Below are 72,089 nucleotides of genomic sequence, written 5' to 3' on the forward strand. Positions count from 1 at the left end.
GCTCAAGACCTTTTGCATGGTGTCTGCTCATGACCTCCATCACGATAGACACTAAGACTAGCGGGCCACGGTCTAAAAATTGATCATTAGATCTATGGATACTGGCAACGTCCTAAGGCTGGGACGCGTACGCAGTCTTCGCCTGAATTATGAAGTTAACTATAATTTTATTACAGGTATTTTTAACCAGTGAAACTCTTGATTTTAGAACATAGTAACTCTGGGGCATATTACCAAGCAATAGCGATATTTATCGCTATGCATGGTTAGCGGCTGAAATTATATTGCCGCGCTCCAATGATTTTTACCGCTGAGATACCTTGATATTATCAAGGTTTATCTCAAAAGTGGTAAAAATCCTGCAAAATGCATGAATATCGCTGAAAAATCAGCGATATTCATGCATTATCGTGACAATGCTCTTAGCCATGTTATCCACCTTCCATTGGATAACATGGCTAAGAACTGCTCTGGCCAGGCGTTAACTTTTGGAGATATTCACGCTTAGTGCGAATATTTCCAAAAGTAAGGCTTTGTTGGTAATTGGAGATACCGATATTAGCGACTGTTTCCAGTCGTTAACATCTTGGCCCGCCCACTTTGCATGTCAATAGCGATAAATATCGCTGACATGCAAAGTGGGCCCCAAGATGATCGCTATCTCCTACTAGCTGTCGCTAACTGGTGTTAGCGACAGCTAGGTAATAGGGCGATAAAATTATCACCGCTTTAGCGGGAAAAAGTCCTGCTAAGGCGGCGATAATGGCCCTTGGTAATATGCCCCTCTGTTTTTAAGGACATATGAAATTGTGTTATTTCTATGTGTTTTTTTAAAGTTGTATGGACTGCTAAGATTTTAATTAATCAAGCAATAAAGACTTAGATACTGTTCTTTCATTGAATAGAATTTTTTTTAAAGGATGTTGCATTGCCAGTGCTTTATCTCAAGATATCTATTTAAGGGTAGGACTCAGTATTCTATCCATGTCTATTGTTACCATGCATAATGCACTGTTCGTTCGTTTCTAATTGCCAAAATCATAAATAGCATACAAATTATATTTCATTTGCAGATTGAAAGAAAGGATACATTTAAATTGTGAACATTGCCAGTGTCATCTATTTTCTGTGATGCCCACAGACCTCCTTTGGGGCATGATGCATCATTAGCATGTTTCATGAATTTATGCTCACTAAAATTCTCTGTTCCACTCAGTTATCTTTTTCCACTCCAGAATCACTCTGGTGGTATAATTAATGTACTCGTCAATAAAATTTGCTATTTGTACAGCATATTTATCAAAATTAACCCAAAAATAATATCTATTTATTTAAGATATAATTACGTGAATAAACAGTTTTGGAAGGGAAATTATCTTGTCTTACAGTAGTCAAACACCATCTCAAGAATATTAATGAAGGCAGCCTTTAAGTGCTAACTCAAAACTACAAAACATTCTTGTATCTGATTTACCAGTGTCTAGCTAATTAACAATCACTGAACAAATACCTGTTTGCAATTGCAAGTGGTGTTATGCTTATGGAACATGCTCATACATAATTCAGATTCGGATTTTCCTCTGATAACTTTCATCAGGTCAAACCTCCAAAACTTTAATTGGGGAAAAGTTCAAGTAGATACCTGGACATGCGTATTTTGGAGCGGAGAGCATGTTTGAGCGAGCCAGCACTTATTTTTCTGCATCAGCCAATTACCGATACAAGGGGCGGACAAAACTAAATAAGAAAGGCGGGTTAACAGAAAGACGGCAAAACCGTTAGAAAGGGAAAACCGGGAATCTGCAAGAGTGAGATAAAGGGGCAGGCAGTGTCTCGAGAACATCCTGGTGGACAAATTTGGCTCTTTGGCGAGCGAAACAGAGTAATTAATAAGTAAATGTACCAGTAAGGGAATGAACACGCTGAACGACACAAACACCAGCACACTCACTTATTTAGATGAATCTCGAAATAGAGCTCTGAAGAAATCCATGAGGACCAGACGCGTTGGCTGCTGTTTTAAGGACACCAATAAAAGACAAAAAGAAAAGGAATAAAATTCTACAAAAATATTTCGATGACGTTTTGAAAATCATAGTACTGTGTTTGATTTGCATTACAACTGTGCTGAACCATTATGATCAAAAAGTGGCAAACACTGTAGAATTGTGGTGCTGAACCATTTTGATTTATTTATTTATTTGTTTATTTGCGGGTTTATATCGCGCTCGAATCGACTCCCGGAGGAGTATCTCTGCGCCCTAGGAACACCAGAGCACAGTCAGGGGGGAACTTAAAAGAATTAATTTTGAAACAGAAAAGTTTTCTACAGGTCCTCACGTGTAAAGGTCCACTATTATGTTAATACCCAGAATCTAGCTCTGATATCCTTCTGCACGTGTCAGCTGTGGGTATGTGTGTAATGTATGTATTTATAATTTTACTCAATAGCGACTTTTCACCAGAATGTATTTTTGCATGTAAAGGAGATATGTACCTCTAAATGTTTTCCACATTCATGCTGATGGAGCACCAAGGGTGGTTTTGTAGTTCAATGTACAGTCAACCAGACTTGAGGTCAAGTGGTAACACACCTTTATCACCGAAAGTGAATTCTCACTGTGACATTTTCTCTCTTTACTGGATGGTACCCAACAGTTGTATAGTGCACTCTTTCACTTCATCATGCTAAATTTGCTTCTCAAAATCAATTGCCTTAATGTTTTTGCAGTCTTATTATGGCCAACAACATAAAATAAACAGAGACCCTATTAAATGTGACTCCATGATGTATGTAACAGCACCTCAGAGAGCCCCATGGTCTATCCAAAACTTCAAGGACCACAAACCCCGATCCCTAGTGGACAGCCTGGAAAACCTAGTGACAAGTACTATATTCTCGGATTACGCTCCATTAAAACTGGTCAATCTTATTTTCGCTAAGGACGTACCCCTGTGGACCAAAATGCTCTTCCAGTTTTAGTCCCAAAGGAAATATTTAGAATCTCAAGCTACAACAACCAGAAATGTGAGCAGCGCCACTCACCCTGAATCATAGTGGGAGGCTCAGTCTTGGGTATACAACTCCACACCTAACTGTTGGGTGTGTGATGCACGGGCACAGTGACTTTCCTATTACTGAAAAAAAAAAAAAAAAAACAGAAAAGTTTTAAGCCGCTTCCTAAACACCAGATGTTCTGGACATTATCTGAGAGCCAATGGGAGCCTATTCCATAATGTGGGCCCCACAACAGATAGAGCTTTACCTCCATGTCTGGCCCTCTTTGCACGGGGCATACACAGTAGAAACTGGTTGCTGGATCTAAGGGAGCGCACAGGAGAGTAAGGTGTGAATTTGTTTTTTAAGTATGCAGGACCTAATCCGTTTAAGCTCTTGTGAATTAGGCAGCATGTCTTAAACTTGATTCTTTGCCAAACCGACAGCCAATGTAGTTTGTCCAGAAGAGGTTTGGATGCAGATCTAGGAGGGGCGTTCAAGACCAACCAGGCCGCAGTGTTCTGTACAACTTGGAGTTTGGCTAACACTCCCTCATTTACAGCTAACAGCAGGCCATTGCAGTAATCGATACGGCTAAGGACAAGAGCCTGTACCAATATTTTCCTGATGCAGTCAGGGAGTATGGGGAACACTTTGCGTAGAAGGCCTATCACATGGAAATTGATTTGATTAATGTTCAAGCAGATTTTTCTATTGGAAGATGAAAAAGGCTGATCTTCCAGTTCTGTGCACCATTAAAAGTGACCTGATAACTTTTCCTAATAAAGTATTTGGTGCGATATTTCTTCACTTCAGCCCCTTTTTGCATAAAACTGTTCTGAGTGTTTGGTAGAGGATTAAAAAGGCATGAGGTGGATTTAAGACTTGTATTTGGCACCATGACTGCGGGTTTCTAACAAGAGATATGGGTACCAGCCCAATTACAATTATTGTACAAATTAGGCACTGAAATAAATCACACACCATCCTCTGAAGAACTCAGCACTTGCGATGCAGGGCGCGCTACGAAATTTGTTTTATTTATTAAATTGTTTACTTACCTCCAATTATCCATATTCCGGTTTTTAGCACCCCCCACCATGCCTCACCCCGCCCGCCTTTCTGCCCCACCGGAACTCCTTCCACAGGCCGTGGCTGCAGTAGGAGAGTGACTAGCAATCAATAGGCAGTTCCCCAGTCATCTCAATAGTGGAATAGCAATATGACATAGAAACCTAGGTCATGTAGAACGTGTCGATAATCACACTAGAGATTTAAAAAATGGCCAGCAATTTAATCACAATGATTTTTTTTCACTCCCACACCATTAACCGCTTTTCAGAAAACTACCAAGAGAGTTTCACAATGCTCACACCTATCATTAATTTCTTAAAATACCATAATGTCTCTGGTATTCTTTTGCTGCAGGGTGAGTTAGAATAATTCAACCTTCCTGGTCATCCATATTTCTTAACCCCTTCATTGCCAGGCCTATTCCCCTTGTTATAAGCTTTTTTTGGCTATTTGGAGTGGTTTGCGCTTAGGCTCTGTAACTTTTTTTCCACATAAGGTATGCACACCAAATGTGTGCCCTTTTTTCTAACACCCTCAGTATTCTAAAGGTCCCCAGGGTTTGTGGTTTCCTCTGGTGGGGACTCACAAATTAGCCACAATACAGCAATTTTTGGGGGAAAATGTGCTGCAGAAAACAAGCATCTGATTGTTCCCCTAAATATGGTATCAACAAAGGGTTTGTGGTGCTGAAGTCCAACATTTTTTACACAGTTTTGGCATTTTACTGGGACATGGCCTATTTTTGCTATTTTTTATCCTTTCAACCTCCTTCTATTTAGTGGTAGAGATGGGTGTGAAATTCAAAAATAACAGGTGATGGACAGGATGCAGAACAATGTCATACATTCACCCCAGTACAGAGATCTGGGCCTAAATCCATCGTTTTTTTGCTCACCATGCCTTTCCAGTTTGAACCCAGCCATATGCAAATCAGTCTTGACCCTGTGCCCCATGGGAACAGTCCAGCCCGAACTGCCAAGCCAGGTCCTCCCTGGACTGGAAACAAGCATCCAAGGACCGGTTTCGGGCTTTCAGCCCTCATCAGGCTGGATAACTTGATTCCAGTGGCATGGAGAGCACAGGACTCACGTCTGAGCATACCTGTCCCACTCGGGGTGACAAATGCAAAAATAACAGTTGATGGACAGAATGCAGAACAATGTCATACATTCACCCCAGTACAGAGATCTGGGCCTAAATCCATCCTTTTTTTGCTCACCATGCCTTTCCAGTTTGAACCCAGACATATGCAAATCAGTCTTGACCCTGTGCCCCATGGGAACAGTCCAGCCCGAACTGCCAAGCCAGGTCCTCCCTGGACTGGAAACAAGCATCCAAGGACCGGTTTCGGGCTTTCAGCCCTCATCAGCCTGGATAACTTGATTCCAGTGGCATGGAGAGCACGGGACTCACGTCTGAGCATACCTGTCCCACTCGGGGTGACAAATGGAAAAATAACAGTTGATGGACAGAATGCAGAACAATGTCATACATTCACCCCAGTACAGAGATCCGGGCCTAAATCCATCGTTTTTTTGCTCACCATGCCTTTCCAGTTTGAACCCAGACATATGCAAATCAGTTTTGACACTGTGCCCCATGGGAACAGTCCAGCCCGAACTGCCAAGCCAGGTCCTCCCTGGACTGGAAACAAGCATCCAAGGACCGGTTTCGGGCTTTCAGTCCTCATCAGCCTGGATAGCTTGATTCCAGTGGCATGGAGAGCACGGGACTCACGTCTGAGCATAACTGTCCCACTCGGGGTGACAAATGCAAAAATAACAGTTGATGGACAGAATGCAGAACAATGTCATACATTCACCCCAGTACAGAGATTCGGGCCTAAATCCATCGTTTTTTTGCTCACCATGCCTTTCCAGTTTGAACCCAGACATATGCAAATCAGTCTTGACCATGTGCCCCATGGAAACAGTCCAGCCCGAACTGCCAAGCCAGGTCATCCCTGGACTGGAAACAAGCACCCTGGGACCGGTTTCGGGCTTTCAGCTCTCATCAGCCTGGATAGCTTGATTCCAGTGGCATGGAGAGCACGGGACTCACATCTGAGCATACCCGTCCCACTCGGGATGACAAATGCAAAAATAACAGGTGATGGACAGAATGCAGAACAATGTCATACATTCACCCCAGTACAGAGATCTGGGCCTTAATCCGTCGTTTTTGGCTCACCATGCCTTTCCAGTTTGATCCCAGCCATATGCAAATCAGTCTGGACCCTGTGCCCCATTGGAACAGTCCAGCCCGAACTGCCAAGCCAGGTCCTCCCTGGACTGGAAACAAGCATCCAAGGACCGGTTTTGGGCTTTCAGCCCTCATCAGCCTGGATTGCTTCATTCCAGTGGCATGGAGAGCAAGGGACTCACGTCTGAGCATACCCGTCCCACTCGGGGTGACAGAGGCAAAATTAACAGGTGATGGACAGAATGCAGAACAATGTCATACATTCACCCCAGTACAGAGATCTGGGCCTAAATCCATCGTTTTTTTGCTCACCATGCCTTTCCAGTTTGAACCCAGCCATATGCAAATCAGTCTTGACCCTGTGCCCCACGGGAACAGTCCAGCCCGAACTGCCAAGCCAGGTCCTCCCTGGACTGGAAACAAGCATCCAAGGACCGGTTTTGGGCTTTCAGCCCTCATCCGCCTGGATAGCTTGATTCCAGTGGCATGGAGAGCACGGGATTCATGTATGAGCATACCCGTCCGACTCGGGGTGACAAAGGCAAAATTAACAGGTGATGGACAGAATGCAGAACAATGTCATACATTCACCCCAGTACAGAGATATGGGCCTAAATCCATCGTTTTTTGCTCACCATGCCTTTCCAGCTTGAACCCAGCCATATGCAAATCAGTCTTGACCCTGTGCCCTATGGGAACAGTCCAGCCCGAACTGCCAAGCCAGGTCCTCCCTGGACTGGAAACAAGCATCCAAGGACCGGTTTCGGGCTTTCAGCCCTCATCCACCTGGATAGCTTGATTCCAGTGGCATGGAGAGCACGGGACTCACGTCTGAGCATACCCGTCCCACTCGGGGTGACAAATGCAAAAATAACAGGTGATGGACAGAATGCAGAACAATGTCATACATTCACCCCAGTACAGAGATCTGGGCCTAAATCCATCGTTTTTTTGCTCACCATGTGTTTTCAGTTTGAACCAAGCCATATGCAAATCAGTCTTGACCCTGTGCCCCATGGGAACAGTCCAGCCCGAACTGCCAAGCCAGGTCCTCCCTGGACTGGAAACAAGCATCCAAGGACCGGTTTCGGGCTTGCAGCCCTCATCAGCCTGGACACCTTGATTCCAGTGGCATGGAGAGCACGGGACTCACGTCTGAGCATACCCGTCCCACTCGGGGTGACAAATGCAAACCAATAATTGATCCGGAAAAGCTATACATTTCTAAAAATTAGACAACATTTTGTATTCAGCAAGGGGTCATTTGTGTAGATCCTTCAAGTTTTTTTGTAATGGAAAATAACAGTTAAAAATAGTAAAATTGAAAATTAGTTGAAAAAAACAGCCATTTGTGACAACGTTTTCATCTGTAAAATCTTCTAAGTATTACAGATTTTTTTTAACAATGTACTGTTACATCTGCTCCACCCTTCTGGCTGTGGGGATTTATAGGACTTGCAGGTTTACCATGAACCAGAGGAACCCAGATCCAATAACTGAGCTGTGTCATGCAATAGGTTTTTTTTTTGTGTACCGGGTATATAGCAAAGCATTTGGTAAAATTAAAGACACCTATGTAGTTTCAAAATGGGAAAAAAATATAGAGTTTAAAAACAGTAGCTATTTGTACATCTCTGAAATTGTGGGCAACCATACTAGCATGTGAATTATAGGAAATTTTCCAAAGTGACTTCTGTTTTACACATTGTCATACAATTGGAAGGCAGAAAGTCTCAGAAAGTCAGTAGGTAATAATAGTTGCTCTACGATTCTGTGTTCTCCTAAGTCACCTGATAAAAATGGAACCTCACTTGCATGGGTAGGCCTAGTGTCAGCTATAGGAAACGGGCCAAAACGCAATGTGGACACACCACATTTTCACAGTAAAAACAGACCCTTTTTTTGCAAAGTGCCTAGCTGTGGATTTTGAACCCTATATGAGCCACCACTTAGGGAAACCTTGCAAACCTATACATTTTTTAAAAATAGACACTCAGGGGAATCCAGGATGGGGTAACTTGTGTGTCTCTCACCAGGTACTGCTACACAGAATCCCTTGCAAACCTCAAACTTTGCAAAAAAAACCACATTTTCCCAACATTTCTATAATAGAAAGTTCTGGAATTTGCATGGGTCTACAAACTTCCACCCATCCCGCATTCTCCAAAGTCTCCTGATAAAAATGGTACCTCACTCGTGTGGGTGGGCCAACAGATCACTGCCTAAAAGCAAAGTTCAAATTTTTCTTTTTCAAATGCATCCTGTTTTCCTATAAACAAAATGGGCTGCATTTAAAAAAAAAACTTGCTTTATTGATAAACAATCACTGACATGGTGGTTAGCAGACCCTAGCAGGCCCTATGATTTTTACGATTACCAGTGGGTTGTAAACCAAGACTTACCTCATAAATATTAATGAGGCAGGTCTATTTAGAACCCACAGGAATTGCAAAATGTGTTAAACACACATTTTTAGATAGTTATGTGCAATTACCAAATAGCGAATCTGAAAAAAACGCGAATTGGTTCTTGCAAACCTTATCCTACTACATCTGGCCCTAAGTCACTCCACTATATGCCACTCCATTCTTCTTTAATCTACTGTATGCCACTCCACTCTACTCTACTCCACTCATTGACACTCCACTCTACACCACTCCACTGTAACCTATTAAACTCTATGCCTCTCCAGTCTGCATGCCTCCATTGTGCGACCCCACACTCTATGCAACTCTACCCTAGGCTATTTCACTGTACACAACTCCACTCCATGCTACTGCACTCTGCACTATTCCACTCCATGGCTCTCCACTCTACAAGACTTCAGTCTGCGCCACTCCACTGTACATTACTCCCCTGTACACCACTCCACTGTATGCCACTCCACTGTATGCCACTCTTTTGTATGCCACTCCCCTGTATGCCACTCCCCTGTATGCAACTCCCCTGTATACCATTCCAGTCTATGACACTGAACTGTACTCTATTACACTCTACACCACTCCAATCCACGCCACTCCAGTGTATGCCACTGTGCTCAACACTGTTTCACTGTATACGCTCCACTCTATGCTACTCCACTCTGCACCATTCCACTTCACGCTATTACACTGAACACCACTACACTTACCCCACGACACTCTACAAGACTTCACTCTATGCTATTTCACGCTGCGCCACTCCGCTCTATACCACACACGTCTTTGCCATTAAAGTCTATGCTACTCCAATGTATGTCAGTATTTTGTACACCACTCCACTCTAAGCTATTCCACTCCACTGTACACCACTCCACTATATGCCACTAAACTCTACGCCATTCTAGCCTATGTCACTCTAGTGTATATCACTCTACTCTGAGCTACTCCACTCTATACTATTTCACTGTGGGCCCATATACTGAACGCTACTCGATGGCCACTCCACTGTGCTCCACTCTCCTGTACACCCTCCACTGTATGCCATGTCACTGTACGCCACTCACTCTATGCCTCTCCAGTCAACACCACTCCACTGTACGGCACTCTATTCCACTCTATGCCACTCCACTGTATGCTACTTCATTGCATCCCACTCCACTCTAAGCTACTCCAGCCTATCTCACTCCAGTGTACGCCACTCCACTTTTCTCTTCTCCACTCTATGCTATTTATCTTACCCCCTCCACTCACACTATTCCACTGTGCACAACTCCACTCTATGCCACACTACTCTACACCATTCAACTGTGTGCATTCCATTCTATGCCACTCCAGTCAAAACAACTCCACTGTATGCCACTCCACTCTATGCCACTCTACTGTACGCCATTCTACTCTACCCTGTTCCACTGCATATATCGGCACTGAACGCCACTCGACTCCATAATATTCCACTCTATGCCACTCCGCTGTAGACCGCTCCACTGTATGCCACTTAACTATACGCTATTCCACTGTACAGACCTCCTATCTATGACACTCCACTCTATGCTGCTTTACTCAATGGCACCAAACTCTATGCTCTTACAGTTTACACCACTTCACTGTACACAACTCAACCACACTGTTCTCCAGTCAATGACTGTCTGCACCCCTCCACTTTACCAAACTATTCTCCACTCTATAACACTCCACTGCATAAGAATGTACTCTTGCCAATGCAAGTCTACAGCGCTCTACTTTACTCTATGTCACTTTAAAATACTCTTCCCCAGTCTACAACACTCGGTGCAGCTCCCTCTAAGCTTATTTACCTCTCTATACCATACAATGAAATGGGACACTGCTCCGTTTTATCCACTATACTTCACTTTTGCACTCAAGGCAACTCCAGTGTATGCTAATCTATGGCACTCAACTCTATGACAATCGGTCACTCCCTCTACCATGCTGTACTGCACTCTACTGTACTCCAAGCCACTCCACTGTACAACACTGTAATTTGCCCTGTGGCAGGCCACTCTACTCAACTCTACAACACTTTCTTAGACTCTACAATACCCAGGTCCACTCCACTGTATGACACACCCCTCCACTCTGCAACACTTTATTCCACTCTATGCTACACCATTCCACTGTACTCCAGGCATGCCTCTCCACTCTACAGCACACTACTCCACTCTATGCAATGCCACTGATCTGGACTCCACTCCATTCTACTAAACTGCACAATACTGTACCCCACTCTATTTCTGAGACTCCACCTAATTCCACTCCACTCTGCCACACTCTGCTCCATTCCATACAACTCCACTCTACTAGACTATACTACACTCTGTGCCACCATACAACACTGTAGTCCACTCTTTGCCCCTACATTGCACTGTACAACATTACTCCACTCTATTCCTCTTCACTCCACTGTACAGCACTCTAACCCACTCTACGACACTTTCCAACACTTCATAAAATAGCACACACTGTACTGCACAAGACGCCACTCCAATTTATAATAGTTTACTCACATTTATGCTATGTCTCTCCACTCTACTTCACTCCATGTCACGGCACTGTACAGCACACTGTTCCACTCTATGACACTTTACTCCACTGTACGCTACATCATTCAACTCTACTCCACCCCGCTCTACTAAACTCTATGACACTACACTGTACCACACCCTCCTCCACTATACTGATGAGAGTCCACTTAACAACACTCCCCTCGATTAAACTGGACCCTATGATTTGAAATGTGTCTTTAATAAAAACAAAAAACTACTAAAAATGTTATAAGAAACGGTTAAGCCTTAGTTATAGTTAGGAAAACGTTATGAATTCTTTTCATAGAAACCAAACTTAAATGACACAAACATTAAACATTTTGAAGTTACAGTTTTACCTTAAATTTATTTTTCATGCACCACCTTTAAATCACTATATCATTATTTATTCCGTGTATACAAATCAAACTTAAACTACAGAAACAAAAGTTTGTTTTCTAAAGAAAGATGAACTATTCCTAACTATAAGGTTTAACATATCTTTCTATCTATCTATCTATCTATCTATCTATCTATCTATCTATCTATCTATCTATCTATCTATCTATATATCTATCTATCTATCTATCTATATATCTATCTCTCTCTCTCTCTCTATATATATATATATATATATTTTTTTTTTATGTTTTTTTTTTTTTTTTTTTTTTCACTGAAAAACCATAGGTTTTACAGACGGTATAGCTAGGAAGTAGTATTCATTTAAAAAAACCTTAGAAATTCACTGAAAAAACTTTAGATTTCAGGGACGTTATAGTTAGTTGGGCATTCCACTGCTGATGACATCACATATTACATCACTCATGACATGGTCAGTGACATCACTGATGACATCTCAAATGAAATTTCTGATGACATCACTGATGACATCAATGAGTGTTTCTGTAAAGTTTAAATATTTTTCATATTTATCTATTCCAAAGTGTATTGTAGAATGAGTGGATTTACAAGTGCCTGAATGGATTATTTAGTAGGTGCGTGACTGACTGTATAAGTGAGTAATGGAACGTGTTTTACTGAATGCATGGGTTAGTGACTAAACTGTGTGAAAGTCTGTATTAGTCTCTCAGTTGGTGTGTAAGCGGCTGCATGGGTTGGTGAGTAGCTACATGAGTGTCTATATGGGTTATTGATTTGTTGTCTGAGTATCTGTATGGGTGCCTGAGTGTCTGTATAGGTGGGTGGGGGTCACTGTTCCCAAGAAGCTGCGTGCGTGGGCGGGCGCGCACAGAAGTCACCCTAAGCGCGCAGTGTGCTTTTATTAGCGCGCACTCCCGTGACACCGTTCGCGCCGCTGCTTTTAAAGTGCGAGCGGCGCGAGATTCTTACAGTGGACAGCTGCGGGGCTGATTGTGGTCCTTTGAATTAGTATTCGCGTTAATTGCAGCGCACACGAGCGCTGCAATTAACGCGAATACTTATTCAATGGACCACAATCAGCCCCGCAGCTGTGCACTGTAAGTAAAGGAATGCATAGTGTTAAACACAGCGTGCATTAAAGCACACGTCGTGTTTGAGCGTTTGCTTTTCCCTAATGTGCACAACTGCGGGCTACTTGTGATCCTTTGTGTCTCCTTCCTCCAGCTCTCCTGTAAGGGAGAGACGAACGATCTTCGATAACAAACAGTAGCTGCAGAAATGCAACACTGTCAACTCAAGCTCGGAATGGCTAATGAAGATCCGACACTTTAGAACACATTTCTTAGTTCAAAACTATAGAAACGATTCCTGATGATATATATATAGTCTTACATAAACCACTGCAGCTCACACGGATAGAAAAAGTAAAAACCCTTCTTACATACAGTAAGAAAAGGTTCGGCATCATCAACTCCAACAAAAACATATGGCTGTATAACACGACAAAATAACTATCTAAAGATGCACAGGCAGACGCATTCTTCGCAATAAAGCATGCCCAGTAGATCCTGGGTGACTCACTGCTTTAAAAATCTGCATAATCGAAATCATAGAAATAGATTGCTATCCCACTTTGCTGTGAGAATACCATCAGCATTGACACACAACTCCCTTTACGAGAAAGGGTTAAAACAACTAACATTGCATCGGAAAGGGTGGGTTGTCCTTTGAATGTCTCTTAATTTCCTGCTGGTGTAATGATGCACAAACCTTGGACCTTACATACAAGTATTCCTCAGTTGAGCACGAGTGAGCTTTTCTGTGCGTGTTGTTTGGCTGACCTTTGCTTAGTGACTGTAGTATGAGAAATACCCGTAAATTCTAAATAAACATTAAGTAATTTAATAAAATCAGGTGAATGATAACGTTTAAGAGAATTTATCTATTCAATCACATCGCATGGGCATAACATCTCTTCCATAGGATTAAATAAGGTCTACCAAAGGTGCGAGCAGAGGAGCACAAAGAAAATCCTAACAGGAATGATTTTCAGATTTAAGGCACCGGTTTGACGAGTGGATAAACTGGCCTGTTATATGTGCACATCTGGTTAGACTCGTGAATACGCAATTTGAAGGACAAATTATCGTCAGGTTTTTGTGCATAGAAGTGTTCCATATATTGTCCTCGGTAAATGAGGGGTCCATTTCCCCGAATCATCTAATAAATAAGCTACTTTGTCATTTTCTCGCCTTTACATAGAATTTTTCAAAGTGAAAGCTTTTCTGCCGTACGTCTAAATACATTAGTGTATTTTTCCAAAGACAGCCGTATCTGGCATCTGACTTTACTTAACGTTCCTGCTGTCTGATATGAAAGCTAATGGGACAGATCAGGACAAGCTTTGCTGAATTCTATTTAGCCAGATATAGACTGCTGCTTTTCCATCCTAAGCAGCATCCAGGGTCTGCTTTACAGTACTGTAAACTATTCTAATCTACGTAAGCCCATTATTTAGTCACCTTAATGAAATCTATCAAGTTGAGCAGTTATGTTTGTATTAGTTGATTCAATGCCCATTAGATTCCCCATGTTAGACTAATGTTCTGATTTGTTGCCTTTGCCTCAAATTGTAAAGCGCTCTGATATCCTTCGGGATCAAGTTCGTGATATATAAAACTTTATAAATAAAGAAATAAATAAATAAAAAAATCACATTCAGCCTGCCTTTTCTTGACACACACTGCTCTCTGCTCCCGAAACAGAGAGGGGCCTACAGTGTGAAAGTTCAAACAGGTAAACAGAGGGTAGCCATAGTTTTGTTTCGTGCTTTGGCTCCCAGCAACAAACACATTTTTACTTATTGAAAAATTAAGAGAACCAGTTGGTAAACTCACAGCAAAGACAATCTAGCGTTACTACCACAGTTTTCTGCACTGCACTAAATGAGCACTATTACCGTTTTAAGATGGCTATGCATAGTCAGTCTGCGCGAAGAGTGTGTTTTACTACCGATCAGACTGACTCACCAGAGCACTTACTCTGTTGAAGCAAAGCCGCACCTGCACTCTGATTTCACATCATACTGTGCCAAAACTGTAGGAGGCCTAGGAACTATTCTTGTTCACTGCCTTGATTTTGATGCTCGAGCCAAGACAGGGATTTTTCTGGAACTTTCATCCAAAAATATCTTTGCGAGATGTTCCAGTTCCTATCTGAAAGCGATTTACATGTTCAGAGGCAAAGTGCTATTTGCACTCATTTTGATTACTGCAGTGCTTTACACGAGGGGAAATTGGGAAAACTCTTCACAAAACTGCAGGTTCCACAAGACTGGGCAGGAAGACCGTTTTCAATCAGAATATTTGGTCCAGATTATGAACTGTCAATCTGCCGAAAGAGTCACATTGATTGCTAGTGCATGAGAAGCGACCAGGCACGGTTGCAAGCGTGGAAACAAAAGGAGTAGCAACCAGCTACCTTTACATTTTAAAATGTTGGACCACAGACCATATGTATGGCAATGTCTTTAGTCTCCCTGAACAAAGAAACTCTTCCCCAGTTCACATCTACAAGCCTAACAAGGCGATGGCATTCGACTAGGGGTCACGCGTCGTGAAAGATCTCCCACAAAAACTATCAATGTGGGAATGCACCATCTTTTCATATTTCTATTAAGCAAAAGTTTGGAGTGATATTTGGTGATACACACATTCACGGTCTGGGTCCTAGCGCACATAGCCATGGCTGCATCGCACAGAGACCCTACACTGCCGCACACCGAGGAAAAAAATTAGAGGGAACATTGGTGGGGGTGTGTGTGACTCTGTGCATAGATGTCTGAGTGGGTGATTCACTGGTTGTATGCATTCAAAAGGGCATCTGGGAAGGGCTGTATGGGTGAGTTAGTGTGTGTATAGGTGTGTTGGTGAGTGAATTAATGCGTCAGTGGTATATGTGTTAGTATCTACATTTGTTTTAAGGCAGTATATGTACATGTTGGAGTATATAAATGACTATACGTGAGAGTAAGTTATTTGAAGAGTGGGTGTATAAATGATTGTCTACTTGTATCATTGATTGTATAAGACAGTAAGTATTTGTTAGCATCTGCATAAGTAAGTGATGTGGTGTGTGTATAAATAACTGAGTTTGTGTGTATAACTGTATACATGAGTAAATGGGTATGTGATTCATTCTTTGCATGACTGACTAGGTGTGTGAGTAACTCTATGGATGAGTGGTGGAGTGTGACTGTATGTATAGGTGTATGAGTGCATATTATAGTACTATATTGATGATTAACTGCATGTATAAGTGACTGAATATGTGTATAGACCTAGGAAAAAGTTGGTGGTATGTAGTATCTGGCATTGTTGTGTGTATGGCTTCAAAAATAGTAGTCTGTATTTTAGAGTAGGTGTATCTAAGTTTATATTAAGGCATAAGTATGTGCATCAGATTATCACGTGGATGATGTCATCAGTGATGTCATTTTACTGACCATGTCATGAGTGATGTAATGTGTGACGTCATCAGAAGTGCAAGTTATAGTTAGCTTAACTAACTAGTATGAGTTTGCACAAGCTGGTACTGTGGTATGCGACCGGTACGCACTACCAAACCGCGCGTTACGTCATGTACGTAGAGACGTATGGCATTTTAGGATCTGAACAAAATTTACCGATTCATGCCCTTATATAGGTACAATTCATGTTGCCCTTATACAGGCATAGAAATCATAACCATATTTAGACATAGCCCATGCAGTCCAAATACAGGCATGGCTACTTCCACTTGTTCCAAAAAGCCACAACGATTTATTGGAAAACTCAGCTTAAGCAGTGAGTGACATCCCCTTGCTTGCATATTGATTTGTCCAAGAATTCATGGAGTTTTCAAAGAACTACCATTCCCTTGGGGTTCATTGATGACGTTATTATGCCCGACTTTACGTCAAACTAGGCACCTTCCAGGTATAAATATGCTTACACTTGCCCTAGCAAACACATGGTCGTTCGGAGCAGCTCGACTATCTACTTGCCCGACGCAGCTCGCTACAGCAAGTGCCAAAGGAAGCCGACCCTCCAGCTGATGCACTGACCGAGAAACTGTCCTTTCTTTTTGACAATCCAGCTCCAGTGTTTCCAAGCTCCTCTCACTGGATGTTGGGAAATCAGGTCCGGAGACAGAGATACCAGAACTCCTTCATTCTAAAACCAAGGTACGGAGCTAATTAGACTTAACGAGAAATCTTGGATAGATTCTTGGCAAAGAAACTAAACCTATGCTACACCACACTTACTTCTTCCCTCGTACTAGACTTATGTTAGGTACAACGAGGTAGGCATACTTTAGAAACACCAGTTAAGTACTTTTAGCCTTTGTTATTTATGTATGCATTTATCTATGGTTTAGAAACTATACAATGCTTTTACAGTATTATTTTATAATACTCTTCTTGCTGTACGCATTATACTTTACAGCCAGTATTATGATTGTAGCAGTTCACTTTACTTGCATGAGAAAGAAGACTGTTCAATAAATCCTTTTTGTTGAAAACGCCTGTCTCTCTGTTTTCTCTGCACCTCTGATGAAACGAAGCATGCATGATTGACTAAGTAAAATATCTATCTATTGTTTCCACAACTCTGAAGAAACGTTTATTCTTGGGGAAACAAAGTTTTCATGTTTATGCGGTGTCAGAAACTAATCCCTTCTTGTTTATTTGAGGAAATTTCTAGTGACCTCTGGGCTAGCTGGCACTCACAATTAAGTCTAATAATATTCGATAGAGACCTGGTTGACCTAAGTCCTATGTCAAATATATAGGATATATTATTCCAATGCGCAGAGCCTATTGGGAATATAGGAACTACACTACAGTATGGGGTGACGCCAGCTGCGTGTTGCAAATGTGACAAATGCACGCTGTCACGCCCTGTGTTACATTATAAACGTATGGTGTCACGCCGCATATGCCATTCCCTCATTTTTTTGTCTCAAAACTATATCTAAATAACTTTAAAGTGTATATGAGAGCAAGCGATAATTAAACATATTTTAAACATTTATATATTTCTAATTGTAATAAACTTATATTATAGTAAATATTTTTTCTCAAAATCACATCGGGTGCGGTCTAATTGTGGACTAAGTGCGCGATTGCCATGTGACCATAAAAAGAAGACTTAGTTCATAACATTTCCCATTGTACCAGTTCGAAAACGCCACCCATTTTAGTTAATATCTGTACTGCATTTTAAGAGACACAACTCTTCTGCTTAGAGAGCTTTTTCCTAAACTTTTTGCAATATACACATATCTTAGACTACACACAACATGCAACCATCATCTTCATCAATATTCATGGTCTGAAAAGTAGCCTTCCACCTGTGATAGCCATACACCTAAAAGTTACATAACCGAAATTGTCTCCAATACCAGAGGTAACATGGTTGCATATGCTCTCCACAGCACAACGTAATATAGTAGGGGCCAGAGACAGTATCATGCATAGATAATGAACACAAGGACACCGATAGATAGTGGAAGTGGGTACGGCACATGCGCTCAACTTCTTTTTATTACCAGGGTCACATATCCAGTGACGTCTCTGCTGCATGCATGTGGGGTAAGTGTAAACAAGTCCTCAGGGAATGGTTGCTGCTAGCATCAACTGCAACTAATCATTGGATCACGCACAGAGATTCAATATTAACAGAATTAATAATTTCTGCTGTATTAAGGTAGGGACAGTAGATGTGTAATTATACAGAAATAATTATATTGTAAAAGAATCACAACTTGTGGTATACTCAGACACAATCAATAGATCTGCTCCATCAGTTCCATTGCACTCACATAGCCACATCAAAAGTATTCAGCATGTGCACATCCAGCGATGATGCGTGCTGCAGGCAGGCCGTACTAGGAACAATATCTGTTGCCATCAACTCTGCATCATCTGCAATAGCGACTCAATCTGAATTGTGAACACTGCTGTCTGCAGTGTAGGCCACAGAGAGAAGTCAGCAAGCACCCGCAGCTATGTAAGGTGACTTGTTCTGCCCAGTTTCTCATAAGCGAAGCAACAAAAAAGAGTGAGCGGGGTCTGTAATACTACGTTACATGGTGCAGACAGTACGCACTGGAGCAATGTCTTTTCCTACAGGACTACCTCTTCTACAATAGCAACTCGATCTCAATTGTGAACACTGCTGTCTGCAGTGTAGGCCACAGAGAGCGGTCAGCAAGGGCGCACAGGCACATGGCATTGACTTGAGCTCTACAGTTTGCAATACATGAAGCAAAAAAAATGTGTGAAGAGCCTGTAATTATGCGTATGAGTGGTGCAGACAGAGCACACTAGAGCATTTTCTTTTCCTACAGAACTGTGTCTTCTACAATACTGATTCAATGTCAAATGTGAACACTAAAGTATGCAGTATAGGCCAGAGAGAGCGTTCAGCAAGGGCCCACAGCCACGTTGCATTGACTTGAGCTGCCCAGTTTGTCATACGCAAAGCAAAAAAAAGCATGAGCGGATCCTGCAATGATGCATATGCGTGGTGCGGACAGACCGCACTGTAGCAATGTCTTTTCCTACAAGACTGCGTCATCTACAATACCGACTCAATCTCAAATGTGAATACAGTTGTCTGCAGTATAGGCCAGAGAGAGTGTTCAGCAAGCACCCACAGCCACGTAGTATTGACTTGAGCTGCCCAGTTTGTCATACGCAAAGCAAATAAAAAGCATGTGCGGATCCTGCAATGATGCGTATGCATCGTGTGGACAGAGCGCACTGGAGCAATGTCATTTCCAACAGGAATGCATCATCTACAAGATCGACTCAATCTCAAACGTGAACACTGCTGTCTGTAGTGTTGACCAGAGAGGCCGTTCAGCAAGGGCCCACCACCATGTGGCATTGACTTGAGCTCCACAGTTTTCAATGCGTGAAGCCACAAAGACCGTGTGCGGAGCCTTCAATAATACGTATGAGTGGTGCAGACAGAGCACACTACAGAAATGTCTCTTCTTACAGGACTGCGTTATCTACAATAGCGAGTCCAACTGAATTGTGAACACTACTGTCTGCATTGTTAATTGAAGGCAGTACTCACAGACATAACCATGAATACTTTTTCTCACTGCCTCTTCACAATATACAACAACATAAATTACAGAAAACTCTACAATAAATAAATCACAACAATTCGAATTGGGATTTTATCTGTCCACAGTCAACACTATTCACAGTTCCTTTGGACTTGCAAGATGAATTTGGTCATTTTACTAAACCTATAACTTATCTGAAAAAAGTTCTTCAAGCAAGTATACTATAGCCTTATACCCCGCTGTAGCAGGCTATAGCAGCGATTAAAAGCCCTCTCCAGCATTACGGGCCCGAGCCGAAGGCGAGGGCCTTTAACAAGGGAGAGGGACTTTAATAGCCGGTATAGCCCACCTACGAAGGTGCTATAAGGCTATTAGAACATTCTGCCACTAGAGGGTAGAATGTTTTAACAAATAAAACAAAGCCTTAAGGGAGCGCTAGGGGATTTGAATCCTCTCAGGCTCCCTGAAGCCTTTTTTCACAGACAGAGCAGTGAACAAAGAAACATTAGAACTCCAGGCTTATGCCAGCCATTATAAGCAAGGAGCTACTCCATTGTTTTCAATGGACCTCCCAACATTCCAATGTTCTAATAAGGCAATATTGCGTATATTTCAATAGATGTTGTAGCTACTTGACTGCTTGACTGCTGGATTCTGTAATTAAACAATCACCACTCGATTTGAATTATGAACCCTGCTAACTACAGTGTAGGCTAGAGGCAGTGGTCATTAACACCCCACAGCCACATACAATTGGATTTGAAAGCATGGAGTTGGTTGCACCTGATCATAGGGGGTATACAGAAATCATCACAGACTTTAACTTATGACATCCTCAATCATACAATCAAGACCCTGTTTCAATGTTCAGACCTGCTGTAACGCGATGTACTCCACCAACTAGTGTCAACTAAGCTCACTAATTATGTGAAGCATTTAGATATGGAAGCACAGAGTGTGATGTACCTCAACAGATGAAGCTCTGAAAAAAGCAAGCAGCAGGTAACATCAGACATCCTTTGTGGGATCAAGACACCATTACACTGTTGGGACATAGAGTTGGTTGCACCTGGTCAATGGGAGTACCTTCATCTCCACTCTCAGATGCAGTTCTAACATCATCCATTGTGGGATCAAGACACCGTTCCACTGTTGGGACCTAGAGTTGATTGCTCCTGGTCGAAGGCAGTACCTCCGAGCTGAAACTGCAGAGGCACAAAGCCCTATGAATCATGCGCTTGCGAGCGGTTGAGGAAGGATGGAATTACGACCAGGAGCTTCAGTATTATTTAGGTGATTAAAATGAATACTGGTATATGGTGTTAATGAATGTCAGATAATCAACATTGATGAATGTTTGAGGAGTTAGTAACTGAAGGGACAGGATTATATGGTGTTAATGAATCACAGATAATCATCATTGATGAGTGGTTGTGGAATTGGTAACTGAAGGTGCACGAGACAGAATTATTAGATATTAATTATTAACTGATCCAGCCTACTATAGCTGGACTATGTGTCAAGCAATTCGATCTTGAGACTAATATATCTCAAGCCGGACCTTTAAAACATTTAATGAGGCGTCTAATTTAGAACAGGAACCGTTATAATTTATGGGATACTATCTACACCATTTAAAGATGGCGCCCGCATTGAGAATGGGGTAGTCACTCTTTCTATTTCTATGATATTGGCATATCTCCGGACACACGCAAGATCGTGGCGTCTTTAGATTTGGCGAAACGCCGATAGAGCAAGAAATCAGGTACGTGGGGCTCTCAAGTAATCTGACACTAATCTAATTTGTAACGGGATGTTTGGATTTCTTGCAAACGGTTTGTTTGTGTGTTTCAGGTCGCCTTGATTGCAGGGACCGGGAAAGTGCGAGGCGGAAGTATTGGCTTTGCGCACATTCACCTAAATTTTGGGTGCACTTTGGAAACTTGGAATAAGTAAGCTGAATTTTGGCTTCATGATAAGGTAATTCGGTGTGTGGCATGCTTGCCTACTGGATTTTTTAATATGACCCCAACCTTGCGTTTCAATTTACTTTTAGAAAACTGGTGGCTAACAGACTTTGTGGATGGATTACGTGGAAATTTGACCTTTTGAGTGGATATTTGGATATGTGGGACTCTATCGGCACATATACATGTAAGTAGCATACGAGCTGCTTGGTGCTTGAAACGCGTTTGCATCTTGATATATAGGTGTAGTAATGCTTAGATTATGTCATAGGAGGAAATTTTGGATATGGAACAAGCACGAGGATAAACAAATATAAAGTGAATGGTTACATTGGGAGATACTACATACCAACAGTCACTGCGTGGGATAGGTAAGAACCTGCTCTTTAACTTTGAACAAGGGCGTTTTGCTCTTTTAACTTGATATCATGCCTCTATAGTACCAACGCCTCACTAAGTGTTATTATTGACAGGTATTCCAAAGATATTTTGAAATACACAGGAAACAGAAGGTATTATTGCCGTTGTTTGTGTAGCATGTTTAAATAACCACGTGGTTATCCTCACGGGAGAGTGTTAAGGCATTTCTTGGTGCATGGAGGAATTTAAATGTGATGACTCGTTTTCATTTAGAGTATATGCACTTATCAATATGCAAATGTGACATAACATGATACACAATGAGAGACAATATGTAATAGCATATGATTGATACTGTACATATCTGTATGTGAGAGACATCATGTAATAGCATGTGATAGACATTGCACATGTTTATATACTCCCTGTTTGCACATAGAGGGTGCTTTATTTAAGATTGGCGATGGATGATCTAAAGTACCCCAATTAAAACAAATGAGTGATTGTATGTATTACTTCCAGCCCTGAGGGTTTATTCTCCATAACGACGAAACGCGTTGGTATAAGGGAGTGGAAGAACGCTGGTCAAGCCGAAAGAAATAAAAAAGGATCCAAGAGAAAGCATTACGAATTGAAGATCTTTTTGTATATACTGTAAATTTATCTTGTGGCATGTGCTTCGGAAAATTGTTGAAATTTGTATTCAATCCTGTCTGATTGAAGTTGTGGGAGGGATTGGGTGTATATTCTCTCTTTCTGAGGGCACTGCGATATTAACCAGAAAATAATACTAACAATTCATCTTATAAAAGTGTATAACTTGTACATAAGCGCTTCTAACTTCTCCAAACACCCAAATTTTGATCTGGGTCAAAGGAAGTACCTTCATCTCCACTCTCAGATGCAGTTCTAACATTGTCCATTGTGGGATCAAGACACCGTTCCACTGTTGGGACCTACAGCTGGTTGCACCTGACCGGAGGTGGTACACACAAATCATCACAGACATTAACTTCTGATATCCTTACTCATATAATTAAGACCCTTTTTGACTGTTCGGGCCTACCCTGCCATTGTGTAGTCCAGCGACTGCAGTCAACCAAGCCCAAAAATCATATGCAACAGTTAACTATGGAATCACAGAGTCTGATGCAACTCCACGGAGGGAGGGCTGTGAAAAGCAAGCACCAGGTAATATCAGACACCGGCCACTGTGGTATCAAAAACACTGTTCCACTGTTGGTACCTGTCGGACTACTATGTTAGTAGTATACAGAGCACTCCACAGTGTTGGGCCTCAGGCTGGGCGCTGTGTTCCTGTGTCGCGGTACCCAGCGTTAATCTCAGGAGCCTTCAGATCTCACAGACCTCGGCCCAGGAGCTTCCGCCGGCACGTGGTAGGCCCTCTTTCACATATGGAGGTGTCGGAAGGTGAACTATGGGGCATATATACGTCACAGCGGCCATGCCGCTTTCTAGATACCAGCACGCCGAAAGCATCATTCAGCAGCCACCTTCGCTCACGGCATCAGCCTCATGGCGGTGTAAGCTGCGCAGACCTGGCAGACATGTTCGCCAATCCGGAAGAGAACCACACCCAGAGAAACGTGCCTCTTCTTCATACCCCTATGCTAGCATTGTGTATGCCGAGCCAGTCCACTACCCTGAACATTTGAGGGGGGCGGGTAGGTGCTACCATTCTGTAATCTTCCTACTGACTGTACTATCATGGTTGCGTCCACTGTCAACTTCACTCAATAGACCATCATTGTATGTTGACATGTACATGTCTGTGCTCTGCATACTCAACTCTGTCCGACACATCCCCTCAAGACTTTGCATTATATACTTTTATAATGATAATTACTTACAATCTTCGCACATACTTTACTTCCATCTCTCCCCGCATTCTGCATTATGAGGCAGAGGTGCCATGCCATATATAGTTTGTGTACATGGCTAGCCAGGTTTCCCACAGTATGTAGTGTAGTTGTATCTGCTAGGTACACATGTTGTTTGTCATGTTGAATGTGATTATATAAGGTAGCACGTTTAATCACGAGCAGTGGTTTCTCCCATTTACCTATTGCTGTCTTAAAGAACATACAGAAGTTTTTCTCACAGGTGAATAGTGCAACCACAATGGCAGTCATTCATTACTGTCCAAGAATGTCCAACTACACAGCGCTTCTAAGCTTACAGCCCCCAATCTTGCATCCTTTCTTAAAAGGACGCCAACTCCCACAATCTGAGCAACATTCACACAGCTTTCTAACGGCAGTTATCTGCTTCTCAATAATATGCACACCTACCGAATGTGAGCTGGCACACCGCATGTCCTTACTGTTTCAAACCGAGTAACTTCCTGTGGCAATGTCTATTCCCACTCACACAAACTAACTCCCAAACTTCAACTTGACCTTCAATACCTACTTTGAAAACAGATTTCAAGAAACAAACCAAAATAAAAGCGCTTTTGTTCAGAACAGAAGTCTCCCTCACTTCTGCAAAAGAAATGTATAGACTGCAGATACCACAAACTTCAAGTAAAATACACTCCCTTTTAAATACGAACCGCCCATTACACTTTGTGGGTTGTTACACAATTTCAACACATGTCACACTCAAGGTCTGGCACACTTTTTTAACATGGTCTCCTACAGCCTTCTAACACGCTTTCAAACTGTTCTTCTTTTAATACCAGACTACATTCATTCGATCACCTATGGAATAACAGGAACAGTACCCATAATTCTTGCTCTCTTTTAAGCATGGGCGGAAAATCTGTTCCGCTCGTGGATTTTGCGGATTTCCGGTAAATTCGCAATCCGCGAACGCTCGCGAATTTACCGAAAATCCGCAAATTCGCATGCAGCGGATTTTTTTTTCTTGGTGATACAATTTTGCGGCATGCGGTGTAAGTTCGCAATTGCGAACATGTAGGTGCGGCGGGCAGCAACAATCTCGCACTCGCGAAATTACAAAAATTGCAATTCTGCACAAGAAATCTACTAGCAAGCAGCATAGACCTTCTGAAAATGATGATTTTTATCAGAATAACTCCTCAGGTTGACATTTGCCTGCACTTTTTTGGATTTGAGGCCTTTTGATTTTCTTTGGATAACTTTTGGATTAGAAATCAACTTTCTCATATAAGCTTGTTTGGGGCATTACAGTTGCTGTAATGCTGTTCTGCAGAAAAACGAGTTTTGCAAAAGTGAAAGCAGGTTCAAAAGTTCAAACTCATCATTAGTAACCATTCCCTGTAGTGCTTCCTGACAAGGGCCCTTCCAGAGTTCAGTTGCTAGTTGCAACAATTGTATGACCCTGCTCTGACCCTCACCGCAGGCTCATAGAATAGCTACAAGTAGGCCACAAAGGTCCTGGAAAAAAAAATTGCACTGCAACAGAAAGCAAATTACAGATAAGGAAGCAGGTGCCAGACTGGAATTTTAAAACAGTGACACATTAATAAATCAACCCCAAATTAATTCATGTCAGTTGAAGCAGGCAGGTGTGCTTGCTCTTTCCCCCCATAATCTACAGTGATGATGAACCAGAGGGTGGCATTGATGTACCAGAGGGTGGCATGGGTGAAACAGAGGGTGGCAGGGGTGAAAAAGAGGGTGCTGGGAACCTGTGATGATGAACCAGACGTAGAAACAACATAATCGTGACCGTTGCGAGCCGACATGTAAGTTCGCAATTGCGAACTGGTACAAAACCCTCACGAACTGTCAGAAATCCTTGCGAACTGTCAGAAATCCTTGTGAACACAAAAAAAATAGATCTGCAAATTCGCGAGAATTCGCAGATTTTGCGGATTGCGAGTTCGCAAATTCGCAAAATTCGCGAACGCCAGATTCGCAAAATTTGCCCATGCTTACTCTCTTTGCGGCCATCCTACCAGTAATTCTACTTCTAAAAATGGCTACGCTCTCTGTGGTAACAACTATGTCTGACAGAATACGCCTCTACACCAAGCTACATCAATACTGTAAAAAAACTGCATTTTTTTCAGCTACCCGCCTCTATCTATTATCGTAGCTAGCTACAACATAACATTTTTCTACACTTAGGCAATATGCGTGCAACCATTGTTTATTTGCTAAACTTGCCCATTTGACTGGCGAATGGATCTATGCCTTGCCAACTTCCCAACAATCGCTACCGATATCCAGTAGGTAATTCATTCTCTTGAAAACCATGAACGTGATTGTTCTGGCAGTGGAGTAATGGCAAATGCAATGCAAAAAAGAATTGTAGCGGAATGGGATTTCTGTGCAGCTGCCAAAGATCTCCTGCAACGTGAGACCTTTTACAACATTGCAACTTGCCTGCCAATTCAAATTGCCGCTCCAACATTGAAGGAACATGACTGTCCCTTCCAGGATATGAATTGAATTGCTTCACTTTTCTCAGACGATGGCAACAATAGCCTCTTGGAACATTACACATCTCAAGCCACTGAAGAACTCCTGCACTGCAATCTCCAAGACTTGTAAGAAACTCACGTTATTCTTGAATGGATTTTTTCCATGTTTTTTGATTTTTTCCTTTAAATTATTTATAATACACTTCAATCCTACTACTTTGATATAATAACTTTCTAAGTATACTCAGACATTTTAACTCTATCTTCATTATTGCCCCTTACGTCTCCACTCTAAGCAGGGATTGGTGATGTATGGACTATGCAATTACGCAATGTACTTCCTAAATTAGCCTAAACCCAACACACATTTAGAAACCACGTCTACTCTTTGTGCACACGCCTCTCTGCCTGCCTGTTATTCACAAAGTCTTTTCACACACATTTACTCAAACTGGCCTCTGCTCAGAAACACGATAAAAATGAAGAAAGACAACATTTTATTTAGGAACTAGTTGGCACAGTGTGGTAATCGTAAACTACCTTTATTTTCATAATACAATGTATTCATTCATGTCTAATAGCTATTGTGTATGTCACATAGAACTGTAACATATAATGTGCAATTCACTGATGCAGGAGCTTCCATTTCACTACAGCAAAAGCGTTTGGAGTTTGTCTCAGCTCAATGCCTTAGCTCTCTACACAATAATGCTTTTTTGAAACAGCTGAAGACAATAATGTATGGTTTGACTACAGAGCTACTGAATGTGCTTCTCAGAAGTGCAATGTTTGTATTCATCCTCAAAGTTCCTATGTGGGTGGAACTAGTACCAATTCTGACATGCACCACATTGAATCTACTGTACAACAGATTGCTGACTATTCTACTGTGGATAATTTTCTGTTACGAAAAAGCACTACCAAGGTACCTAAAAAGTATGATGATTACATTTTGCAATTTCTTTTTCTTTCTTTTTTTTCTTAAAGGATACATGTAGTAATCATATTCTACCTTTATTTTCCTTATAAAATGTAGAGTCATTCAAGTGTAATAGCTATTGTTTATGTCACATGCAACTGTAACATGTAATATGCAATTTACTGATGCAGGGACTTACGTTTGAATACAGCAGAGGTGGTTCAACTATGCATCAGATGGATGCCCTAGCTCTTGCATCAGTGGGTCCAATTATGTCACTTAAATAAAGACACTTTCTTTATAATTTTCAAACTTCATTCCTTTATTACACACATCCACCTTCTTAGACACACCTCATTTCACCATTTTTCTTCTGTTGCATTGCAACATTCTGCATTATATTCTTCACGATTATTTCTTTATTCCTGCTTCCTAAAACACTTCATTCGAGTCTTCAGACCAGTAGGAGTGAGTAGTTTGCTTGCCACTTTCTGTATAGTATAAACGCACACTAACACTACTTACACAGGTATGCTACAGCGGCCAGTATCCTACAGTACACACAGCACATCACTTTACAACAATAAACTCATGACTTGCACTCCCAGTTTAATCCCCGAGTCTTCAGACCGGCACCAGTGAGCAGTTTTCTTCCCACTCCCGCTATACTCTAAACGCATACTAACACCACCTGCACACATATGCTACAACAGCCAGTATGCTACACCGCCCAGAGCACATCAGTTTAAAGCACTCAGCTCACAGTTTAGGCGCACGGTTTCATCCCCAAGTTTAGCAGTACCTCCCCTCTGCACCATCTCACTCTAGACAAAACAGCACTTTCACACTGGTAAGGGTAAATACTTCGCTTCTGCCAGTATGCTACAGAGCACTCAGCTCACAGTTTAGGCGCACGCTTTCATCCCCGAGTGTACCTGCAACCCACCTCACCACCATCCCACCGAGGGCAAAAAAGCACTTTCACACAGGTAGGACTAAATACTTTGCTTCGGCCAGTATGCTACAGTGCCCACAGCACATCAGTTTACAGCACTCAGCTCACAGTTTAAGCACAAGCTTTCAACCCCAACTTTACCGATACTGCACCTCAACACCATCTCACTCTAGGCAAAACAGCACTTTCACTCCGGTAAGGGTAAATACTTTGCTCCTGTCAGGATGCTACAAAGCCCTCAGCTCACAGTTTAGGCACACACTTTCATCGGCAAGTTCACCGGCCCCTCACCTCCGCACCATCTCACAGTGGGCAAAATAACCCAGTAGGGGTAAATACTTTGCTTCAGCCAGTATACTACAGCGCCCAGAGCACATCAGTTTAAAGCACTCAGCTCACGGTTTACACGCACGCTTTCATCCTGTGTACCAGCACCTCACTTCAGCACCATCTCACTGAGGGCAAAACAGCACTTTCACACCGGTAGGGGTAAATACTTGACTTCACACTCCCTATATGGAACACACTAACCACCCTACAGACCTCACAGCGCTCCTACCCTCCTCTTTCCCACTTTGTTCTCCCTTTTTTCCCCTTACTCAACAGAATCACAAAATGACGGCCAACACATCCTAGTTGCAACCGCTCGCACGCTCGCAGCCAATCAGCAGCAAGGTCGTGGTTGTAACGCCTCAGCCAATCAGATGGTAGAATTCCCAAATATCGATATCTGTAAATTGTAATATTTCTCAAAAACTACTGAACAGATTTACATCAAATAAACAAAAGTGTGCTTTCAAGACCAAGACCCTTCTCCCTGCCAAAATTGGGGTAATTCCATTCGACCTGTAGCCTTGTTAAAGTTTCCTATGGAAATGAACATGGAGAAAACACGTTTTGGGACCCCCCTTTTTTCCTGACCCCCCCTTGACGAATCACCCCCAGATTTTCAACATAGGAGCTGATATGAACAAAGAAGTAGTTTTGAAAATTTCATAAATATTTTAACAAGGTCAAAGTAATAAGCAAAACAAAAAAAATTCTTTCTATGGAAACCTGGCCCTAACTATAACTACCTACTGGCAATCACCAGTAGGTAATACATATATCTATATATATATCTATATCTACATAGATACCTGAGCCAATTATAACTTACGCCCCCACAATGCACTGCTTCTGACCTCACATATTGCAATTTGAGCGTAACTATAACCTCCCTGTAGCCTTTGTTATTTTTAGTGAATGTCTAAGAATTTCAAATTCTATTATCTAACTATAATGTCCCTGTAACCATTGTTTTTTTTCAGGGAATTTCTTAGGATTTTAGAAAGATATTTCCTAACTATAACATGCTTGTAACTTTAGGTTTTTGTCAGTGAATTCCAAAGGTTTCTAAGGGTATTATAAAAGTAAAACGTTCCTGTAACAAACATTTTTTAGACAATTTCTGAGGTTTTTGTCTTAATTTCCTGAGTGTAACTTCATACCTTTGAAAGTGGGTGTGTTAGTGGTTGTATAGGCCTAGGAGTGCATGTATGAGTGATTCTGTGCATGTATCAGTGACTGTGTAAGTGTCTTTATGGTTATGAGAGTAGTTATTTATAGTAGAGGGTAAACAATTCCTCTCCACTGGCGGATTGCGCAGAGTTTTGCCCACTCCAAGTTTGGATTCCCGAAAAACTCAGCAAAGTGACGTGGGGCAGAGTTTTTTCTCTCTAGCGGCTTGCCAATGCTAAGTTTGTTAGCGCTTACAAGAAAACATAATGCACTAGACCTCCTGTCAAGATTTCTCATCGTGGGCAGTGGCAGTAGGTCACAACCACTGAGTGTTGAGACATCTGCTACTCGCGTTGAGGAACCAGCTGCCCGAGTAGAATGTCGACTCGAGTGGCAGAAAACAGCAGCACCCTCTGGTGCAATGCATAGTTTCATTTCCACTGATTTTAGAGCAAAGGACAAACTCCTGGCAATAAAAATCAGTCAGAATAGCACAACCTATTAGACTCTGCCACTGGCAGAACTCCATGGAGCAAGGCTGACTTTTCCTGCCACTTTGTGGAGTTCCGCCTGGTGAAACTCTGCAAATTCCTCCCAGGTTTAGTAATTTACTATATGGGTCTTTCAGGATGTGTGCAAGTGGCTGTATCGCTCTGTTATTGGGTGTATTAGTGGTCGTTTGTCTGTCACTGGGTGTGTTAGTGTCTGTTTGGGTGTATGAGTAATTTTATGTGCACCAAAGCTTTAACATCATTTCACTGCAGCTATCGTTGACAATATAGCTGTCAGTGACAGTGTCCATCTGTGAACTGAAAGTATTCATATGCCAACACTTCACATAGTGACATGATGCTAAACTGAGTGCTACATGATTTTTTGTGACCTGTGTGGTTGTCTTACAGTGCTGGTATTATTTACCTTATGTGATTTTATAGAAAAGACACATTTACTGATATGTGTGTACCCTAAGTCTATCTTTATAATAATTTTAATAGGAGTCCCTGTACAGTTTATTCAGATTTAAAAGGTGTGTGTGGTAGTGCATGTGCACAGTACATTTTTAGATCTAATACCAGTTACTGCACTTAACTATAGTGTTCTTACCTCAAGAATGATACAGAGGCCCATGATAGGGGTGGCAGCTTAGTAAAATTGGTGCATGAGTGTTGTCCATCATGAGTATCATCAATTCCTTACACCCATATTCCATTGGCTGCTCTCATCACACTGCAAAAAGAACTATTGATGGACAGAATGCAGAACAACGTCATACATTCACCCCAGTACAGTACAGAGATCTGGGCCTAACTCCATTGTGTTTTTGCTCACCATGCCATTACAGTTTGGACCCAGCCATATGCAAATCAGTTTTGACCCTGTGCCTCATGCGAACAGTCCAGCCTGAACTGCCAGGCCAGCTCCTCCCTGGACTGGAAAAAAGCATCCTAGGACCAGTTTCGTGGTTTCAACCCTCTCCAGTCAGGATAGTTTTATTCCAGTGGCATGGAGAGCACAGGACTCACATCTGAGCATACCCATCCCACTCGGGGTGACAAATGCAAAAAGAACTATTGATGAACAGAATGCAGAACATTGTCATACATTCACCCCAGTACAGAGATCTGGGCCTAAATCCATCAGTGTTTTGCTTACCATGCCATTCCAGTCATATGCAAATCAGTCTCATGGGAGCAGTCCAGCCCGAACTGCCAGGCAAGGTCCTCCCTGGACTGGAAATAAGCATCATAGGACCGGTTTCGGTGTTTCACCCCTGTTCAGCCAGGATAGCTTGATTCCAGTGGCATGGAGAGCACAGGACTAAGGTCTGAGCAGACCCGCCTCACTCTGGGTGACAAATGCAAAAAGAACTATTGATGGACAGAATGCAGAACAATGTCATACATTCACCCCAGTACAGAATCTGGGCCTAAATCCATCGTTTTTTTGCTCACCATGCCATTCCCGTTTGGACCCAGCCATATACAAATCAGTCCTGACCCTGTGCCTCATGGGAACACTCAAGCCTGAACTGCCAGGCCAGGTCCTCGCTGGACTGGAAACAAGCATCCTAGCAACCGTTTCGGGGGTTTCACCCTCTTCAGCTAGGATAGCTTGATTCCAATGGCATGGAGAGCACGGGACTCACGTCTGAGCATACCCATCCCACTCGGGGTGACAAATGCAAAAAGAACTAGTGATGGACAGAATGCAGAACTATGTCATACAAGACTGATTTGCATATGGCTGGGTCCAAACTGGAATGGCATTGTTCTGCATTCTTTCCATCAACTGTTTCTTTTACAATGAACACACTGCAGGCTTTCATGTGACTCGTGCTCTCTCGCAGAAGTGTAAGAACAAGAGTAACTTCCTAAGATGCTGCTGCCAGTTCTCACACCAAAACTGTCTGGGGCCATGACCTGCACTACGGTCTATTGTAAATTCAGTTTTGGAGAAGGTCTTTTTCTATGAAGCCACTGTCCTGGTGTGTGTCAAGGTTTTTCTTTTTTCTTTTTGTTTGGGAGTCGCAACTGTGTTGCAACCCTTCCTGGCACAAGTATGCGGTACCAATGGAAAGTCATGGCTCCAACGTGTTTTGTGATAGCACTTAAACACAAATATACAGATTAAAGACGTTGTTTAATGTTAGAGGTTTACCAATAAAGTCTTAAAAGTTGTAATACTGTAGAGAATGACTTTTAAGCTTGTTTGAATACATTTTTGGAGTTTGCAATGGTGTTGCAGATCTCATGTGACACAGGAACAAATGGATTTGATAGAAACACATTTTAATCATTAATAGAGGGAGCTTCTACCTCTCTTCTCCATCTTGTGAGGAATAACTCCAATTTTTTGCACTTTTATATTGCGCACTGATAATTTTGTTTTACTTTGTGTTTTTTTAGAGAAAGATGGCATCTGCTCCTCAAGACCACCCAGAGGAATTCAGCAGCTCTTCACTGAAGGAAGAGGAAGTAAGACCAAAAAAAGAGAGTATTGTTTGGCAATTTGTCTCCATAACATTGGGGGTGGGGGGAGTAAATGCCTAAAAAGTAACCTGCAACATTTGCATGAAGACCCACTGAGGAGGTACTGTTAAAAGGACTTATGATGTTCTTCTAGTATGACAAAGCAACTCAGGACCATACACACTGATAAAAAAAGACTCATGATGTTCTTCTAGTATGATGAAGCAACTCAGGACCATACATTCTAACCATCTGGCATGAGCAATGAGACAAAAAGAGAGGAGCCAGCAAGGAACATCAGCTGGAGCTGAAACACAACCAGGCAACTCATCAGATGCTCAAGGAATTGCAGACAGTCCAAGAACTATTCCTGAATTTCTGAATGTTGGTCAACTTTGCCCGAAATCATGTAAAAAAGCATTGAGCATAGGTGAACAATCAATTCCTGCTCTAGTTCACATGACCAACACACATATGTTAAAAAAAATTTCTACCATTACAATACTTGTTGCAATTCTGTTCTACTTGTTCATAAATACTTTTTCAAGTTGTCTTTTAAAAAACAAGAAACACCCAAAAAACAAATGTGTTAGAAAATACAACAAAAACAAAAAAAGTTACAAAAATGTTCTTGTCAGAAGTGGAACCACCCATTTCAGTTTACAAAAGAAAATGTATATGTTAAGTGTATGTTTGTAACTGTGTAAATGCATCTTGTTATATCTATTGGTGTATTACAGCGTGTATAGATGAGTGCATGGGTGTGTGAGTGACTCAATTTGTAAGCAAGTGCATGTGCTAGTGGCTATATGAGTGAGTGAGTGGCTGCATTGGTGTCTGTAAGGGTGAGTGACTGGTTGTGTTAGTGCCTGTATGAGTCAGAGTAAGGGTGTGTAAGTAGATAATAGGTATGAGTGGGTATCTTAGTGGCTTTATGAGTGTGTAAGTGGGTGTGTGAGTGCTTCATGGGTGAATTAGTAGATGTGTGATTGGTATATGGTAAGTGAATGGATGAGTAAGTCTCTATATATGTGAGTGAAAGAGTGCATGACTGGCTTCATGGGTGAAATAGTGGGTACATCAGTTGTGTATGGGATAGTGAGTGCCCGCATCAGTGGTGTATGTGTATGTGAGTGGGTGTATAGGAGCCTTTATCGGTGAGTGAATGGGCATGTGAGTGATTCATTGATGAGTGATGGGATGTGGGAGCGGTTCTATGGGTAAGAAAATCAGTGTGCAACCAGCTGCATGAGTGAATAAGTGAGTGTGTAAGTAGCTGTATGGGTGAGTTACTGCATGAGTGCTGTATGGGTGTGTGCGTGTGTGTGTGTGAGTCATGTATGAGTGAGTGACTGGGTGTGCGAGTACCTCAAACAGTGAGTTAGTGGCCTTTTAAGTGACTGCATGGGTGTGTAAGCGGGTGGATGAGTAGATGTTTGGGTCAAAGAGTAGGTGTATGATTGTTTATATGAGTAAATAAATGAGTGTAACCAGTTGTATGAGTCAGTGCCAGGGTGTGTATGTTGATGTATGAGTGAGTAAGTGTATGAGTTACTGTATCAGTGAGTAAATATTTGTACAGCTATGCAAAATGGTACATTAGTGATTGTAAGAGTGATTGAGTGAGTGTATTGTTGGAGAGGGTGCGTGAATGTGTGTAAGGGTGTGTGTATGTGAGGGAATGTGTTTTTAGCTGTATGGGTGAGTGATTGTATGTCTCAGTATCTACATGGCAGAGGGCCGGGTGTGTTTGTTATTATATCAGTGACTGAGTGAATAAATGGCTGACTGCATTGGTGTAAATGGGTGCATGAATGTCTGTATGAGTGAGTGAATGGGTGAGTGAGTAGCTGTAGGGGTGAGTAAATGCATTTGTTAGTAGTTATATGAATGAGTGAGTGGGTGTGTAAGTATCTGTATGGGAAGGTGAGTGTATAATAGTAGTAGATGTTTGGGTAAATATCTTGGTGTGTTATTGAATATGTCAATGAGTGAGTGGGTATGTGAGTAGCTGAAGGGATAGCTCTATCAGTGTTTCTATATGTCCCATGGCTCTATGAGACTCTACCTTGGTGTATAGCTTGACAATGTTAGCTTGTAGAGCTACACAGAAATAAGTCACTAGGAAATTGCTTTACTTCAATAGCTAATGTTATTCAAGGATTTGGCTTCCTGCAGGTCGCGCTGCGGCCGCGCTGCGGCCGCGCTGCATTTTTAATTACCTGTTTTTCATTTTATTTGTCATCATTTGAATTATCCCCTGCTTTTAGGCGTTTGCATCTGGGTATAGCCCCTCGCCCTCTTACCTGCATATAAAAGGTTAAAGCACCGCCGTTTGGCGGGTCCGGGTTCCGGGGTTGGATCGGTGGGCGCCATCTTGCCTTGGGCTGGGTAGCTTGTTACACGGGCGCCATTTTGGAGCGTCTCTTCGCTCGTGGTGCCATTGGACGCGCCTATTTAAAGTTGTCCTTTCCCGCTCAGCGGGAACGCGCAGTGGGACGCCGTCGCTTAGCAGGAGTCGTGCCTGAGTCCTGCCCGTCTGCGCCCGTCTGCGCCGAGGACGCGCCGGGTGCGCAGGGCTCAGTGGGCACCCGTTGTTCTTCTGTGGTGGTCGCGGCTCTCCCTGCCATGTTTGTGTACACTAGCGAAACTCTGCGGGACATAGGACGCTCGACTGTAAGTTGCAGCCTTCCTCCTGTGCACCCTTTGGCCGGCCCGTATCATTGTGAGTGCGGCAGGTGGACTCTTGATCCTCCAACCTCGATCGTACAGAAAAATTCAACGGCTGCACTTTGCAGCAATCGCCCTGAGCATGCCCTTCGCATCTTCAGTCTTAATGCCAGGTCTCTGGTGCAGCATTATCAGGATGTGTTCGACCTGATACAGCAGGAGGCCCCGGACATCGTGGCCATTACAGAGACGTGGCTGAAGGACGACGATGCGGCTATCATCAATATGGCATTCCCCTCTGACTTTTCTGTCTTTACCCTGAATCGATCTACTAGGGGAGGGGGCATCGCTCTTGCCATGCGTTCCAGCTTCACTTGTAACTGGTCGGAGCTGACTATTGCGGGATGTGAAAGTGCGGTGTTTAAGATTCTGGTCACCCCATATTTTTCACTCTCGGGGTTGGTGGTCTATCGCCCCCCTGGTAGCGATGGGGCATTTAGAGCTGCCTTCCCCGACGTGGTCAGCTCTCTCGCGGTAGGCTGCCCCAACTTTTCCATCTTGGGAGACCTCAACTTACACTTTGATAATCTCAACATCTCTACGGTTAGCGGTCTTCTTGCTGACTTGGAGGCCCTTCAGCTTGTGCAATTGGTTCGGCAGCCTACTCATACAGGCGGCCATACTTTAGACCCGTTTTTTACAAACTTGGCAGACGCTTCTGTCACTGCCGTTACACCCCTTGGCTGGTCGGATCACTCTTTGGTTGCCATCTGTACCCCCTTGCCGGGAATGATTACTACTCCCCCTGCTAAGTTGGTCGCGAGACGGCATTGGAGTAAATTACGGCTAGAGGACTTATATCGTGTCCTCGCCGCGGAGCCTTTAGAACCTTTGGTAGCTGTTGGCTACGATAGGTTCTGCTCCTGGATCTCCAAGGCGCTTGACGCCCTTATTCCTATCACCGCTCGTAAGATCAGCTCCAGGGACTCAAGTACTTGGTACGATGGCGCCTTACGTACACTCAAGGGTAGTTGTCGGCGAGCGGAGAGGGCTTGGCGGAAGTCGTACGATAACAGGAAAAAAGCTATTTATCTCGCCTCCGTCAAAACTTACCATCGGGCTGTTTGCCGAGCACGGGCAGCCTACTACGCTGCTGAATTCGGCAACAGCTCTAACCCCTCCAAAACCATCTTTAAAGTGATGAAAGATCTTTTAGCTAAGCGAGCCTGTGCCCCGACGACTGGTTCGACCACTCACTGTGAGGCTCTTGCTTTGTTTTTTCTGGAGAAGGTCCAAAACAGCTATAAGACGTTCCCTCACACAGGGCCTCCAGTTGAGTCTCCGATTAACATCTATGGAGGTACCTCTTTGCACGTGCTGCCCCCATTGACATCTGAGGGGTTTGACCTCTTGGCTCAGCAGGTCAAATCAGGGTCCCCCGCTGATCCGCTCAGACCGACTCTTTTCAGAGATCAGGCGTTCCTGGGCCGGGCCGTGGTACACTCCTTGATTAATATCTCGTTGGAGTCAGGCACGGTACCCGCTAGCTGGAAGCGGGCGGTGGTTTCTCCCATCTTAAAGAAACCCTCCCTGGATCCAGAGAAACCTGAAAATTATCGGCCTATCTCCTTGCTCCCGTGGCCGACCAAAGTGTTGGAGGCCCATGTCAACAAGGTTCTTTCGGCCCACCTCATACATGCTAACATCTTGGATTCCACCCAGAACGGGTTCCGTGCTGGGCACAGCACGGAGACCGCCCTTCTCTCCATGGCTGAACATCTTCGCATGGTGATGGATGCGGGGCAGACAGCGGCGCTTGTTTTATTAGATCTGAGCGCCGCGTTTGATACTGTCTCGCATCCCATCCTATTGCATCGCCTGGAGGAGATTGGCCTGAGTGGTCTGGCCCTCCAGTGGTTCCGGTCCTTCCTTGACGATCGTTTCTTTAGCGTTGCCATCCCACCGTTCCAGTCCCAATTCCATCCTTTGAAACAGGGGGAGCTCCTCGCTGAGTCCCACGTTGTTTAATCTCTACGTGAGACCGCTGGCTGAGGTCGTCAAGCAATGGGGCATGACCATGGTCTCATATGCCGACGACACTCAGCTAGCGGTTACGATCAGCGGGGATGCGGACCGGGATGCCCCCAGGTTTCAGAGCGGACTCAGGGCGGTGGCGAGCTGGATGAAGAACAACTGTCTCCAGCTCAACGCAAAGAAAACGGAGATCATGATCGTCGGTAGGAGGTCGGAACTCTGGGGGGACAGATGGTGGCCTGCGGAGCTGGGGCCGGCCCCCATTCCGGTCACAGAATTAAAGAACCTTGGAGTATGGATGGATCCCTCCCTCAGTTTTGTGGGCCATACGAAGAGAACCGCGGCCTGTTGCTTTGGCATACTACGGTCGCTGCGCCCCGTCTTGAAGTTCTTTGACCATCACACCAGGCAGCTGATAGTCCAGGCTACAGTGCTATCTCGCCTGGACTATGCCAGCTCGCTCCTGGTAGGGGCTAATGTGGCGGAGGTAACCCGCCTCCAACGCGTTCAGAATGCCGCGGCGAGAGCCATTGTTGGCTTACCTCGAACCTGTTCCCTCTCCGGCACATTGAGATCACTGCACTGGCTGCCTATCAGGGCAAGAATCCAGTTTAAAGTGCTGTGTCTGGCGTTCAAGATTCTGAGGGGTGGGAGTCCTCAAATTCTTGTGAACCTTTTGGCTTGGTATGTGCCTACCCGGTCCCTGAGATCTTTGGGTCAAGCTCTTACGGTGATCCCCCGATACAGGCTGTGTCGGGTCGGCGGCCGCTCTTTCCGGGTCAGAGCGGCCGAGCTTTGGAATCCTCTTCCTGTTGAGATGCGGTTGCTCGCTGATCTTTTAGCTTTCCGTAAAGCTTTAAAAACTTTTCTGTTTGAATAAATTGCCTTTGTTTCCTTTTCTGTTATGTTCCCTGTAGGTATTGCTTTCTACTTGCCATGCGCCAGGACGCCCCTTAGCTGGGGCAGCTGTGCGCAATACAAAAGTTCGTAACATAACATAACATAACATCTGTCGGGCTGCAGCATCGGAGGTCCAGGTGCCACCCGACCCCTTCCACTCACATCAGACCACTGGGGCATGAGCTTACGGGGCTGCTCAGTCTTTGTTCTGCTGGGTAGGGTGAAGGGCCTCCCCTACAGGCGGCAGGCCCTTGAGTCGGACGGTTTATGCAGGAAGGCCAAGCAGTCCATCCCTAAATAGACCGAGAGTGGCCAATCGGTCAGAGTACAGCTGGCAGGACGCCCTACTGGGGGGGATTCCGGCTCCGGGTCCCTGTCTGCTCCCAAGGCGAGCAGGATCATAGGAAAGGCCCATCGGTAAGGGGGTGAGAGGCAGGCACGGACCCGGGCCCCTGGGGGCCGTGGCAGGCGGGCCTAGGTCCTGCCTTCCCATGTCTCAAAATCGCCAGACTTCACAGAGGTCCCCTCCTTCACTTAGTGCGCACAGGTTACCAGAAAGAGGGGTAGCTTTCTTCAGATTACATGGGGCAGGCTATGCCGAAGCCCCTCTTGGGCAGGCAGTTCTCAGCCAGGGACCAGATGCGCTATGCCCGGACAACACCTCACCACTGTCCGTGGCTCCCTCCTCCGGCCCGCCGTGTGGCAATGTGCTCGGGACGGGCTCCATTGGTCCTGGCCAGTCCTCTCCCAGGCGTCCGGGCCCGAGAGCTCCTGCAGGCCTCCCCATGCCTGAGGCCCAGCCGGGGTCTCCGAGCCCATGGGAAACAGAGCCCCTGAGCCCTCCCTGAGCAGGCGGGAGTCCTCCCGCAAATCTCGGGACGGGCAGATGGGCGTCCTTCGTGCCCGCCATCTGATCGCGCCTTTTCCCCCGGCTATCGGGTCATGCGCAATGCTTTCCAAAGGGGCGATCAGATGGTTATGCTACCCTGGAAGTCCCTATGAGGGCTCTGTTGGTTCCCTGATCCCAGCCAGGGCTGCAGGAGATCAGGCGCGTCCGCGCCAAGAGTGCCCTAAGTCTTGCGGTGCACATGGGTTACCAGAAAGGGGGTACCCTTCCTCCAGATTACTAGGGACAGGGTACTCTGGAATCCCTCTCGGTCTAGCGGTCCTCAGCCGGCTGCCACAGGGAAATATTTTGCAAACTTGCCCAGGTGGTTGCCAATTGGTGCCGCATTCTTGTTTCCCTTGTCCCGCCCGCTCGCGATGCGTGTTACCTGTTCGCGGCTGTGGATGTCCGATGACATGTCCAAATTATGTGTTCGCAATCGCACACTCTTAGGGATCGCGCTGCCGCATACCAAAATCTTTTGGCGCACGCGAACAGATGGGAAAACTAGTTGGGAAATGCAGGGTTCTGGTAAGTCACTACTGCACGCGCAAGCACGCATTTTAAAATCACAAACAAGGAAATAATTCCGCAACGCCGTGGATCGCAGAATTTTTTACAATTCCGCGTTCTTCGCGGGAACGTGGAATTGGCAAAATTCCACAAATTCCGTGAGTGGAGAGGAATTTACCGCCCAGGCCTACTCGGGGGCTCTGCTTCCCGTGGGCTCGGAGACCCCGGCTGAGCCTCAGGTACTGGGAGGCTCACAGGACCTCTTGGGCCCAAACGCTCTAGGGAGGAATGCCCAGGACCGATGGAGCCCATACCGTGCACTTTGCCATGTGGCGGGCTGGAGGAGGGAGCCCCGGACTGTGGGAAGGTGTTGTCTGGGCATAACTCATCAGGTCCCTGGCTGAGAACCGCCAGCCCAAGAAGGGTTCTGTCACAGCCTGCCCCTAGTAATCCAGAGGAAAAATTCCCCTCTTTCTGGTAACCCGTGCGCACGGAGTGATGGAGGGGACCCTGGAGGAGGAGGCACCTGACCTCCTGTAGCCCTGGTTGGGATCCGGTAGGGGGACAAACCCTCATCGGGACTTCCAGGCAGGCCCGGCCATCTGGTTGCCCCATTTGAAAGCATTGCACGTGACCAGATGGCTGAGGGGGAAAAGGTGCGGCCAGATCGCTGGGACCGAAGGATGCCAATCAGCCCGCCCAGGCCTTTGCAGTAGGGGCCCTGCCTGCCCATGCAGGGCTCGGGGGCTCAGAAACCCGGGTGAGCTCAGAGACCCCAGCTGGGCCTCAGGCCCGAGGCTGAGAATGGGGTTCCCCAGCGAACCTCCAACCCAGGACCTTGGCAGAGCTTAATCCATCCCTGGGCCCACCCGGTGGTCCCAGGCCAGGCCGCACAGGGGAGGCCTCTACTGGCTTGTGACAGGCCACCAAGGGCCCGCGGCATATGCTCCTGAACCCATCCAAGTTGGGGATGGCCCCCCCAGGCCTGGGGCGTGGAAGAGAGCCCGGGGTGGGAGCACCCGACCAGAGCTCTCAGGCACAGAAGCCCAGGGGAGGACTGCCCAGGACCGATGGAGACTTCCAGGCCAGCCCGGCCATCAAGTCACCCAATTGGAAAGCATTTCGCGCAACCAGAGGGCTGAGGGGAAAGGTGGAACCAGATGGTCGGGTCCGAATGATGCCAATCTACCCATCCTTAGCCTTCGCCATAGTGCTCCTGCCTGCCCATGCAGGTCTCGGGGGTTCTGAGCCCAGGGCTGAGAGACCTCCGGCCGGGCCATGGCAGAGCTTAACCAATCTTTGGGCCCGTCCGGTGGTCCCAGTTCAGGCCGCATGGGGGAAGCCTCCAAGGCCTGCATCGGGCCACCAAGAGCCCCGGGCCTCTGCTCCTGAACTCATCCAATCTGGGGATGGCCTGCCCTAGTCCCGGTCGTGGGACAGAGCCCTGGGTGGGAGCACCCAGCCAGAGCTCTCAGGCCCGGATGCCCGGCGGAGGACTGCCCAGGACCGATGGGCACTTTGCCACCCAGTGGGCCGGCAGAGGGAGCCCCAGGCGGTGGGGAGGTGTTTTCCAGGCCTAGCCCATCTGGTCCCCAGCTGAGAACTGCCAGCCCAGGGGGGCTGTTCCGGCATACCCTGCCCCTAGTAATCCGGAGGAAAGCTACCCTGGTAAGCAGTGTGCACCTAGTGACGGAGTGGCCTCCTTGGCATGGAGGCGCCTGACCTCCTGGAACCCTCGCTGGGATTGGGGAGGCAAAGGGGCCCTTATTGGGACTTCCTGGGCAGCCCAGCCATCCGATCACCCCATTGGAAAGCATTGTGTGTGACCAGATGGCCAACGGGAAATCCGGGACTAGATGGTCGGGCACGAAGGACTCCAATCTGCCCACACCGAGTCTTCGCCAGAGGGCTCCAGTTTGCCCTTTCGAGGGCTTGGGGGCTCTGCTCCAGGGGCACTTGTCCAAGGCAGACAGACCCTTGGCAGGCCGCAGGAGAGGGGCTCCCACACCCCAGGCCCTACCCGAAACCCAGGTCCCAGGCCAGGACCCTGCTTCTGAACCCAGCCAGGCCAGGGAGATCTGGGAGCCTGCCTGGGCATGAGGGCCCCCATCCTGGGCACACAGACCCTCGGCTGGCCGCATGACATGGGCTCCTGTTCCACAGATGTTTTCCATATCGCCGAGCTGCGGCGATTTTTATCGCACATAAACCTTGGTATTACCAAGGTTTATCGCAAATGCGATAAAAATCGGCCGCAATGCATGAATATCGCTGAAAAGTCAGCGATATTCATGCATTAGCGAGCTAATGCTCTTAGCCATGTTATCCACCTCCCATTGGATAACATGGCTAAGAACTGCTCAGGGCAGGTGTTAGCTTTTGGAGATATTCACGCTTAGCGCGAATATCTCCAAAAGTTGGTAATAGGAGATAGCGATGTTAGCGACTGTTTCCAGTCGCTAACATCTTGGCACGCCCACTTTGCATGTCATTAGTGATAAATATCACTGACTTGCAAAGTGGGTCCCAAGATGGTTGCTATCTCCTACTAGCTGTCGCTAACTGGTGTTAGCGACAGCTAGGTAATAGGGAGATAATTTTATCTCCGCTTTCTTGGCTTTTAAAGCCAAAAAAGCGGGGAAAAACCCTCTTGATAATTTGCCCCATAATTCTTATGTATACTGCTAGCACTAGATTTAAATTCTTTGAAAAATTGAGGTTGATTTTGGATTTTACCTATTTGCTTGGATTCACTGTTCTAGTTCTTAGAGAATTATGTAATGAGTGAAACTAACTCTGTGGTTCTAATAAAAAGGTAAGATTTAGAGAAGAGCCTTGGACCGTAGAATGGGACAAGGATGGCCCAGGACTGGTGGGTGAACGACCATTAAAAGGATAACTCAAAAGTCCACCACCAAGGGTAGGTCACATACAATTTGGATGAAACCCTAAGTCTCCTCCATTCTAAAATTCCACTCAAAGTCAGACATATCCCTCTAATTAAGGAATTGTGGGAGTAGAGACTGCAGATGGAGATTAAGAGTTTAGCCTTGAAAAATAGAGATAGGTTGTCATTAAGGCCTAAATTCAGTTTGAGAACATGATGGTCCGAAAAAAAGTATCTCATGCTGAATGTGTCAGCATGAGTCAAGTGACTAAAGACTGAAGCTCCGAGAAATTGCACTGCATTATATTTACCAGAAGCAAAGTGCAGACCCATTATCCCTACAAACAATTTAGAGAATTATGTAGTAGGAAGGAACATATATGTGTTTTAATTTCCTTAGATCTGAGTTATAATGCACACCAGGTAAAAAGGGATCACTGTGCAACAGCAAGGTTTCTAATTAATGGTACCCAAGTAATTTTAAACTTGGAGCCAGACAAGAGATTGATCTATACACGTGAGCAGGGTGTCTAATTGAGGAGGTTTGTTTGGACCAGTGAGCAATGCTTGAAAAACTGTTGGAATAGTTAAAAAAGAGTAGCACCAGTTTCGGCAAACATAACTAAATAGCCAAAGGAGGGGTTCAAGATTACAATAGGATTAAAGAAAAACTCGAGAAATAAAGAATGTGAACATATAAAATCAGTAGTAGCCTAAAATACATATACATTGGATGTCTCAAAAATAGTTTGGCGAGCCATTTAGTGTAAAAATACTAATAGGAGATATAAATATATTATACAGCTCAACTAATAATCTAAAGTCCTTATACCACAGACAACATGCAAAATGCCAAGCTCAGAGATTTCAAAAAATATGTTGCATTTTGGGAGAGGTTACCACCATTAAATATGATACTATTTATGGGAATAGGGCAAGTTTTGAGCTCAGATGCCAAAATAAAAAGATATTGATATAGTAACCTTTGCAAATGAGAAGTGGAAAGGAAATTATCTCTAGATTAAGAAAACTGGAATGAGAAAATAGCTAGTTGAATTATAAAACACATTGGCAAATTCAGGAAGTGTTTAATTGCCATTGGTTCACTTGTCTTAAAATGAGCACTTCCCGGCCACATTGAGATTTAGAGCCTCTACTCATGGGTAACACAGAGAAAGCACAGAGGGCTTAATTACAATGTCAACTGGACTTAAGTCTTACCAACACTCTCCGGTCCTGGGACCGACCAACCTCCAGTCGGCGGTTCCAACTGCCTAATTAGAAAGCGACCGAACACTGTTCGGTTGTATTCCTACATTGCCGTATGGGAGCATGCATTACTGCCGTAAACCGGCCATAATACATGCTCCCAGAGGGAAATGGGAGGTGCTGTTCATTTCTGCACCCTGTGCCAGGCACCTCAGGGTGCCTGCTCTGAGGTGCAGGGATCAAGGGGGGGGCACCATAGGTGCGCCTAGTCCCCAACCGGAAACCACATGCACAAGGGGGCCCTGCTGGGGCCAAATACACTTTCCAACATGGTTTCCATGTCGTACTGGGCGGCACGGAAACCGTGCCTCATAATCCCAAGGGCGGAAAGGACCGCCCTTTGGGATTTTGAGCCAGTTCTGACTGGCCGATAGGCTCCTTAAGCCTGTCTGAATTCAGCTGGAATGACTGGCCTGTTTCAATTCTAACCAGCTGATACATAATCAGCAGGTAGGAATTGAAACCAACGATGGGGGTCGGAAAGCCTCCTGACCTCCATCCTAATCAGCCCCAGAATGTAATGTGGCCGCAAGTAAACTGGTCTTACAACATTCGACACAATAAGTGACTTATATCATAAAGGTCATGAGAATAAATGTATAAAGGCTAATACAAGGAAGTAAAAGTAAGTTATCAGGCTTGTGCGTATAATGAATCATTGGACCAGGATAGGGTTTTAAGAAAAAATATTGGTAAAAAAATATTGGCTTACGAAAAAATTTCAAGTAAATAATATTGTGATACGGTAATATCATTAGCAAGAAAATCTCTGTCGAGAATATCGAATTTGAGGTAATTAATATTGTTTTTTGAAATATGAAAGTCATTAATATCGTTTACAATAATATAGTTGGTTAATTTAAACTATTTGTATGTATTTTAAATGTATAGGATGTACAATTTGTACTAAATATTGTTTATGATTTTTAGTAAAGTTACATTTTTAGTAGTTATTAAATTTAATTACATACATTTTTGTGATTTTTATATTAATTTTTAAATTGATAATTAGTATTACTTTTTGTGTAATAATTTTTTTGTACATTTTTAGAAGTGTGAAGTGTGTTTTATGGGGTTATATTGTGGGAAGCAAGTTATTTATATTCAATGAATATTTATTTTTTGGTAATGATCATGATCATGATCATTAATTTGTTGATAAATGTTTATGTTGATAGTGTAAATAATTTGCTTTTTAAAGTTAGGTTTTAGGTGCGCGTTGTGAGTTTTATAGGGATATATGGTGGGAAATAACTAAATGAAAATTATTTGAGAAATATGCTTTTGTTAATAAATAATTAATAAATAAAAATAATTATTTACATGAAAAAATATATTGTAGCTATAATAATTTTTGTAGTTATGATAGGTATTTAATATTAATAACATTGCAATGTCTTTTTTAAAATGTAATATAAAATATATTTGTATTGTATTTGACTATTTTATTTGTATTTTTTGAACATATTTTTATTTTTGTTTGTTTACTATGCTTTTGAAATTATTTTATTGTGTTGAAGGAAATTTGTTTGTGTCTAATGCTGCATTGAATCCGTAGTCCAGCACTTACTGTGGCACTCATTGGTGTGGGAGTAGTACATTTTACCCTTCCGCAATCCAACACTTTCCCTACTGTTGCTATGACTGGAGTGGTAATAGTGAAGTTTATCCCTCGCTAATCCAACACTTTCTCTACTGCTGCAATAACTGGAGTGAGAATAGTCAATTTTACCCCTCTGCAATCTAACACTTTCCCTACTGTTGAAACTTACTGTAGTGGGAATGGTAAATGTTACCCCTCCCCAATCCAACACTTTCCCTACCGGTGCACTGACTGGAGTAGGAATAGTACATTTTGCTGTTGCATTGAGTATAGTTGTACTTTGGCCCTAATTTGGATGTCGGTCAGAGTTGCCTCCCACCGACATCACTGTCGTTTCGGAACCGACGGACTTCAGGTCAGAGGTCCGTAACCGCAATTACGATGCAACTGCACATGGTGCGGTCGCAGACTCTCAGTTCCCTATGTGAACTGGTGAAACCTGCCGCAGCACAAGCAGTCATAGAGAAATTGATTTACAGGGGGGCATGATTTGATTTGAAATAACAATGATCTTACTGGGTATATGCTTATACTCATTTTCTATATTATTACAATAAATAAAGTTTTAAATTATGGCATACATTAGATACATTAAGGTAGTATTATTATTAAATTAGACAGACTTATACATATATATTAATATACATGTTTGTTTTAATTTTAAAAATAATATTATTTGTTATATTTTCAAAACAAACAATACATTTATATTATTTTTATTATATTATTATTGTTTAATGTAATTGGTGCTTACTATTTAAATGTATATATATATATATATTCACTTAAAAAATCATAGGTTTCAGGCCTTTTATAGTAAAGAATTAGCATTTAAAAAACCATTGAAATTGCTGCTATATAGTTAGCTGTACTAACTACATTTTGCGCACCCGCAATCCACTGCTGATGATGTCACATATTACATCATTCATGACATGGTCAGTGACATCACTGATGACATCTCATTTGAGATGTCATCAGTGATGTCATGAGTGATGTCACTGACCATGTCATGAGTGATGTAATATGTGACGTCATCAGAACTGCATTGCGGGCGCGCGAGTTATAGTTAGCTGAACTAACTATAACAGGGTAATTTCAATGATTTTGTATGAGTGAAATGTCCAGCTAACTATAACATGTGTGAAACCTATGTTTTTTCAGTGAATTTCTATGGTTTTTTAAATGCTAATTCCTAACTATAACGTGGCTTAAACGTATGGTTTTTTCAGTGAATTTCTAAGGTTTTTTAAATGATAATTCTTAACTATAACGTGGCTGAATCCTATAGTTTTTTCAGTGAATTTCAAAGGTTTTGTAAATGATCATTTTGAAATGCATCAATTGTTATTTTTTTTAACTAATTTACTATATTGTTTTAAAGTATTTATTTGTAGATATTTTATTTTTTAAATTACATTACATATTTTTAATATAAATTGAAAAAAACAGTTTTTAAAAATATTGAAATTTGTAATATATTTTTTTTATTTTATGTTTTTTTAATTTATATATATTTTATATAGCAGGCAATGATATCCTAAGGAAAGAAATTCAAGTTACTGGTAAGTTCAGTTAAATTTACTTTTCAGGAATAGTAGTGACTGAAAGATACAGTACTGAGGTCTCTCCAGATAACAGGTGAGTAAATCTGAATTTGTAGTTCGGCTGATTTTTGAGGAATTTTTTTAAGTTCCAACACTCCACACTTAGAAAAATTTCCAAGTGAAACCAGTCAATGTAAGCCTATGGAAGGAAATTCAAGTTACTGTAAGTATGGTTAGAATTACTTTTCAGGATTAGTAGCGGACTGAAAGATGCAACACTGAGGTCTCTCCTGAAAACAGGTGAGTAAATCGGAATTCGTAGTTCGGCTAATTTTAGAGGAATTTTTTTAAAGTTCCAAAACTCCACACTTAGAAGAATTTCCAAGTGAAACCAGTCAATGTTTGCCTATGGAAGGAAATTCAAGTTACTGTAACTACTATTAGAATTACTTTTCAGGATCAGTAGTGGGCTGAAAGATGCAGCACTGAGGTCTCTCCAGATAACAGGTGAGTAAATCGGAATTCGTAGTTCGGCTGATTTTAAAGGAATTTTTTAATGTTCTAAAACTCCACACACAGAAGAATTTCCAAGTGAAACCAGTGAATGTTAGCCTATTGAAGGAAATTCAAGTTACTGTAAGTATGGTTAGAATTACTTTTCAGGATCAGTACTGGGCTGAAAGATGCAGCACTGAGGTCTCTCTTGATAACAGGTGAGTAAATCGAAATTCGTAGTTCGGCTGATTTTAGAGGAATGTTTTTAAGTTCCAAAACTCCACACTTCGAAGAATTTCCAAGTGAAACCAGTCAATGTTAGCCAATGGAAGGAAATCCAAGTTACTGTACGTATGGTTAGAATTACTTTTCAGGATCAGTAGTGGACTGAAAGATGCAGCACTGAGGTCTCTCCTGATAACAGGTGAGTAAATCAAATTCGTAGGTCGGCTGATTTTAGAGGAATATTTCGCTCAATAGTGAAGGAAGGGGGCGGGTCCTGAGGTGACATGTGTGCAAACACACCCTGTGGCGCGTTTTAGTATGGGGAATTAATTCCCCTTCAATCCTGAGGTCCCCTGTGAGCCAACTAGCCCACCAGGTACCTTCAGTATGCGCCAGGGAGCTGAGTTGCAGAGAGGTGTTCAAAGGGAACGTCCCCTTTTTACAACACTCTGCAACGCAGCTCCGTGGCGCTTACTGGAGGTACCTGTTGGACTAGTTTTCCCCTAGGGGACCTCTGGATTGAAGAGGAATTAATTCCCCAACTTAAAACATGCCACAGGGCATGTTTGCACACATATCACCTCAAGACCCACGCCCTACCTTCACCATTGTGCAAACACGCCCTGTAGTGCATTCTAAATTGGGGGATTAAGTCCCCTTGCATACTGGGGGTCCATGGGGGCCAACTAGCCCACCAGGAACCTCCAGTATGGGCCAGGGGGCTGTGTTGCAGAGAGGTGTAAAAAGCGGGGTGGCCTGATTACACCTCTCTACAACGCAGTCCACTTGCGCATTTGCAGAGGGGGAAGTAATTCCCCTTGCATACTAGGGGCCAACTAGCCCACCAGGAACCTCCAGTATGCGCCAGGGGGCTGGGTTGCAGAGAGGAGTAATTAGGCCACGCCCCTTTTTACACCTCTCTGCAATGCAGCCTCCAGGCGCATTTGCACAGGGGGAACAAATTCCCCTTGCATATTGGGGGTCCCTTGGAGCAAACTAGCCCACCAGGAACCTCCAGTATGCACCAGGGGGCTGCATTGCAGAGAGGTGTAATGAGACCACGCCCCTTTTTACAACTCTCTGCAACGCAGCCCCCTGGCACATTTGCAGAGGAGGAACTAACTCCCCTTGCATACTTGGGGTCCCTGGGGGCCAAATAGCCCACCAGGAACCTCCAGTATGCTCCAGGGGGCTGCGTTGCAGAGAGGTGTAATGAGGCCACAACCCTTTTTACACCTCTCTGCAACGCAGCCCCCTGGCGCATTTGCACAGGGGGAACTAATTCCCCTTGCATACTGGGGGTCCCTGGGGGCCAACTAGCCCACCAGGAACCTCCTGTCTGCGCCAGGGGACTGCATTGCAGAGAGGTGTAATGAGGCCACTCCCCTTTTTAAACCTCTCTGCAAAGCAGCCCCCTGAGGTGTTTGCAGGGGGAGAACTAATTCCCCTTGCATACTGGATGTCCTTGTGGGCCAACTAGCCCACCAGGAACCTCCAGTATGAGGTCGGGAGGGTACAGAGTACCGTACAGAGTACTGTACTTCATACCCCGCGATTTAAAAAAATATATTATTTTTTTTTTGGCCTTTGGGGTCCTTTGGGGTCCCCCTGAGCAGGCCTAGGGGGTCAGGGTGTTTCTACCCTTCCCCCTGTGCGTGTTTTGCTTGTTTGTTTTACTGCTTTCTTGTGCCTCGGTTCTACCGAGGCACAAGATGGCTGCCAACACTTCCTGGTTTGGAGTGTTGACAGCCAATTAGCATGAAGCTCGTGCTCAGGAAGGTACAGAGCACAGTACAGAGTACGGTACTTCATCTATAGATATATCTATGATTTTCTCAGGAACTACTGAACGGATTTACACCATTTAAAAAAAGGGGTATCTGTGAACCGGACTCTACCTTTTTGCCAAATTTGATGTTATTTTCGTTCAGCTGTTCGGGCTGTAGCCCTGGCTAAAGGTCACTGTGGAAAATTGCATGGGGAAAACACGTTTTAGGACCCTCCTTTTTTTCTCAGCTCCCGCTTCACGAATCACCTCCAAACGTTCGGGGAAGGAGCGGAGAGGAGCAGGCCATTTGCTTGGAGAATTTTGCGTGTATTCGTCGACCGGCGGCAAAGTTATTACAAATAGAATGTTGCGTATTTCCTTTGGAAACTAGGTCCTAACTATAAGTACCTACTGGCGACCGCCAGTAGGTAATATATCTATATATCTATATATCTATATATATATATATATATATATATATATATATATATATATATATATATATATATATATATATATATATATATATATAGATATAGATATATATATATATAGATAGATATATATATATTTTAAAAAATCGATATTTTTGACAACTATATTAGTGACAATAATTTTTTAGATACTTTTGTATTTTTAATTTTGAGTATAGGAATTCGATTTTTTCGACATTGTTATTTTTGACTCCATATTTTTTTATGAAGATATTTTAGTAGTCGATCTCTTGTCAGTGAACCAGCAGACAGCATGTGCAACTGCTCCCTCATCAATAAATAGTACACTTCAATATTTCTAATATTTCTAACATTTATATTCCAAGTAGAAATATTGCATACCAAGAAAGGAATATAGCCTAGTTTCCAAATTAACTGATATATCATGGAATTGCTATCATGGCATTTGAGGAAACGTATCTAAGGATTGCATTTAAACTTAGGGATTTAGAGTTTGATATAGAACACCATACAGCACTCAAAAATCACTGTCGTTGAGACTACAAACAGGCAAGGTGCAATGTGTTGTAAGTAAAAGTCTTTCCGACACACATAGAGGCCTATTACGATGGTGGTCGGAAAGCCTCCGACTGACAGGTGGAAGCTTTCCCACTGCGTCGGAGCCCTTCCGACCAACTCGATGGAGGTGGTTGGAATGTAAACCAGCCGGTCATTCCGACTTAGTTCCGACCGGCTATCGGAGTATTCCTGTAGGTTGGAACCACGCTGTAACCCCCTATGAACGACATTTCCGCTATAGATATTATGATGATGGATTCTGACAGCCTTTCCGTGCCAGCCTTTCCGACTTGAAAAGGCTGTCGGATAGTGACTTTGGGGGGCCCTGCCGTGGCCCAAGGTTGGTGGCCAAAGGGGGAACCCTGCACTGTGAGGCAGGCACCATGGGGTACCTGCGACAGGGTGCAGAAATTTACACATACTCCCCTTTCACTGTAGCAGCTTGTGTTATGGCTGGTTTACAGCTGTAACACAAGCTCCCATACGGAACAATGGGAATCTGCATCGCAATCTGGCACTTGGAATCGCCGACTGCCTGCCGTCGGTCCTGAGTGCGAAACAGTGTCAGTCGGAGGCTTTCCGACAGACATTGTAATGAAACCCCTTAGTGTATTTTGTGATGTATTCCGATTTAGTGCAAGGGGAGCATGAAAACTGAGTCCCTCTCCTTCTAAATTGTAATGCACATTATCAATGGTTTATGGCTGTGTTTGTGGTTTCAAACCATTGAATGGATATGGTACTGTCAAACGAGGTGGCAGAGAGTGAATAAGTAGATCAAACACACAGAAAATGAGACTATCCTGAGAGATTGCCAGTGGTTAGACAAATTACAAGCATTCCTCCCATCACCCTTTGCATGTTTGAGTCACAAAGTAGAATCTTTCAAGACAGACAGCTTCCTCACAGCTGGTGGCAGGCTCAAGCTATTTTTGTACATGGCAGTTTCTATCATTTTAAGTGATAGAGACTGATCTGTTGTTAGGCAAATATGAATGCAGGGTTGGGGGTATGCTATCCTTTGCAGGCCTTCATCCTTGTATTTTCAGCCATTTGAGGGGTTCACTTACAGAATGTCTGCCTTGCTAATATTCTTGGCATAATAGATTAACATATCTGATGAAGCACAAAAATAATTGCAGATCTTATTGCAAGTGCTACACAAATATTGCATCTATGATGCAACTTGGAATTATTATATAGGTCCTTAATTGAAGAAAAGGCAAAGAAAATTCATTGGATAATCTAAGTGTGGATTTATCTCAATTATATCATCTGCAATAGATTCTAGACAAACTGAAATGAGCCGCAAAGCATTTCTTACAACAGAATTAACATTGTAGGGTTAAACATTTTTGGGAACTGTGGTTAATGCTCATTGGGATCTAATAATTGCTAAGGTGTATTTCCCTCACTCAAGGATATCACAGTGGATATTATAATAAATTGCCCTAGTGCCCCTATAAAACTCTTGGGGGACTTCAGTTCAAGCATTCTTAGAGAATACATTTGAGATGAATATGAATCTCTTCTGAGAATTTTGATACAAATTGTGCCGAAGGCTACATCAGATTAAGGTGCAAAGAGGCAAATTTATCAAACTTTCATGCAGCGCAGCAAGGTACCCTTCAGCACTGTGTGAAAGAGAACTGGCAGGAACGTGTTGTATTTAACATTATACAGCACATTCCTGCCATTTCCTTGTGCTGCCGCACAAACTGCTGCCTAGAGCCAATGAGAGGATTGTTTTTGTACAGGGAGGGGCAACTTCCTGCACAAAAGCAATTCTTTGAGGCATTTACCTCTTTCTATGTATGCTACAGAATGCAGAAAACATAGAAAGAGGACATAATAAGGAGTATTAATGATATTTCTCCTTGTTATGCTGCCTCCCCTGGAGATGCGTAGCATTTTGAAACATTCCTGGGTCTACCAATAATGATAAATCTGGGAATGCTCCAAATTCCATTGGTGGATGAGTGGGAGAAAACCATGTTGTACCCATGCAATACCTCCCTGGGGCAGAGTAACACAAGGCAACGATTTGCAGCGCTTTGCATTGCTCTAGATTTATCAAGCGACTCAGGGCCCGTGAGGTGGCTTTGCATGGCTTGATAAATCTAACTTTAGTGTTTCGTCACCCTTTCCCCCCATTGCCTGGTACAAGGGCAATGCAACACTATGATAAATTTGTCCCAAAGTACTTAACCACATGCGTGCGAGCGGAATTCCGCTCGCACGCTCAGATTTTCTAAAACCCATTATTCATGACGAGCTGGGCTCGGCATCAGCGTGCGAGGAGGCTACGCCATGACGAGCCCAGCTCGTCATCAGCCCCGAAGGGGTTAAGTAGCATGCTGCAATCATTTAATCTATCAAGAGTATATGGAAGACAAAGTCATGATCAAACGGAATATGTGATTGAATGGCTGTTTTATTATCTGCTCCCAGGATTTCAACATTGCAAATGAATTACAAGCAGGAGTATATTTGGGAGTGAATATTTGTCTACAAAACACCAACTAAAGGTGATTATGAATCTGCCTGAAATGTCACCAATGTGGGGAATGTTGAAAATGTAAACTTCTAGATTAAGGGGCCGATTTAAAGTTGTGTTTGATGACTACCTGTCAACTATATATAGAGATCACTGCCAGTCCTGTTGTGATATGTGGCCTAATTATGAGTTTGGCACAATGGTACCTGCTTCCCTGCACAAAACCCGCACAAGGACCACCAACTGCATCATGAGTTGTTCTTGTATTACACGAGTTTAACTCGTGATACGGTCGGTGGTCCTTTGCCTTTCCAAATGTGGTGCCTGGAAAACAGGCACCGCAATGGGAAAGGCAAGAAAATGCTAGCATGACATGGGCATGACGTGGACCCCTATGCTGTGCTGGAACTTTGTGGGAATACAGACAGTGGAACACATGGTATTCCCCTCTGAATGTATCCGCCCTAAATATATCCCCATGGCGGGGGGCCATGGGGGCCCTGTAGGGCCCCCTTTTTCCCTCCACAGCCAGCCTTTTCATGGCGGTGCTCCCACCTTGAAATGGTGCCGGTGGCCGAACTCGTAATATGCTAAGTGGGACTGCGCCAGTCCCCGCTCAGCATATTGCGATGTGACACAGCTGCATCACTGCCAGTGAACTACTTTCCCTGGCACAGCCAGCGGTCCACTGTTGATATGACTTTAACAGTTGTAATAGAGCAGACGATGGACTGCCTATGTGATACTGGCAGCTGCAGGACCACCAAACTCGTAATCAGGCCCTATGTGCCTTCAGAGGAACCACCACTGCTAGCTTGGTGCACAACCACTGTCTTTCAGGCGGATGCACATAAACATTGTTTGGTTTTAAAAAACAAACTCTCAAAAACGAATGCCCCTTCACTTTTTTCCCAAGGTGTCCGGAGTTACTTTTTATATTTTTTTTGCTCCGGCACTGTCAAGTTATTCCCGGTGGTGAGTGACAATAAAATTAGACCCCCCGTCTCCAAATAGGGCGGCCAGTCTGATGTCCTTACTGTGATGGCCACTACACCATAAGGCCATAAGAATAAGATTTCTGTCAGTGGCACCAGTGTGGGCACCAGTGTGGGCACCACTGCCAGAAAGAAGGCAGTCTATCTGACTCATAGTAGAGTTGGTGGACCAAGGGTTTCACTGGCAGAGTACTCCGCCACATTTTTGTCAGAGTACCCTGTCTGCCAAACTCTAATGTGGTCACTCAGTAAGTAGTCTCTGGCAGCAGAAATACAAATCAACTATGTCATTTGGTAGGCATTATGTTAAATCCACTGTTACATGATAAAAAAAATTGTGCCCAGGGGCCATATTTATCAAAGGGTTGCATTGCTTTTGCACCACATAACGTGGTGCTAAATTTACACAACTCCTAAGATGCGATTTATGAAGCCACCCAAGGCCCACGTGCGTGTCCCTGAGAGGTTTGATAAATCCAATGCAGCGCAAATCACTGCTTTGCATTACTTTGTCCCAGTGAGGCATTCCATTTGTGTTGCATGGGTGTTCCCACACAACACCCATGGATTTTGATGCAATCCCAGATTTTCCATTCTTAGTAGACCTGGGAATCACCAAAATGCTATGCCTTACTACGTGAGGAGAAATATCTTTATTTTTCCTCGTTCTTTCCTCTTTCTATGTGTGCTGCATTGTGCAGCACACAGGAAAATGCCACAGGGGTTGAGTTTGTGCAGTAAGGTGCCCCAAAAGCTGCACAAGAACAATCTTAATTGCAACGCAAGAACCCTTGCACCACGGCCCAAGAGTGCCTGCGTTTGCACTAGGCAACAGTCAGTTTGTGTGTCCGTGCAAGGAACTGGCAGGAATGCACCATATAATGTTAAATACGACACATTCCTGCCATTTCCCTTACATGCAGCGCAGCAAGGTGGCTTGCAGCGCTGCATAATTGGCTGCGTTGAGTGATAGTTTGATTAATATGCCCCTTAATTTTGTCTTCCATTGAAGCATAATTTCCAGCGATCCTGATTATTATTCTGTGGCGTCACAGGTGATAATGTTATATATCTCCTACATTTTTAAACTTAATTAAATGCAGTATACAGGCCTAAGTATAGACTAAAAGAGTCTAACAGACGTATTTCTCAAGATTATTTCGCATCACCCATGCTCTTGTTTTTCTTATGCTGCAAACATGGCACCTACAAAAATATACATAGGTGACATCCACTATGGGGTCATGCATGTTAACACTTTAAGTTTACGTTCATGCAAATAATGCATTTTGTAGGCGCACATCTCATATAGCTCACATTAATATTCAGCATTCTCCTCCTACGTGCTGAATTAGTCATTGTGTGTCTCTTGAACTGCTCTAGCCTACGTTTAGTTCAGGCACTAGCACCGACTGTTTCAGAAAATGATTCATAATCTATTAATACACATGTATGCGAATAATATATAGCAATTACCATGGGATGAAGGGTCTATTACATGTGTACGGCTTACGCAACTCCCTGCTGAGAAAATCTAATTTGATGTTTTCATATTCTCTCCCACTCCAACCCCTTCAAGACCTCAGCCAACTAGTAAAATTGATAGGATGGAAAAAGCTGCGTGTTTGTGTAGGTGGAATCGCACAGTGTGTCATTTTGTGCCGGTTCTGGCAGCTTTCTACTTCACTGTACTCTTTGCATAAATGTACGGTTTTCGTGTGTTTATATTGCCTTTTATGTTTGTTTATCAAGCACCATGAATCGATTTATGTAATTATTCAATCTGCTTAATTATCGTGTATTTCCTGATCTCAACAAGGCCTATAAGGTACTCATTTCAACCTGTAAAATAATCATGTATCCGTATTACCACGCCTTTCTCTCAATTCCACAGATTTTGAAGAGTGCAGCAGTTCTACTACACATCACACAAATAGTGTGACATGTTACCATGAGAAAAAAACACTGGTGGTGAGAATTTGCTTATGACTGTGCAAAAAACGCACTGTCAACATTGTTATCCCCTAATACTTCACATGATTTGAACTGAAACTCAAAGGAAATAGGACACAGTAATGTTATTTTTGCACTAGACTATGACTACTTGATTTTACATGGGAGTCTAAATAAGCCCATTATTTTTTAAATTATTTTTATATAAGAAAAACATTCGCAAACAGTTGTCACAGGGTTAGTATAGGATGAGACAATAGATAATGTTTTCGCGGTATGTTACACCTACAACGCAACTTTTACGTAGCATTCCGTTACAACGCAGATTTTACAACGCGGGATCCATTACATCGGATGTCATTACAATGCATGGCATTACATCGCAGATGCTATTACAACGCATACTATTACATCGTAAGTATTGGTAAGTATTTTTTATTTTTTTATTGTATTTAATATTATTTAATTGATTTAATAATTATTAATAATAAAAAAAAATTATTTTTGTTTTTAAATATTATAAATTAAATATATTAATTTAATTGATTTTTTAAATAAGTATGAGTATAGGAGTATATGTTTTGGGGTACTGAGGTATATGTTTTGGGGTGTTTGGGTATTTATAGGTTTTAGGGCAGGGTTTGGGTTTTGGGGTACAGGGGTGTTTTTAGGTTTTAGGGCAGGGTTTGGGTTTTGGGGTACAGGGGTGTTTTTAGGTTTTAGGGTAGGGTTTGGGTTTTGGGGTACAGGGGTGTTTTTAGGTTTTAGGGTAGGGTTTGGGTTTTGGGGTACAGGGGTGTTTTTAGGTTTTAGGGCAGGGTTTGGGTTTTGGGGTACAGGGGTGTTTTTAGGTTTTAGGGCAGGGTTTGGGTTTTGGGGTACAGGGGTGTTTATAGGTTTTAGGGCAGGGTTTGGGTTTTGGGGTACAGGGGTGTTTTTAGGTTTTAGGGTAGGGTTTGGGTTTTGGGATACAGGGGTGTTTTTAGGTTTTAGGGCAGGGTTTGGGTTTTGGGGTACAGGGGTGTTTTTAGGTTTTAGGGCAGGGTTTGGGTTTTGGGGTACAGGGGTGTTTTTAGGTTTTAGGGCAGGGTTTGGGTTTTGGGGTACAGGGGTGTTTTTAGGTTTTAGGGCAGGGTTTGGGTTTTGGGGTACAGGGGTGTTTTTAGGTTTTAGGGTAGGGTTTGGGTTTTGGGGATAATTAAATTATATTTACCATTTTAAAATATATTTAATAAATTAAATTAATTATTTTACATTAATTACATTTTTTTATTAAATTAATTAAATTAAATAAATTAATATTTTTTATTTAATTTAATTTCATTAAAAAAATATGTACATTAAACTAATTACTTTTTTTTATTAAATTAAATTAATTACAATTTTTAATAAAATTACATTTATTAAATAGATATTATTTTATTAAATTAAATTAATGACAATTTTTAAATGTCTTTTATTTAATTTATTTAAAAAAAATTAATTACAATAAACTAAATAACATTTTTAAAAAAAGGTATACTTACCTATACTTACGATGTAATGCCATGCGTTGTAATAGCATCTGCGATGTAATGCCATGCATTGTATTGACATCCGTTGTAATGGATCCCGCGTTGTAAAATCTGCGTTGTAACGGAATGCGTTGTAACACAACGCGTTGTACAGACACCAATCCGTTTTCGCAGGGCCTTTTAAAAGGAAAATAATGTGATTGTATACATAAATCACACACCGGGACTGTGACTCACCACACACATAACAAGGTGCACCGCTGCAGACCAGGAGAGTGTGCTGTATGAAAACATGCAGATAGTCACTGCCCCTTCCTGTAGCTTTCTTGCCACCAGTCATCACATCTGCATTAGTAACACGGCAAGGGCGCAAAGGAAAAGGGTTCTCTCATTTTCATGGGGAAATGCCACTATGCAAATGAGGGGATGCCCCTTTGTTATCAGACCAGTGCACATTTCATGTTACCATGATTCGCATTATAGAAGGGATCGGACAAGTATCTGGACAACCTTCTGCAATACCAAAGTGCCTGAGGGTGGGAAATGTGGGTCAAACTCCTGTTATACCTCTGGACACTTTGTGTAATACTGCCCTCTGCAGTCATTTAATGCATTGAAGTAGAAATTATGTTTTGGAGTTACCCATCCCCCTTCTATTCCAGCTTTGCAGTTATCTAAAAGTCCACTTGGAAGATGTTCCTGAGTTGTCTCTTCCACAAAACAGGCAGTTTGTATAAGTAGTGGAAGTCGTCACTAACTACACAAAAAGTACCATAGCCTCAACTAGCTTTTGCCTCCTGGTCAATCCTTAGTCAAGTCCAAATTTCCCGTCAAGGCCAATGCAAAGGCCCAGTCACAATCGTCCTTCAGGCACTGACTCATACAGAATCACAGATCAAGACAGAGAGTTGACATCCTCTTATGGTAAAGGATTTCAGATGTTTGTATTTCAAAAAATTTTCATAGGTTACACAACAGGAGTGCCATTTGAAAGGAAAGAAAATGGAAGAAAAACTCATCTTCTGAGGACCTCTTGATAAAATAAATCCCTCTGCTCAACATGCAAGCATCTCTTCACATCAGCCAAAGCAAAAACTATACCAAACTGTAGAAATACCATAAATGAAACCACCAAGAGAAGCATAACGCTGTTTAACATAATCAAGAAGTGCACCAATCCCCTTCCGGGCCCACTGTTCAATTTCAAGACCACATAAATGCAAACAATATAATGCGCAACTACCAGTTTGGATTTAGATCCTTCGTCCGCCTTTTTGATATGTGTGTTTTTCCCTCTCTTACTCTTGGGCAATGTCTGATGCAAGAAATCAGTGCTGGGCCCCAAAAGTAAGTGCTGGCGTCACAGTTGATAATGTTATATATCTCCTACAGCCATGTTAAGCACTGCCAATCATGATGCAACACAGAAACCACTACCTTACACATTATAAACAATGTCCTCTTGACCACAGATGAAGATGCCCCTTGCATCTTCATATTGCTGAACCTCTCAGCTGCCTTTGACATTATCAACTATCCCACTGTCATATGCACTCTGAAGTCTCAAATATATTTCAAAGACAATGCGTTCACTGCTTCTCATCCTACCTTTCCAACATTTGTTTGTTCACACGGGAGCGTCTAGGTTACAAAAGATCTCTATCACCTCTTGAGTCCCCTAGGGCTCCCCACTGTCTCCTGTCATCTTCAAATTATACATGGAGTCACCTGGTGCTTTTCTCACAGTTAACAAGCATCAAGAGTCACCAATATGCAGATGATACACAACCCTACCGGAAAGTCTCCTCTGGTTCCAACATCAAACAACTCAAATAATGTTTGCACATCATTCACAGAGCTTGTTCTCAAACACTTATCTGAAGCTTATCCCATCCAAGACAGAATTATTTTTATTTGCTAATAACAATAAACAAAATATAGGACACACCAGGCTAAATAATATGAAGCTTGATGACTTCAAACCCCAACATTCACTGAATGGCAAGTCACTTGGACTCACCCTGGACACCAACCTCACCCAGAAGGAACACACTACCAAAAAGCAAAGACAGCCTGAAACAAACTCTCTCTTACAAACAAAATCAACAATTTCTTTCAGAAAACAAGTCAGAACTGCTATTCAAGCCCTCATACTCTCGCCTTGCATCTGGATGGTGGCAAAGCCCTACACCATACCATCCCAGACATTACATTGACACCCACCACAGGTGTCCTACATACTGCGTCATGTCTCCTCTAGGGCCTGAAGAAAGATGATTGCATCACTGCCCATTATCTTGGAACTCCATTGTCTTCCCTTGCTGGCCCGCACCATCTTCATAAGTGTTGGAAAGTGGGTTATTGGTAGGGTCAAATCTGCCAATGGCAATAAGGCCACTAACACATGGTAGGACTCACCATAGGTCTTAGAAAATTATTCCTATGCTCAACTCTTGGTAACGTGGCTTAACTTCAAAAACAGGTATGTAAAGCATTTAAAAACACCAATTCAGTACATAATTAGAACACATCACAAATTAAAAATCCAACACCAATGGATAAAAATAGGAGACATTGTTATCTTCAAAATGACATAAAAATGACAAAACTCCAATGTAGGTCACCAGAGATATGAATTTTTAAAGATTTAATGAAATATAGCACTTAGAAACCTATAGCACCATATTGTGATACCTGCTCGCGATAGACCGGGCCAAAGTCAAAGTTTCATACCGGGCGCGATGGTCCCCTGAGCAGCTACAGCTTGCAGCAGGTCCCGGACTCAGTTTCTACCTTCACACTTAGAAGTCTTTCTAAGGCTTTTCTTCCCGAGGGGCCTCAAAGCTCCTAGCCAGTCCAGATCCCATGACGGTTTGCCGTCTTGCCTTTTCGGCAAGCACCCTGTCAACTTCCCTGGAGCGGACTTAGAACATTTTGCTGTGAGGCAACCCAGGAATCCAGGCCTGCACGCGGCGGAATGCAGGCGGCTTGGCTCTCACAGTTGCTCCCGGTCACCTTTTCTACAAGCGCACTTCGAAACTTTTCTGCTTGTCTTTGAACATGTTCAGCTCTTGCTGCTTTTTGGCTAGGCTTGCACTACAGAAATACCATATAAATGCATACTTACATAAATACATGTGCAGGGCATTGACCATCTCAGGGCTCATGTCTTTGTACTTCAGCAATAAACGTTGTCATTTGACCCAGCCAGCCCGTTGAAGAACACAGCACGAACACGCATTAAGCAGGCACATCCTGATTTTAGCAATTCTTTGGATTCAATAATTTCTTCATTTCAAAGCGGTTATTACTTTAACTTCCACTTTTCAATCTTACTGTGCACAGGGAACTCTTACACTTGTGGATAGTTCAAAAATGCATATAATAGTTTCTACCATTTTAATCCTGGAGAAATTATGTATAAACAACTTCAGACATTCTCCGTTTGTCTACAGAATTGGAATCGCTATTAGGAATTGAAATTAGGAAATCGCAAATAGGAAATGCATTCCCACTTACGGACAAAATAGTAAATCCAAACCCAAGGGTGCCTCTGGGCTGAAGGCAAACCCAAATTCATGAAGCACATGTAAGTGCACATGTGCCCTAGGGACATATGTGCATTTCATGTCACATTAAATAATGCATTGTAAATACATTTTTTAATTTTGCACATGGTTAGCATCCACTTTGTAAATGTTAATAGTATTTAAAATCGAAATGCTTTGTACATGTGCTTTAGGAATCTCAAATAGGTAATCCCTATTTGCGTTCAAATCACGGTCGAAATTAGCGATTTCTACCGGGTAGAAATTGCAAACTGAGACTTTTTTTTGGCCTTTGTACTTTTGAAAAGCTGTTTTGCATTTTTTAACAGGCCGAAATTGTGGCTCAGCAAGTAAAAAAATGCAAACAGCTTTCACAAACCTGGCCCTTTGTATCTGTATCAAGCTTTCTTTTCTTTGTTACTGAGAAACAGTTTTCAAGTCAAAGAGCACCGTTCCTTGATTCCCAGGAAAATTGCTGTAATATCCAGAAATGGGGAAACTCATAAATTGCTTTTTTCCTGAACATCCTTAAAAGGAAACCATACTTCCTTCATTTCAAAGCCATTGTTTCACTGTTTCTATTTTTAAATGTGAAATGATAAGAAACCCATATGTTTAGAAAGGGTTTGCATCCCTCAGACAAAAGACAGACTGCTGACAACAAAGTTATCATCATTAACGTTTTGACTTCTGTAGCAAAAGGGCTCAGCTCACTTAGTACCCCCGATATCCACATATGACTACACAGTTTTTGGACATTTATTGTAAGCGAATCTCATCACCTAAGTTATTGGGATTGGATGGTAAATTGAACTGAGAGTGCTAACCACCAGTATCATCTTTTAAGATAAGGTCACTGCTGTGCAGCTAAGAGTATGGCCCTGGGCTGGTTATACTTGAATACTTGTGCACATGTGTATGTGGGATATTTGCGAGAGATACGCAGCTTGGTATCTGAGGACAGGCAGCTTATCATAAAAGAGACACTTCAGGAATCGGTACTGACCTGTTGTAGGACCTATAATATGAGTGGCTACTCACAGTGTAGGTCTGTCGTGCTTACTGAAGGTCTGTGATGCTTGCACTGTATTACATATTATAGGTCTCACCTGTACTAGAGTACAGTTTTGCTTCCCTTAGCCAGGGTCCAGCAAGGTATCAATCTAGGAGTAATCATGCAATCAGTTCCTAACAACCTATCTACACTCGTGATGGCACTTATGGATTCATCATATTTCCCTGGATCAGCTCAGGATGAGATTCCAGGTCTTTGTCCTCCTACTGGTCCAAATGAATTACTCAGCTACCCAGCACAGGGATCAAAAGCTTCCCCAGACAATAGAGCAGTTAACAGTTATTTACCCAGTTACTGGGAAAGGAAGAGGTGATGAGGAAATCTGAAACTTGCAATTAGCTGGTAACACTGCCCCTGGGCTGAGACAGTCCAGATCCACTGGAACAAAGGAGAAGGGCCAGACTTTAGGAAACAACACTGGAGGGACTCACCTTTGAGGTTCTGGTGGGAAAGGTTCAGGTAGCTGTGTCAACTAGGAATGGAGCTAAGGCTTTCAGGGAAGCTCTTTTCATAGACACCTTGAATTAGCCATTTTGTATTATCAAAGAAGTCTATGCAGGAGGATTTGGATAGAAGTGAATTGACACCGTGGAATTCAATGATTTGTTATGCGTGCCTGGCATCTCAAACTTTCCAACTCTACAGAAAAGCTCCTGCACCAGGGAGAGAGAGAGATAAGGCATTGGATCTGGGGGGACAATAGTTAAGGAAGGCCCAGCTATAAGGAGAAGCAACCTGATGCTCTGCAAGAATGGACTTTGAGGCTTTGAATCCAGTTGACCACAAAAACATGGATGGATTTCTCTAGGGCTATTGGCATGGCACTCTTATGCCACTAAGGAACAATTGCAGGAAAATACCTGGTGGGTGACCTTGAATGCTTCACCTGGGTATTCTGTGGACTGAACCTTTACTCCACTAATGCACAGGTGCCCTTCAATACACCAGGAGACGCCAGGAGTTTCTGGGACCTTGGGAGTGAATCATGGAAGGTGTTTTGTTGGCGGCTGGCGTTGGAGGGGCTGTGGAAAACACTACTGGAGCAGGAGGGAGCAAGGGCCCAGGCAGAGGACAGGTATGGAAAGCCAGAAAACTCAGCTCCCCTTGAACAGTGCAGAAGGATTTGGATGGGGGTGGAGTGAAGATGTGGAATCCAACAATTGGCATGGGCTAGTTGGCTTCTTACACTTTCCACCCCCACTTAACCACATCAATGCTACAGCAATTCCCCCTCTATGCTGAGAGCCTTTGAATCCCATGGTTCATGACGAGCTCATCTCGTCATGAGCACACAAGCAGTGTACTGCGAGCATGGAAGGGGTTAAAAAGCTCCTGCACAAGGGAGAGAAAGACAGATGAGAAGACACTGGAACATGAAGCATCAGTGGTGAAAGAAAGCCCAGCTAGAAGGAGAAGCCACCTGATGCCCGGCAACAATGGACTTTGGGGATTTGACTCTAGGTTACCCCCAGGACTAGGGTATATTTGGCTATGGGACCTTGGAACTGAAGCAGTAAGGGTGTTCTGGTGTCTACAGGGGGAAGGGTGGTGGAAGACTCCACCCAAGCAGGAGAGACCAAAAGAGCTCAGGCATAGGGCAAGTTTCGTGAAGAGAGCCAGAAAAAATAGCCCCGCCCGTGATAAAATCCCCTTTAAAGGCCTGAGTGACTGCATAAAATGTCTGGCAGCTGGGGCTGGTCACTAGGAGCAAAATGAGCCAATGATGATGAAAAGTGGCCCTAAGTGATGGAGAAATGGGCCTGTAAATCCTGACTTCTCTGGAGAAATAAATGAGAAGACCGAGCGCACAGTGCTCTGCTGTACTCTTTTTAAATACTCCACGGTGGTCTAAAGCCCAACGGTCCATTTAAAAAAAGAATTGTGGAAGGGTATGAGTGGGGTCACCTCCCCAACCTCAGATATGTCCCTGGCGGGCCCTCATCGCCACTGGGGCAGGCACATCAAAAGTCAACCACTAAGAAGTACACAGCTGGGTTTGTTGCCTGCCCCCTATGTCTTTGTCTACCCCAAGTTGGTGCACACAGAATGACAGAGGGGGTCACAGAGGAGCTTGAGCTCTCATTTGTCCCCCAATGATCCTAGCTGATTCCGGGAAAAAACAAAGGGCTGTGGCAGAGGAAATGCTACAAAAAAGGATTGTGGCAAACAGACGTTTCTTAGAAATAGTTGAATCTGGCAGGCAAAACACCAATTTCCCCCACGAGGGTATTGAAATTAACATATCTTTTCCTTGTGGTGCCCCAGGGGTTGCAACAGCTCCCCACAGGAATGTGTTTCACAATGTGCTTTAAGTCTCCTGGGGCCTTCCAACAATGACCCAAAAAGAGGCATGTTAGTATTGTTAAGCTCTTCCTGAGCATGTGCTTTTACATATAGAATCAGGAAAACAGCAGCCCCTTGTAGTTGGTCCTATGACTTAGCAGTCTGATGAAAGTTGATAAAAGACTCAGAGACCCATATTTGGAATGTGAATGCTTTATTGATAAAGGCAATAATGACAATTCATTATTTCCCATTTTAAATATTTCTTTTGAATATTGATATTTCCTCATTAATTCCAATAGGGATGCAATGAAGAAATATAACACATGATTACTCTTGTTAGTGTTGCGACAACCTAACAAAGCCAGTAGGTCTGCTTTATGTGTAATGACAACCCTCATATTATGATGTTACATCTAGCATATGCGGGGATTGTAATACTTTTAGAGTCAGGCCTCAATAATAGTAATACAGATGTGAGGGTATCGTCCAAAGGTATTCCATTTACCTTAATGTGTATATTTGTGATTTAATGCATAGTATTAAGTAGTGGATTTGTAATAAAAGTACTTGTCCTTTTTAAAAGAAAAAGCGCTAACTGGACAATAATTTACTGAGCGGGATTGTTGTGTACGAGCAAGCTGGATTTACTACCCCACATCACCTTCCTTGAGTAGGCCTTGGGCTGATCTGCTTCAATACCTTGAGAGAGTTGGGAAATGTAATGGGTTCCTTGGTTCCCAGTATAAAGTCAAATTGTGGACATATTATGTGTGAAGGTCTCATATCCTTCTTAACTTATAACCAACTCCTTACAATCTGTTAATGTGGATGCTTTATATCACTTTATGCATGCATCAAGAGGGAAGTTAGGCAGGCATGTAGCTCCACAGCTTAGAGGTAACTAAGATCAGGAGAGATAATTGATGGAAAACAGCAAAATCCCTGGAATTAGTGTACGAGAAGTCTGTGAGGAGGTGTTAACTAGTAGGTTGTAAAGCTTAAGTAAACATTGACATCCTCTTTTTTAAAACATTTTTGAGAGTTTTATAATGAGAAAAGCTTATTCTGGATTTCTTCTTCTGAAGCAGACAGTTCATAGATGGCTGCTTCCACCCCTCCCCCTTTATTTTACTAATATTATAAATCCTTGAAGCAATCAGATTTCATGCTTTAAGTTCATAAAAAGGACTGCAATCCCACTTCAACTTTCTAAATACCAATGAAAAATTACTAAAATGTAATTCATTCTTTTATAATTTGTATATGTTCTCATTTAAATTCTCATATTTTTATATGTTTGGAAATGATTTGTGATTTGTACAATCTTATTGTTATATATTATGTAGTTATGAAATTACTATTTCTTTTTTCTAAATGATCATTGTAATGCTACGTGAATGTATTTGCATCTATTCACGAACCACAACTCATTTGATTATGTGATTTTATGTGGCTTGTGTCATTTTCCGGTTTCCATGAGGGAATGGCAAATGACCACTTAGAAAAACTTGATGGACAAACATATTTAGTGCCAACACTCTTAAGTCTTTTTCCAAGATGTAAGGGTGTTGAAACTTAATGTGTTTGTCCATTCCAAGACGTATTTATTGCTTTGTGTTAGATATACCCAAAAGCGTCTGGATGTTCTTCAAATATCAGAGCGAAATTCAAAAAAGATTAGAAACAAAAAGAATCCTTTCAGGCCAAATTTCCTGGTCCAAGAATATAATGTTCTGATGCTTATAGTATTATCACACATGGTCAATGTACAATTATTTGGCAACTGTTGGACTTGGCCCTTTTGGCAGGTTCATCCCTGAACTTTTTGCCTTTTGATATGACATGATGTTAGTAGATTTCTGGTCTCTGCGCACTTTAGCACTGTGGCTCAGTGTAAAGTGCATGTGCTCTCTGAGTGTGTGTGGTGAGACTGGCCTGCCCTCCCAAAGGAATGCATGGGGAACATGAGTGTCCATGGTAGTTCCTGATGTGTGGGGCGTGTAGGGTCGAGTTTGGTCTGTGCGAACTCGTGAGGTTAAATGCTGCACGACAGTGTGCGCAGATATAATGTGACTAGTGTAGAAGTGCCACTTTTAGAAGTTGGCGTTTCTGTGTGCCGTGAATGTGAATTGACTGTTTGGCTTGTGATTGACAGGAGCTGGCTGGTGTGCTTGGCTCCAGGAGTCAGGATGGATCTGCCCAGTGGTGAATAGGGAGATCTGCATCTAGATTGGACGGAGGTGTTGCAATGGGGACCTGAATAGGGCTGGGCCTTCCCTTCACAATGCTGGCTCCACCCCCTGTGATGTGTCTGATGTCCCTGGCCTGACCTGTGAATAGGAAGAGGCGATGAGCAAAACAAAGTGCTCCAGAACCAGTTGCCTCTGGTTCGCCCCTTGCTTGCACCTTTGGAGACAAAGGAAATGTGTGTATAAAAAGGGGCTGTGACCCCATGTGAAATTTTCTTGTTCTTTGACTTGAAACTACCAGGGGCGTGCTGCTGCTGGGGCCCAGGGGAACGTTTGCCTCCCTGGGCCCTGCCCTGCCCCTGGATGCTGGAGGACTTATTTGGGACCCTTCAGCCCTCTTCACCAGGGAGAACCTTGTTGCTGGGACCCTTTTTTCTTTAGGGGTCATTCCTTGGGGGCTTGGTGGTTTCTGTGCCTCCCCCAGCACCTCGTGAGCGCTTTATTTTTATTTGTGGCCAGAGCGCTGTCGTTTTCCTAGAAGGAAGCGCTACTGCCCTTTTATTCACAGCGCGGGTGCCCATCCCGCTTATTTTGATATTTACTTGCAGGGACCACCCTGCATTCTGTCTGCTTATTTTAATTGTTAAATCCGGGTGCCCTCCCCGATTATGGCAGCTTCTTGATTTTAAATCACCAAGGGTGCCCACCCCGTTTATTAGAGAAGAGCAGGTGCCCATCCGACGTTTGGTGACTGATTTTTTTCAACCGCCGAGATTGCCACTGTAGTCCCGCCGCAGCCGCACCGGAAGTCAGGCCAGCTTGCCTGTGACATGGGCAGGTTCTCGGCAGAATCGGAAGAAGGAAGCGGCAGCCTGGAGCCTCGTGGGCTCCACATCCCGAGTCCCGGTCCTGAGATGGGGGACCGGGTGAAGTCCGGCACTGTGAAGGTGGGGCTCTCCAGGAGAGAGGGCCCCGCAGGTGCCACTGAGAGTTGCAGGCAAGCGGAGGGGCTTTAGGCACATTGCCGGTGCCTGCCCTGCTGCATGACTGAGAGGCCGAGAGGAGCCTAGTGAATTTCCCAGAGCCCGGTAAGCGAGGGCTTGGAGGAGTTTTCCCCTTTTGTATCACAGAGCGGTCCCACCCGGGGAGCAGGCCACTCCTACCTGACATAGTCCTTCTTGTGGCATGAGCGGACCCATCATTGCGGGCCGCTCCACCGATGGCCGTCATTGTTAAAAGGGCCCCGTGGGCCCGTTGTTCAGGAGCCAGGGTGCTCCCTGGGGGCCTAGTTATTTTCAGAGCCTGCCGTCTCCACTGATTGTCCCTTGAGTTGCCCAGAGCAAGATGGCTCCCACCATGTTTGGGGGCCCGTTCTTCTCCACTTTTACTGGTGCATAACTAGTTAAGGAGCCAGAGTGCTCCAGGGGCCATGTGTGTCTTTTAGAGCCTAAGTGGCTGCAAAGCTAGGGCACAGTTTTGTTCTAAGGGCCAGTGAGAGCCCATGCCGCAGTTTACAGTTCACAGCTGCCCAGCAAGTAGTGGGCAGCTGCACCATTTAGGACTTTTCTTTCAGGGGACATGTTCTTTTGAACCTAGGAGTGAGTCGCACTCCTTCACCCTACCTTGGCCTGCACAGCTGCGCAGCACTTAGTGCCAGCTGCTACGTTTAGACCCCATGTTGTGGGCATCTGCAACGTTTAGGTTTTGGTGCAGTGGCGCAACCTTGACTTTCGCTGCCTAGGCAGCAGCCCTGACTCTCTGGACATAGGGCGTTTGAGCCCCCTTTATAGATGGGCAGTTGGCCAGGGGGATGGTTACATTTATAGGGTGACAGGCCCTAATGTGATTTGTGTGCTAATGCTTTTGGGTGCTAGGAAATGTATTGTGTATAGTATGTTTTGTGCACCCTGTTTGATACCTCTAAGATAAGGTTTATGAAAATGAGGTTGTTTCACCTATGTTGGTTTGTGTTAGGGAGATTATACTTCCCGGTGTGATTGACGCCCCTAGTGTAATTTTTACTTAGGTGGTTAGGGTCTAATGTATTTAGACTTTTGGGATGCTGTACCTTTTATGATTTATATTGCAGGTTGACGCTGAGTATAGTGTCTGCCAGTGATTACTGGCTGTGTTCTAAGTTCATATATATTCTTTTTCTATTTCTTTACCAAGTTAACTCTATGATAATTTTGACAGTGGCCCAAGTGGCTCTGTCATGTGTAAATAATCCCTTGTAAATATTGCCGGTGCCAGTTGGCACGTATATTGTGTGATTACTATCTGATGTGTTTTGAGAATACAAAGGCTATTTTTGATATAACCTTGTGTGGAGTTCCTTTTGTGTGGGGCCTGGGATGTTGTTGCTGGTGGGTGCATGTGCAAATGCTTCACACATTGCCTCTGGGATCAGCCTTACAGCTTGTGCCAGGCTACCAAAGGGGTGAGCAGGTGTTATATTTGGAGAGAAACTCCCATGTCCTAACTAGAGTGGTGGTCTCTGCCTGGATTTGGCGCAAGCCTCAGCCAACCAGAGATCCCATTTCTAACAGCAACCTATTTGCACCTATGTGACAGTTGTATGCTTTATTTAGAATTTGCTGGAGAGGTAGTGACACTGTAAATTGGCAGCCCTCCCTTGCCCCCCTGCTAAAAACAGAGGCTTCCCTGCCTCATTTAAGTGATAGGAAAACTAGGTGTCCTACAGCAGAGTCCCAGCTGAATCCACTCTTGGAAAACTGTGCCACAGCGCTGCTGGGTCAGTATGTTGAATCATCAGCCCTATTTAGGATAAGCCTTTTAACTTTCTGAAAGCAATTTAAGTTTAGACTTGGGCATAGTATAAACACTGACTCACTAGCGATCTACAGATAGCTGAAAACTCAGAAGTCCTGATGAAGTCAACCCTGCTTTCTTACTCTGTTAAATCAAACAGCAACCTTTGATACTGTAGACAACAAAATCCTTGTTAAAATTTTTTAAAATAGCCTGGGAGCAGAAACGAACACTGCGTGAAAACTGGACTGTCTGCCTCTGACCACATTTAAGCATCATGTGGGGCTCAAGTTTCATTACGCCACTGATCAATCTCTGAACTCAAGAGCTACTGCCACCAGTAAAAATCAAAAATTACAGCTTACCTACATCCAGCAATGGATGTAACAATGGATGTAACAAAGACATTGCACAGTCAGTGCTGCAAGTACAGATTTTTCCTTCTAAGCCCATGCTAAAGTACAAACACTGCTCAGACTTGACAAAAGCACTATCACAGCCCAAAATGACTAGCTCAAGAATATCTCTGAACTTCTTTTTCGATGAAAACCAGTAACTTGAAAAACATATATAAGCCATGAAAAGCTGGTACAATTTGACTTACAAAAAACAAAATAGCTCACTGGCCTACAGCCATGAGTAGCATAAAGATGAATCAAATTCAACGCTGCAAAGATAGAATTTATTCTGATAACCCTAGCCAAAATAATACCACTGCTCAGACATAGACAAAAGAACTAAATAATGTAATTAAAAGAGTCCACAAAAACAACGTTGAAACAACTCAAGTACATCTTGTCTCAAGAATATTAGTACAGCAGTCAATGCTTAAGTCATCTCCAAATTGGACTATGAATGTACTCTTTTCAGTGGTCTTCCAAAAGAAGGCATCGTCAATCTAAAATCGGTGTTTCATGCAGCAGCCCACTAACGCAAAACATTGAACACATTACCCCTTCCTTATGCAGCCTAAATTTGCAAAGCAGACAATATATGGTTGTATCTAAAGCTTAACTATCCTGATCTCATAACAAAAATAAAAAATCACAGGTCACCGGCATATAGCAATAGACAGAACAAGGATGTGTCAAATTCGATGCTGCAAAGACAGAAATTATTCTCATTACCCCCAGTCAAAATAAAACCATTGCTTAGACTTAGACATAAGCTGAAATGAAACAATTGAAAAGTTAGTAATATTTCACTAAAAAAGTAAAAAACTGAATTACATCTTCGTGCAACAAGTTCTAGTACGGCAGTCAAAGCTTTAATCATCTCCTAAATACACTAAGATGTACGTTACTCAGTGGTCTTCCAAAAAAAGTGCATCATCAATCTAAAAACTATTTTACATGTAAAAGGCCTCTAACACAAAAGATTTATACATCACCCTTTACTTTCAAGGTTAAATTGACAGTCTTTTAAAGCGTGTGTTCTTTCAAAAGAGTAGGCCTGGGCAGTAAATTCCATTCCGCTTGCGGAATTAGCAGAATTTGGGTAATTTTGCGTTCCGCGGAGAACTTGGAATTGCCAAAAATTCACCGATCTGTGGCTTCGCGAAATGTTTTGCTTGTTCGCACTTTCAAAATGCATGCTCACAAGATATTTCTCCCCGAGCATGCAAACAGCGTTGGTTAACAGGAAAAAAGCATTGCGAACGGGCGGAACAAGAAATTCTGCGTGTTTGCAGAACTTTTTCGTGCTCGCAGAGATTTTTTACCATTTCGCAGAGATTTGCGTAGTGCGACTACGCAAATTCCACCCACCCGTACAAAAGAGCATGTGTGATCTACAAGCCCCTTGGCCTCAATGTACCAAATACTTACAAAAGAAAATCATATTATCAGGAGGATCCAGGTGCTTTGGAAACTCCTACTTCACACTCCATTTGTCAGACAAAAGAGTACCTCATACAGGACCTTCTCAAGAATATGCTCTGAAAATCGTGAATGCAATACTAGTATAACGGAGAAATGCACCAACCTTCACCATGTTCAAAAATATACCGAAAAACCTGAAAATAAAATGTCTGAATGCCTGGTCCATGATGAAACTTCTGTCCAGTCTGGAGCCTTCCACATTTAAAGAGAAAAGTAATCTGATTAAAATGACGGGTATATAAATCTAGAAATATTCCCTACATGTATCACAGTAAATAAAACGACACCCCGGGGACCTACATTTAATGAAAGAAGATGATATTGTAAATAATTTAAGTGAAATTGCTGAAAGAAAATATATGATTTGTTGTAATATTTACTATAATCTGAAATTTAAAGTGTATGAAAGATATGATAAATAACAATGTATTAATACAAGTAGGGGAACGTGAACCGTTGTAAATAGAAACAAATACTTTCTACATTGTGTACTTAAGGCTGTAAACTGCTTTTGGAAAAGAATCTACTCATATTCTACTCATAAAACTCATAAAATATGTATATCTTTGATATCTCCGATGTATGTATATCATAATTCATATATATCATAATGTTAAGTCAGGAATTTTACATATTTACATTTATTCCGTAAAATACAATGTGACTTTACATTAAAAGATAAACCCAGTTGATACATGGTTCCACGTATACCTCCTTAGAAATAATCCAGCCTAAGTGGGCAATACATTTTGCAATGACCCAAAAATGTACTATTAACTGATC

General features: G+C 43.2%; 1 pseudogene; it reads right to left on the minus strand.

The window, feature by feature from the left end:
* Positions 1-12,828: 12,828 nt before the first annotated feature.
* On the minus strand, positions 12,829-13,002 carry LOC147727063 (small nucleolar RNA U3; annotated as a pseudogene).
* Positions 13,003-72,089: the final 59,087 nt, after the last annotated feature.

This window comes from Lissotriton vulgaris, chromosome 3_1 (genome assembly GCF_964263255.1).
Source record: "Lissotriton vulgaris chromosome 3_1, aLisVul1.2, whole genome shotgun sequence".
Taxonomy (NCBI): Eukaryota; Metazoa; Chordata; class Amphibia; order Caudata; family Salamandridae; genus Lissotriton; species Lissotriton vulgaris.